This window comes from Pyrus communis, chromosome 12 (assembly GCF_963583255.1).
Source record: "Pyrus communis chromosome 12, drPyrComm1.1, whole genome shotgun sequence".
Lineage (NCBI taxonomy): Eukaryota > Viridiplantae > Streptophyta > Magnoliopsida > Rosales > Rosaceae > Pyrus > Pyrus communis.
This window is the reverse complement of record NC_084814.1, coordinates 2,738,575-2,799,522: the sequence shown is the minus strand read 5'-3', so window position 1 is coordinate 2,799,522 and position 60,948 is coordinate 2,738,575. Positions and strand designations below refer to the sequence as shown.

Sequence of the window (60,948 nt, the reverse complement as noted above, 5' to 3'; positions counted from 1 at the left end):
ACTCCACTCTGCTCACCCACAAAAGTAACCTCAGGTAATCCAGGACGGTGAAACGTAACTACTTTCCCGTAACAATCAATGTTGGCACGATAGAAGTGCAACTAATCGTTGCCCAAAATCACATCAAAATCGACAATATCTAACGGGATAAGATCAGTGGGCATAACAACACCCTCTACTATCACTGGACATCCTGGGTACATACAATCTACAACACATCTCTCTCCTCTAGGCATAGCGAATTCTAAATCGTACCCTAGAGGTGTGGGGCGAGGTTGCGTTACTTGAGCAAATGTATGAGAAATAACGGAATGTGTAGCTCCACAATCAATTAAGACTCTAGCAAAATAACCAATAATGTTTAACGTACCCATAATCAAGTCCGGGTTGTTCTGAGCATCCTGCAGGGAAATATTGTGAATACGCCCCTGGCCCTGCTGTCGTCCGCCACGACCTCTGCTCGCTTGAACACCGCGACCTTGAGCTCCACGCCCCTGACTGGGCTGACCCATCTGTCTCGAAGACCCTGCACTACTAGTGGCAATCTCACCCTGTTGATACTGTCCTCCTTGGTACCATTGAGAACCACCAACTGGAGCTGGAGGATACGGCATGAAGTTGCTGGGATACGGGGGATAACCACCTTGTGAATACGGGTCCTGGGGGTATTAATACGGTCCCGGAGCATAGGGAACAACATCACCCTGATAGTGATAGGCACCACCTCTACCTGCTTGACCATAATTACTCGGACCTTGGATTTGCCGAATCGGTGCAGGTGGCAGCATAAAGGTCTGCTGCGGCTTCTGCTGCTGACTCTGGGGACAATTCACCGCTCTATGTCCCACCTGTCCACATGTGAAACAACTACCGCTAATCTGCCTGCACTCGCCGAAGTGTCGGTTATTACACCTACGGCAAAATGGAACTCGATTTCGACCACCATCACCTTGTCTCTGGCCTCGAGCACCACCATAAAACCTACCTCCACGTCCCTGTCCAGAGGCACTGAAACCACCACTAGACGAATTCGAACTGGCACCACCCCTTTTAAAGTTCTGAGTTTGGCGAGGCCTAAGCGACACTTGACTTTTCCCTTTGTCATCTTTCTTTTCATCACTGTCACTAGACATATTCTCTGAGTCCTCTATCCTCAACAGTATCTCATAGAACTCCTGGTAGGACTCACAGTGAGTAGTAGTGGCCATAGAACGCCATCTCTTCTTAGTGCCCAAGCGAAAACGACGAAGCATCTCCGCCGGATTACCAGCGACATCAGGATAGTAACGAGACAAATCAGTGAACTTACGATAATACTCGTTAGCCGTCATCTTTCGCTGTTTCAATTCAGTGAATTCCTGTTTCTTACGGTCAATATACTCAGGGGGTACAAATCTCCTTTGAAATACATCCTTGAAAACATTCCAATCGGTCCTCTGAGCTGGAGTCAACCTCCGAAGTTCTTGTTCCCACCAAGCTGCAGACTCCATCTCCAGAAACCAAGAGGTTGTCTCAACCCACCTTTCCATAGGAAGGTTCCCCTGGTTATGCAACACACGAAAAGTCTTCTCTATGTGTTCCAACCAACGTTCTGCGCCTTCGTGACCCTCCTTACCTTTAAACTTCTCCAACTTCAGGTTATACATAGTTTCCAGAGGAGTCCTCTGGGGAGGGCGCATCACTGTTTGAAGAGCTGTAGCAATCACTTCCCCCAACTGAGTAAGATCAAGGAAACTAGACTCATCTGAGCGACGTGGTTCCCGACGAGGCGGCATGATTCTGACAGAAGACACCAACTATTAGAATACTCACAAAGACACAGGACTGCCAAAACTAAGCTCTGATACCAAGCTGACACACCCCGACCGACATCAGGGCGTGCTGGCCGTCACACGAAGGTGACGTAGCCATGTGCGCGTGCGGAAGCTAATGAGAAGGTAATATAAAAGTACTAATAATTAAAAACTTAATAGCATACAAAGTACTAGTGTATGTGAGACACAATTCAGAGCAAATCTACGACAGTCCAAAAGTAAAAGATACGACATATGTACACCCGAAGGTGACCCTACAATGGTGAGTGTCTGTCAGAAATTGCCGGGACGCCCTCTGGGATAAACCACCGAACTTGCTAGACCACTAGAACCTGGAGGGGCGCAAAAACAAAAGCGTGAGTGGGCAAAAACAAAGTTCTTTGAAAACTCTTTAGCAAAATACATTCTAACCCCTCGCCGTAAAACCTGTATACTTCCCAGAAAATGAACATATATACGTATGTATAGATATGCCAATCATGCTCTGCAATATGCCATTCATGCTCACAATATGCCATTCATGCTCACAATATGCCATTCATGCTTGAGAATATGCCACAACAGAATATCATAATCAAATATAAATGCTCAAGCGTAATTCACATTAATAACATATAATCTGGCAGCCGGGAGTCACCTAACGTGACCTGTACGGCTGCATCTAGAGCTCCACTCTCAACTCAATAACTGAATCTGCACACGAGTCGGAACCACCTAACGTGGTCTGTACGACAAGCTGGGTGTAATATATATATGTATGCTCTAGTGCTACGATCACGTGAAGCTGTGCGATAATCGCGGGTCACCTACAAGTCGGAACCACCTAATGTGGTCTGTACGACAGGCTTGCACCTAACTTGGATCCAAGGCGAGCATGCGGTGCTGGTGAACATACACGTGAAGGCTGTGCCCTGGCCTCGGGCGGGAGCACTAACACCGGGGGTGCAGATTATGAGCTCTCTAAACATTTCAAACTACCATTGCATAACAACATGAATACCGCTTACCTGGCACTTACCTGTGCGTCCACAGCACCAAATACACATATATATATGTATGCCACTACTAATACATGCGATGATGCGTAAACAATATTCATATGATGCATGGCATAAAACAAATAACCTTTTCTATTTAATTTCTGGGAATTAATATGTATATAGGTATATACGGAAAACAAAAGCCCACTCACAGATAATTATAAGGGTCGTAGCCCCCCTGCCTCGAGTGCGTACGCTCGTCCTCGGAAAACGAATCACCTATACGCGACAAAGTTACGAAAACATTAATTTAAAAGCACCTAAGCAACTTCTCGTAATAACTTCTCATACATTGCTCAAATTGGACAATTGAATATACCAACGTAATCTACACAACCTCAGGATCACACCCATATTTTTAGAATAATTTTTGGACCACGCACGCGCCCCCACGCGCCTGAACAGGCACGGACCTACGCGCCCCCACGTGCGGCCACGTGCACTGCACACTGACGGTGTCAACAGACGCCGTCAGGAATATTCCGTCAGTTTGACGGAATATTCCGTTAAATCTAACCAGATTCCGTCACTGCCGTTAGGAATATTCCGTTAGACTTAACGGAATATTCCCCTGTCTTCTCCGGCGAGACTTCGGCGCCGGCGACGGCGCCGGAAAACTGGGAAAATTTCTAACTTTGTTTTCTCCTTCGTTTTTCAACCATTTTTCACGTTCTTTATACCAAAATGAAGCTTAGGACTAGTAGAATCACGTTGGACTACTTTTAAGGCCTAAAAATCAAGGAATCTCACCTGCAACAACGATCCAAGTTCGGCCAACTTTGCACAGGACGATCCCGACGTCCAAACTCACCCAACGAACCACTCCGAGGCTCCTTGGGACCTCACAAACACATCTACAAGCTTAGAAATTCCAAAAACACACTAGTTTAGGTTTGCATGAACAGTGTTTCAAATCGGCCATTGTTGAAACGACGTGAAAACGTTAGATTTCTTACCTGGAATTGGTATGGTTGTGCTCCTCACAACCTCACGAGTTCAATGGTATAATTGGTTTCTTGTTTGGTGAAGATTTGATTGGGTTTGTGTGTAGTCCGTGTGTTTGTAGGAAGAAGAAGAAGATGGACTCGGGGAGAGAGAGAGAGACTGAGAGACAGAGTGACAGAAAGTGAGGGAATGAGGGAGGGAATCCCGGGAGAAAAGAAAATGTATGAGTGTGTGTGGTCCCACAACCCACACAACACAACACTAACGTGTAAACGAACAAATTAGGGGTAAAATCGTAAATCCACGCGTACGTTTTAAAAATCCCGGAACGGGATGTTACACTGACTGTTTGTTTTTTGCAATTTTTGGTGTATACGATATCGAAGCATATATAAACAAGTTTGACGGTTGGATCGTTGAAATTAGTTTTGTAAGATGCGTATCCCATCAAAATGATAAATTCACTAACACTTGAGAGTTTATTTATACTTTTATCAAGTATAACATAAGATTTTGTGGTATCCACCAATGTAAATATTTTAAATTGAAGATCGAATTCATTCATTATATTCATATAGGGTCAAAGAGTATAGCTGTAAAAAATCATCAAAATCAGAGTTAAAACAACCGTTAAATCGTGATTTTTCGTTTATAACCGTTGAAAAGTTTTGTCTCGTTTCTTGATCTCTGAATTATTTTTTTTTTGCAAATTTGGGCGTATGCGATCTCGAAGCATATATAAACAAGTTTGACGGTTGGATCATTGAAATTTGTTTCATAGGATGCGTATCCCATCAAAACGATACATTAACTAACACTTAGAGTTTCTTTGGGTTAAATATTAGGCGGGAAATGGATGGATATAGGCTGCAAAATTTCCCAAACATTAGGCGGGAAATGGATGAAACTCTTGAAATATTAGGCGGGAAATTAATTATTATAATTTTTTTATGTGTTTGGTATTTTTATATTACTTGATATTTTTATTTTTAATGTGTTTTATGATTTTTAATCTCAATCTTTGCCTATAATATACTATAAAAATAAATAAATAAATAAAACTTAAAATTTAAAGTTTATATAGAATAATACTTAATAAACAAGATATACATATTCATTATATCTATTGCATTTTATAGTAAGTTTTTTTTAGTAGTTTAAAAAATTAAAATCATGAAAATAACATTTTTCTTATCGTGTCGAAACAGGTTACCCGCGTGTCACTCTCGTGTAAACCTGTTAAGGACCCGTTATTAACGGGTTATTATCGTGTGACCCGATAATGACCCGATTAGTTATCGTGTTGACCCGAAACCCGTTATTTTCGTGTCGTTTATGTGTCGTGTTAACGGGTCGTGTAAGAAATTGCCAGGTCTATCAGCTGCTACTACATGAGTGAAAAAATTCTTCTTCGACTCCTTCAGAATTTGCATTGTGCATCGTTAGGAAGCGACCTCATTAGACTTGGTTTCTCCAAATCCTCCTCTCGCAATGGGAGTTAGATCTTCTGGTACTCGACTGATGTCACCACTCCAATATTCACGAGCCACGGTCACCCTAGAATACTGTTATAAGGAGATGGATCGCTAGCGATTATGAAGGTCTGCGGTGAGACAGTTGGAGGGGTACTTATATTGAGTACGATTGTGCTGCTGATAGTTGAGGTGAGCCGTTGAATCTGGTCAGGACCTTCGTCCTGCTGGCTAGGCCAGCACTACTGCTGCCTGGGCTGCTTCTGCTAGATTTAGCTCCACCTGCTGTCTGGGTAGAATTTTAATTATTATTATAAGAGTTAGTGGGCACAATTGTGTAATGCGGTGGTGGAAACCTAAGTTTTTGAATTTAGTGGTGGGAAGCCCAAACTTGCACCATAAAATAGAGGGAGAAGTCCAATTTGGAGAAGGGCAAACTTATTATAAATCCAATTTTATAAGCTTGTAATTCCCGATCCTAACATACGTCTCGGATCGACCGTGACGTCATCAAGTATCCATACGTTTATCATACCCCGCCTTCGGGATATGGCAAAGCATAACTCAAGCATCAATTTGCATAGTAATTTTTTTTCCTGATTTCTGATTGGTTGCTCAACAAACACCCCCCTTCCCTTTTTAAATTCTAATTGGTCCTCCACCATTTTACTGATTGGTTCCTTCCCTTTGGCCTGAATGGCCTCTTTCTCACAAGGTGGGAGTTTATATTCATTTAAATCTATAGTTTAGTGAAATGACTTCAAATGTCTGTAACTATCCCGTTATAATTCGGACTCGCAAACGGTTTTCGTCTATGCGTTCGTGGTCTTGAGATCTATTTGAAAACATCAATTGTGAACTTGAAAGGTCAACGAATTTTAAAGATTGATTACGAAAATTCAAACCCGATACTTATTCGATTTAATTCCAAAAATCAATGGAATTAAAATTAACTAATGAAAATAATGTAAACGTGAAATACAAATTTAAATAACGAAATATGTAATTAATAGTGAAATTCCGGGGACGGGATTTCACAAAGCCATTATTAGTTATAGTCCAATTTTGTTTTAATTTTGAAGCTCTATCGAAGGTTAATTGTGTTTAGCATGATAAAAGGCTTGCGTTGTTCTTTTATTATTTTTTTCTTTTTTATTTTCGTTTTTCTTTTCTATTTTCGTTTTTCTTTTCTTTTGTTTTTTCTTTTTTGTATGAATCGGGAAACATAATTATAAACCAAAAAATATATAATGTTGGGAGTATCTATATCATGGGCCAATTAGAAAGAAAACATTATTATATTGTAATACTACATAAGTTGATAAAACGAGTCCAGCATAGCATAACATAATTATATTTTCACACACAAGTGAAATATAACATAATACAAATATATTAATTGTCCTCGTCATCGCTGCTTAAAACCTCAACGGTAACATTCTGCATATTTCGTGAGCTCAACTATGGGAGAGACAGACCTCTAGGACGAATTTGTGCTTGATAAGTGCGTGGTTCTTCAATAATAACGACAGAACTGGTAGACTCTTCAGTTATTGTTTCAGCAGAAACCAAATTGACAGGGTATTGTTCTATCCTACCTGGGTTTGCCCATGCTGGCAATACACGTCCTTGAGGTGCACGTACGCATCCGTTATCGAAGGGTAATGCGTAGCCAAGGCGACCATCAGCAAAAGTAGTAAGAATGTACTGATTATCAAAAGAACGAGGTATGCGCCCGACATTAACAGGTTGTCGTGGACGTTGAACTGGAGGATTCGTTGTGGAATTTGTTGTTGTAATGTTGGAAGCAATATACGAATGTGATGCTGGAGATTCGGTTCCAATTCTAACTCCACGATGTCGCCTGTCCGCCATTCTCAATGATGTAGAACTTGATCAAGTTCAAAAGAAACACAAGTGTATGAAGCAACCTTCTAAATTTCCATATACAAATTAGTAAGGGAGTGTGTGGACGTTTTATAGTAGAATAAAGGCACAAATCCATAATTGTGCCAACATATTCTTTTGCTATAGAGTATTTATTATTTATTAATATTTACTGGACACAATTTCTAACATTTGTGTCAGAAAAGAGGAATTTATAATTATTAAGATATATTCTCTATTTGAAGACCCAATGAGAAGTAGAGTGATTTATTATTTATTAATATTTAGTGGACACAATTTCTATCATTAGTGTCATGAAAAGGAATCTACAATTATTAACTCATTTGTCTATCTGAAGATCAACTAACTTTTGCACAGAGACTGACCCTAAGGGCACAATTGTTGGTTATGTATCACTACAGGTAGGACTTTAAAACCAAAAACCATATCACCAAGTATAAAAAACAAACCTGCAAGAAGATAACAATCTAAAAAACAGTTCAAAAAGATACGAATCTAACAAACATTCATTGCACCTGGAAATGATCCTTTGTAAATCTAAAACACGCCACTTAGTACTATGGTGTAGTGGTATTCTTCTTTACTTGTAAGTGAGAGATCTGAGGTTCGGCTCTCGGGAAAAACGAATTTGAACAACATTATTACTAACTTATTTTGAGGCTAAAATATTGCACGGTAATAAACAGCTTCATACCATTATTTACCACAATTTTATAAATTTTAATTATTGGTGTGCTAGAGGAGGTGAAGACAAACGAGAGAGAACACATAGTGTCTCTGACAAATAATTTTTATAGACACAAAATGTTTTTTGTGCCCATTTTCAGTAAAAAAGTTGTCTTGTGACCCCACTCAACACAGTTTCCGTGCCCATTAGTGTTTTGTGTCTGCTTTTTTTAACATTGGGCACAATAGATGGTGCCCTCTATGGAATGAGAATTGTTTAAGCTTTTTGGTAGTTAAACTGACACAAAATTCTCAATTGTGCCCTTTGTTTTGTACCCAAAGCTCATTTTTCTTGTAGTGACCGCACATGGATTAAATGTGAGCCTTGCCAATTTAATAAGTGCATTCTCATCTTTTGTTGATAAGAGTTCACATATTAGCTTTAGAATTTATTGAATTAGTTTTTGCTCCACAATAATTGTTGTCATTAATGAAAAAATAATTTGATGAGTAAAACAAAAAGAATCATGCGTATGCAAGAGGCTTGTAGCTCAATTTGTTCAGGACATACACCCTTACACTTGAATAGAGTTCAATTCCTCGCTTTCTCGAAAGAAATTTTCTATGGTATCCTAGAGTATGAGGTACTCTTAAGTGTTTTAAGCTTTAAAACTTTTTTTTAATATAAAAATCAAAACATATTTAATATATATATATATATATATATAAATCAAAATATTTCTGCTATATCACATACTCAAGAACACCTTAAAATATTTGTTCCAAAATATTGCTTGTATTAAAAATCGAAAAGAGATCATCCTATATCAGAATGTGTACCATGTGATTGAGGTTAGAAAAGCAACCAGGGAGATTATATTCGTTCTCCTTTATTCACTAAACCCCACTTCTTAATTGAGAGATGCTACATTTGTCCTTTTGTTAACAACCTTTAATTATTGAGGTCAATGGATTAGAAAATCAAATCTTCGTATGGTAACTACGACATCAGTAGGTACGTGAAAGGAACTTGCAGTTGGACGAAGGCGAGATGTCGATTTCTTATCCAGTAGGTCTAAGAGAGCATACATCATTCTAAAACCCGACAGCGACTATCAGTTTATATTTGATTAAATTATCATATAAACAAAAAGAACAAAAATAAAAAAAGTAGAAAAACTATTACATATGACAACGATATGTTTATTATTTATTAATAATTACCATATAAAAATAGCAAGAATCATCAGGTTCATTTGCGTTCATCATCCTTCTAATATGAAGGTTTAGAACACTAATGACACCAGGACCCTATCAATCTGTATAGTTATTCACACGCGCGTAGTAGTTCGTAAGAACAACAAATATATTTACAATCTCTTAAGAAAGAGTAATTCCATGACCGCTATAGATAGCGTCGCTGCTAATCCTCACGGTTTTCACATCGCAAACGATCAAGTTTTGATATCGGCAGATTGCACATTAGAAATAGACATGAGTTCAGAGACGTACTTCTCATGTCCATCCCCATTCGCCGCCGCAACCCTATCCAACAGTGCAGGCAAAAAACTCAGGTCGAGAACCTGATCCGCTACAGGGTCAGAGATTGCGATGAGCGACTCCCTGGCCTGCTCACCAGAAACATCCTTGCAGAGTACTTCGTTATCCATAAGGTTTCGAATCTTCCTGCACTTCAAAAACCCAACATTTCTTCAAAATGTTATTAAGTTGTGAAAAGTTTCGGCGAACGCCATAGTTTTTGCTATTCTTTTTCTATAACCTGCTCCACTGTGTCCAGCCAAAAACTATTCCGAAGTTATCCAGATGCTGTACTAAACCATAAACCAAGTTTGAATGTCCATTTACATATGACATTACGGACATCACCCGTTCAGATGCACGGTAAAGAAAAATGTTACATTTGCTAGGCACAGCGTAAAAGTTATTTCTCTTTTCCAACTACGGTTAAGAATTTCATCAAAAGTTGGGGTGTGATAAAACTCAACTAATATCAAACTATGAGATATTAAAGTTCAGTTCCAAAAAATATCAAACTCAATTCCTTCGTACAGTAATGAGGATTAAATTGTCACCGATTATAAACAAATCTGGACGTCAATTTGATATCTCTTTTTCCTAATACGGATTATTTACTCTAATTCTTCTAGTTTTATTAAACATTCATAGATCTGCAAACTCCATAAATAAATATTTACACATTACATAAGAAAAAAAAGTTCTCCATCTCGAACATGGAAATGATCGAACTTTATTTTCTTGGGAACCAAACAAATGCTAAGGTCTAACATGAATGATCAACAATAATAATGAATTAAAAGAAGAAGAAATTAAAAAATGTAAAACGTAAAATAATTGGATAATCGGTAGTCATACCTGGGTGCTGTGCGTTTGTCGGCCTTTTTCTCCTTCTTTCAATCTCTATCTCTGCAAATTTATATAGTTTTTAATTTTTTTTAAATTGGCAAAGAGACGGTTTTGAAACTTTTATTCCGGTAAAAATTAGTTTTGCCACCTTTAATTGGTAAAAATAGATTTCTCTTTTCTTTTATTGGTTTTTATTGTTTTCTTGGTGAATTGTTGGCTTTTATTGTCTAATTCTCTTGGGAATAGTTATTAGTATTCTAAAAATCTCATTTAGCACTCCAAACTTTATAAAATTAGAAAGAAAAATACATTTGTGAGGAGTGTAGTATAAGATTTTTGAAGTGCTAATAATAGCTCCTATTTTCTTGACAAAGCTATAACCTTTTTACAATACTGTAAGATTCAAACACATGTGCAAAGAGGCGTATAGATTGTTTTTGTCAACTAGCCTAACTATGTTTGTTCTTTCCCAATTAACCCTCTAGACCTTAATTTTCGTCACCATGTTACCCGAATTTTGTCAACTCAACGTACATATAAACTTATTTGGTACAACATAAGTGTGGAATAAGGTAGAGAACGAAGGAGGATGATATTAACTAGTTCCCCGTATTAATCCAAGTGCTGAATTTTCAAGTATTAGATTACAAATTGTAATGTTCGAGTTACACATTTTATGGATGAGGCACAAATTCGACCAACCTAATGTTAGGCCTAGGGCTCTGCCAACCCTAGTGGGATTGCACTTGGTGTTCTTATAACCTCCTCTCTTGGTTACTTGACAGCGGTACCAGTCAAACACTCTCCGATAACAAAATCAAATGGTAAGAATAATTACATGAAAAGACTAGAATTCTCAAGGATTGTCATGCAATTTGTTTTAGTAGCATAAGTTTTGGATCTTAAAAAAAAACCACATTTCACTTTCGCCTACGACTTTCTCTACCTATTCTATCCATTCCAAGTGTACAAGTTTAGTTACGCCAGGCGTTGTGTCTCTTTGTGTCAAAGGCCGCTCCATCATTTAGCATGTCCTGAGCATCAGTCTCCATTCCGAGCTTTGAGAGCGCAAGCGCCTGCAAGTAGAATGCAGTTGGCCACTCTGGTATGCATACCTGTGCCTGCATCGCATCTCTTAAAGCAAGCTCTGCTTGGCCATTCATTAAGTAGGAGAAGGCTCTTCTCGCAAAGACAGTTGCTGAAGGGCCAGAGATCATAGCAACCAACTGTTCATGCAAAGAAAACGCTTGCTTTTTACAAACTTCGGAATATTCATTTTTTTTTTCAGAAATTACATTCCAAATAAATACACATCAAACTAATTCATCACATAATATAACCCTATTCTTAAGATGAGATTCGACCAAAGGAGAAGGAAAAGTGCATCTACCTTGGAATAATACTCGATTGCATTCTTGAAATCCTTATCCCTAAATGCAATATCACCAAATTTCTTTGTGTTCAACATATCTTGGACTTGTTGTGTCCATTCTTGGAATGAGAGCTGGAAATATATAGATCACATTATCCGAACGTAAGTGACATGAATCCATGAACCCATGAACAAATAAGACAATCATGAAAAAGAAGCAAAACCAACCACAATTTGCCAAATATTGTGACACTACAATATGCCAATTACTACATTTCAAATTAAGCTAGCATTTAAGGTTTGTTTACCTCAAAATTCAACATGCATAGAGTATTTAAGAACTCGGTTTCAAACTGTTAGGCTGCAAGTGCAAGTAGAATATGAAATTCAGCGTACCTCATTTTCGGCACCTTCCTCATCTTTATAGCCCGTTTTTAGCAAAATATCATGCACAGCAGTAAGATCCATCCTGGCACACGCCTTTCCAAGGGGAGAAAGCATGGTTGGCACCACAACAGTGTTTTTTGGGAGGCCCAATAAAACATGAGATGCCACCTTAACCAACCAACATGAGCAATCAGAGCATATAAGGATGGGAAAAAGAATATGTTATAAAACAAAGTAGATGGACTATGTATCACACAAAACAAAGAAATAGTAAACTGATGACTTCAGGATAACACGAAACCTCTTTCTGTTTTTGAAGCGGTGCAACGGCTGTGAGAAGAAACTTAATATCTCCTCTATCCCTGGCCTCAGACTGAAGACATTTGGAAGCAAGTTCAACCAATTTCGTGGCATCATCATTTGCATACTGCCCTTCCAATGATGAATCCATCAACAACAATACATTCTTTCCCCTTATCAAATCCAGTGCCTGGTGATACAATAATTCCTTAAACAATCCTCATATCTTTCAAAGTAGAAAACTAAAGAGAATTATTTTCCAACTTTGTATTCCCAAAAGAGTTTGGATCTAATGCAATCTGAGCTCGGGAAGATTCATAAGGGACGTCAAAATATTCAACATAAAAGTAGTGTTTTGAGTAAACATAATGAACCTATACTGTTCCTGGAGTCCAATTCTTGTTAAATTTGAGATATCAATAATACCGACCACGTAAAAATAATAAATCAAGTGCAGGACATAAATACATAATATACATTGAAGACAAAAACATTCAAAACGATCGGAGCTTCGCGGAATGCTAATGAAAATAAAAGCACTAGGATCCTAAAACATAGTTTGAGACATATATTTGGAACCCTGAGATCATGCACCAACACAGTAGAGAATCTACAGCCTAGGCACTGGAAATGTCAATGAATTCACAAGGAAGAGAAAAAAAAAATCCCTGAAAGAAGAATAATGTAAAGGTTCAAGGAATGTAAGTCAACATACATGGCTTGGAGGAATATGCTTTCCACTCAAAAGGTCCAACAGGACAGTTCCATAACTGTAGATTACACTCTCTGGGATGACCCTGCCTGCAAAGTTTGACTCTAATCAAATATACTGAAAATCGGTTTTCATATCTGCAGCCATATAAAGTTATCAACCAAGTCGGGGAAAACTATCACACCACACCACATTAGGTAATTGCTAAGGTAGTAACTAGTTACACAATCTTCAGGATTCATAAGCATGAAAAAATTATGTAGTAATCCACAAATCCAGACTTAGAAAAGAACATGACGAACTCGATGTTGGTGTGTTGATGTATAAAAATGATTATGCTTTTCAGTCCAACATCAGTCACTATAATGAGAGGAAAATATTATAGTTTGTATGTAATTCTTCATCACATAATATCCAATCAGCCTGACCTCAATAATGATGTACAAAAACCACTATGCTTCGTTGTCCAACACCATTCACCCTGACATAGAGGCTTACAAGTTCTATGAATTAAACTTTATAACATATGACATCTAAGCAACCTGAGTACGAGACAATATAATCATTATACTTTTTTTATTTTTTTTATATTTTATAATATGAAAGGCTTGTACTTTTGGTACCTAAGTTTGGCCAAGGTCCCAACTCAATACCTGCCCTTAATATCAGTTATCAATCTAACAGAAATTTGATTTCGTAATACTATTCTGCACAAAAAGATTAATTTAGTTACTAAACTGGGTAATACTATAGTTCTGGAATAGAAATGGGGTTTAGTAACTAAAATGAGACATATTACTGTTCGTACTTCATATTACATTATTTTGCTAAACCAAACGATGCAGGAGATATTTGAGACACAACTTTCTGTCTCCCATAAGGACAAATGCTGTGAAGTAATTTACCTGTCCGTAGAAACTCAGGTGGAGTATAAGCTAAATTGGTGCTGTAGCTTTTTCCATCCCGACTATTTTTCATAAGGCCAAAGGTAGACAATCGAGGGTCACCATCCTGACACAAGTTCATTACTCAGTTGCACTGTAATCACAAAAATCTTACAGAACCTTGTAATTTATAGAATACGTTCCACTTTAAAACATGTTCACTAAAAGTGATAATCAATTGTATTTATATACAAGAAAACCAGTGGTCATCCGTGCAATAGTAAGATATTTAAGATACCAACAAACAAGAATAGAATAGAGAACTTATTTCATAGTCACTGTGAAACGACAAGAAAGTTAAAATAAGGTCAATGTTAGCAAAACATTGAAACACCTCAGATAGAAATGGGCAAATTGAGCTAACGCAAAATGGACAAGCAACTACTGCAGCACAGTTTGAGTAGTTGTAAAATGCCTGGTTATGTTTTCTCTTTCGGGCTTGGCAAGGCCATGTTAAATTTGCTGCCATTTTTCAAACTTCTTTATGCAATGTAGAAAGATTCTACACAGGAACATGCCAACTTATATGGGACATGTCAGCACAGTGCTCTCATATGATTTCCAACATGGCGTAAATGAAAAGAACAAGAACATATAAGTGTATAGGTACTGTAGTCTTTTAATTTGTCTTCTGGGAATGTGGACATCTCAACAGTTAATGGAGAAAACAATATTTGTCAAAGTTAGCAAACAGTGCAATCAAGTTTCTGAAGACGCGTGATAAATTTACGAGCAACCAACGTAAAAGCCCATGGAATAAATTACACTATTTGATGATCTACAGAGAAGCAGCACATATTTTGCAACAAATGCATACGCTATCAGGAATGCAAACATAAAAGCCTGGTGCATCCAAATGGAATAACCTGAAACCATGGGAGGCATTCATAATCCTCCTAACAAGATAACTGTATTCTTTGTCACAAATCATATGCATACCTCGTCAAAAAGAACTCTATATGCATTCAAATCATGATAGATCTTCTGGTTTTCTGTATTACAATGATCAAGTGCCTCTGCAATATAGTATGCAACTCTAACACGCATTTCCCATGGCAATGGCTTCTTGTCCCCTATAAGAAATCATAGGAAGTTAATAGTAAAAGAAAACATAATGGCCTGAGTAGGGATATCGTTTTGGAGCAGTATACTGATCACCATAAAGTAACACATAAGTCATAGATACACAGGAATCATCAGCGGCTTTAGTTGGACTAGGGAAACATTAGTCAAGTAAAATAATCGATGGTAGTCTTTAAAACCTTGTGCGCAATACTTCAGAAAAGTACGGAAGGAGAGGTTTTTTATTGTAGGTGCACAAAAAGTACTGGACATAAGTAAAAATGCAAAGACGAAAAAGAGTTGATCATAGTGCACAAAAAAGTGTTCAAAAAAGCTAAAAGCAAAAGGAAGGTTAGTTACAAACTCAATGATATGCACTAGAGAAAAGAAAGAAAAAGGGAAGTGATTGAGCGGAATTACAATGGAAGAGATGCTTGGAAAGAGTATCATTGGGCATATACTCGGCCACCAAGAGCCGTTCGTCACCCTCGGCAGAGCAACCAATCAGATTCACCAATCTCTTGTGCCTCAACTTCCCTACTCCAGAAGCCTCAGCCTGCCCAATCATATTCATTAACATCAAACTCAGTATCAAACCATCCAATAATGCCAAAAGCCCTCCAATGTGTATTATTTTTAGAAAATGAAGGAAAATTAGGGATTATTTGAAATTTCGTTTTCGGTTTCAGTTTTATAACTGAAAGTAGAAAGTAGTTACTAAACAAGTTTTCGGTTTTTAATTTTCAAGAAAAATGAGAAGTGAAGTAAAGACAACAAATTTAAATCAAATGTCTAGTACAAATAATAGAAAAATCCAAGTCCCAAAATTTTACTTTACTTTGTCTTTTCCAATTCCTCAGCATTACCAGCTAGATCAGCCCCAAATGAAAACCCAAGTCCCAAAATGCTCTGTTATGAAAGCTATTTTCTTTGTCCTTCATTTTCTCGGGATCCAAACAGAAAATAATGATCTTGTACTCACCACGAACTGCTGGGCGTCGGGCCAAGATTGCTTGGAGAAGCGTTTAACAGCGACAAGGCGATTGCCATCAAGCTTCCCTCTGTAAACAACATTGGGAGCTTTTTCGCCGCTTTCGGAAACAATGCATTCGGAGCTGAACCCGTTCGTGGCCTTCCGAAGCTCGTCGACGCTGTACTCTTTGAATGCCGGCACCTGGGGATCCGCCGCCGCAGCTGGATCCCCATTAGCTTCAAAACCGAAACGAAATAAATAAAAAGAAAACCCATAAAAATCAATGCCATAAAAAGCAACAAAAGAGGAGCCGAGAGAGGTAATGACCTACCCGGGTCGGGTTTCTGGGTGTCGGGTAGAGAAGAGGGGTGGTCGGGGGAGCGGAGGAGGTGGGCGGTTTTGGAGTGTAAGCAACCCATTTGAGTGGTAGTAGTCGTAGTGGCAGTGGTAGTGGTAGTGGTAGTAGTTTGTGTCGGAAGTGGGGCTACATAGAAGAAGGGGAATGTGAAAGCGCTGAAGTGAAGAGCTTCGGAAATGGAGAGACAAGAAACGACACGAGTGTTGTGTTGCTGCAGCCGAGGACAAAGGTGACTGCTGACTCACCTAGTGAGAAGTGAATCTATGAAAACAGACAGCCGGAGACAGAGAAATGGAAGCAGAAGGAGGTCACGTGAGGGAGAACTTGTGCTGTATCTTTGTGTGTGAGGGAAGCAGAAGAAGGGGGTCGCGTGAGGGATTGCTTAGGGTACTAAAACCATATCCAATGGTGGCCTAAAACCTAAAAATATTTAGCCTAGAAAATTTAGGTTTTAGCTCAGAAACAGTTTTTCTACTCCAATCGGCCTAAAATTTTAACCCCAGATTATCAAAGAATGAATTAAGGCCATTTTTTTTTAAAATTAACTTCTTTAAAAAAAAAAAATTATGTAGACTATCTTAAATTAATTTTATGAAAATTTTAACCTAAAAATATTTAAATTCCGATAAATTTTAAAAAATCACTAAATCAATACATAAAAATCATGATAAACCACATAAACTTAAAAAAAAAAAAAAAAAAAAAAAAAGGAAAGACAATTAATAAACCACATAAACTTAATACAATCGAAAACTCATAGACTACATAAATTTAATAATGATATCCATCATCTTGACTTGGTGATGGACTTGGGTAATAGTCTTGAGATGAATCATCATCTTGAAATATACTCCTTGTGGCATTCCTTCGTAAAATTTCCTTTTGTTTACCACGTAAGTATTTCTTCTTCTCTGGAGTGTATTTGTCAAGGTCCTCCATTATCAAATTAGTTTCGTACCTTTCTTGCTCCCTATCCCCTTCTTCCTTCATGGCCAAAAACATTTGGGCCGATTCTTCTTGCTGACAGCACTAGTTTTCGTTCATTCTTGCCATTTCACTAGCAAATTGTGCACGTATCGGATCTTGGGACTTCCCTTTTCTCTTTGTTTTATTTTGCTTATCTCTACCTGGGGACCTTAGAAAAGAAGAAGTTGGGCTCATTTGGTCGACACCTTCATTTACATCATTTGGGGGTGGGGCTTCATTATGAAATAATCTTCCACATTGTTGATTCGCATCGGTTCCCCACCTCGGACAATCCTTGAGGATGTTCCAAGCATGATGCAACTTAAAAGCTTGATTTTTTGGTATAGTTCTTGTCTTGTAAATTGTCATTGCTTTGTCACCCTATGCAACAAATACATAAAAACAATTAGTTGCAAAATACTATTATGTACATGACAACTAAAATATCAACAAAGAAACTCACAATTTATGAGGCGCCCCTTCCACTAGGCATGTCAACCATGGCTTTCTCCAAGCTTCCCTTCCACAAAGTGCACGCTTTGTTGATAATCTTCCATCGATCATAAACACCATCAATTTCCCTTCGACTGGCGTTGGAGTTTTCATGGAACTTATCAACGATTTTACCCCACAAAACCTTTCTATTTTGATTGGTGCCGACGACACCATCTTCGATAACAGAAATCCATGCCAAACATAAAGCAATATCTTCGTCAAAGGTCCAATTACGAACTCTAACATGCTCTTTTGCCATCTCAAAAATTTTAGAAATGAGAAGAAATGGTAGAAAGAAAAATTGGAAGAATTGTAGGAGAAAAGTGAGTTTTGTGTGGATGTTTGAACAAATACATAGGTATTTATAAAGTTTTTGGTTGAATTTTAAGTTAAATAATTTTTTAAAATTATTTTAGCCGTTGGATTTAAATTTGGACCGTTAGATCTTTTTTTTTTACCATTAGATTTGATTATATTCGATCTAAGCCGTTGGATTCAATAAATATATAAATATAAAACTTAAAAAAAATAATTTGAACCTAGACCGTTGGATTAACCAACGGCCCATTTAAATGGAGCCATTGGATGAAGAAAAGTATCCATTGGGCTACAGTGAAATTGACAGCAGATGGGACAGCCCACGTGGGTTGGCTTCCGCTACACTGTTCATCCGTGTGTGGCAAATTGGGTTTTGGGGTGTGGGTCCCACTTCAATTTGTGGGCTAAATTTGTGACTGGTATTTGGGTTCATTTTAAGTTTTAGGTTTTAGGTTTGATTTAGGTTTTGGGTTGGAGTAGATTTTTTTTTGGGGGGGGGGGGAAAGAAAAATTTAGGTTATAAGCCACCATTGGAGATGGTCTAATATGTATGACTTGCTTGCTTACACTAACAAAATTAAATATTGAGTAAATTGTAGCAATGGTCTCTCAATTTTAACTTAATTGGAACAATAGTCTCTCAATTAAAAATCTATTATCATTGGTTCCTCAACTCAACAAAACATGCAGTTGTGGTTCCTCAACTAAAAAGTCATTATCAATGGTCCCTCAACTTTAATTCAACTGGAGAAATGATCCTTGAACTTTAATCCAATTGAAGAAATAGTCCATCAATTTTAACCTAATTGTGCAATGGTCCTTCCAACATAACTCATTTTGACAAAATTTTGACGAAGTTGACGAAAATGAGAGATTTTTCATTATGACCGGTACATGATGCGGTACACAACGTGTCCTTAGACAAATGGTTGGATATGCGTGCTAAAAAGTTAATAACTTAAAAAATAAAATTTCTCGTCACTTTTATTAAAACATGTGATGTACCACTTGTGTTCCCGCCACAATAAAAGAAATTTCGACGAAAATGACCATAGCTACACGTTTTGATGAGTTGAGGGGTCAATGGTAATAAATTTTTAGTAAGGGACCATTGCTCCAATTTGATTAAAGTTGAGGGACTATTGCTACAATTTACTCTTAAATATTTGTTGGTTTTCAACTTTAGATCAAAGTAATTTTACATTTCATTAAATTCTATATTTCACCTTTTTTTATTTTTTTTTATTTTTTATTTTTTTTTAATTTGAATATGTACACTAAAGGGTTGGGAGAGTGAGATAAGTCTTACAATGGGATAACAATAATGTGGTTCAAATTCGTCTTTGGCTAGAATCAAACGTAAGATAACATACCCTGACCAGAGTCAAGGCATGTTGGCCCTTATGTAAGGGTGACGTAGTCAAGTGCGCAACATAAAAAATAATGATACAAAAAATGTGAATAAATAAAAACCAAAACTAAACTTATTTAACTAGAGATACTATGTAAGTGTGTGAAAGTGATCAAATATAAGATACACGCGTATCAGAGCATAGGTAAAACGAAAGTGCAGTCGAACTAACTAAGTACTAATTATACAAACAGGGAGAAGATCCCTTCTGTTATTTGTGGAAACATCTGAACCGACGTGTAGTCCTCGTGAGCCACCAAAGTTGATCAGCTACCTAGAACCTGGAGAGGCACAAAACAGAATGGTGAGTGAGCAAAAACAAAGTGTTTGAAAACATATTTAGCTTTATGAACATAATAACCTCTCTCCGTAAAACTCGTATAGGTTCTAGAAAATACTACTATGTAGGTATGAAAAACCAATGCACAAGGCCAGCGAAAATTGAAGTATGACATGTCATAATATTTCAGCACTAAAAGATGTAAGCAAGGTATGAAACCAATATAAAGTAGTATGCCAGCCAGAGTCACCTAACGTGGCCTGTACGACTGGATCTATAACTCATCAACATATGTCTGCACAGGAGTCGGAGTCACCTAATGTGACCTGTATGACAGGTTGGGTGTAAATAAGTACGCTCAAGTGCTATGATCATGTGAAAACTGTGCGATAGATCGTAGGTCATCTATGAGTCGGAACCACCTATTGTGGTATATACGACAGGCTATCACCAAAACTTGGATCCAAGGTGAGCGTGCGGTGTGAGAAGTGAACAATCATGTGAAAAATGTGTCCTGGCCTCGAGCAGGAACACTTACATCGGGGTGCAGCATAATAAGCTATAATGCATAAATGCATAGCAATATGCAATGCAATAAGACCAATCACATGCTAGCTCACCTGAAGCTTACCTGAGCCTCTGCAGCATCAAATAGTATAATTCACAATTCATACTAATGCAACAATATAGCAATAAGTGGTATAGACATGGCATACTAGGCATAAATTCAATTAAAAACGTTTTTTGGAAATCGTAAAACATATACATATACATATACATATACATATACATATACATATATATATATATATATATATATAAAACAAATGCCCACTCACTGATAAGTAGCAGGATCGTTGCCCCCTTGCTTCACTTGTCCACGCTCGTCCTCGGGGTACATCTCACCTATATGCGATATAACTCGTTTAACATTAATTCAATATCACCTAAACAAACCTAGGAATAACTTCTCAAAGCTTGCTCAAATGGGGTGTTTGAATACACCAACATGATCTACTCAACAAGATGAACACCCCCATATTTTTAGAAAAATTTTTGGATGCCGGATGCACCCTCAAGCGCCGGCCAAGGCACGGCCACACGCAAGCACGTGCCTAGCACATGGGACGGAAAACCCTAACGGCGTTAGGAATATTTCGTCAAAATAGCAGAATATTCTGTTAAATTATAACGGTGTTACCGGACGCCGTTAGAATATTTCGTCAACTTTGACAGAATATTCTTCTTCTTCTCCGGTAGACCTTGCCGGTCCCTGTCGGCCGCCGTCTGGTTATCCAGTTTCTGGAAAATTTTCAAAGCTTAATATCTACTTCATTTCTCAATCAAAATCCATGAAATTTATATGGATTTGAAGGTCTTGAAGAGTAAAACACATTCGTACCTATTAGAAGTCCTAAAACTAATGGAAAATGGTCTGAAAAACTCTCAAAAGTTTCGGCCAAAACTGGAATCCCTCGAATGCACCTATTCCGATGTCAACTTCACTCCAAAGCCACTTTAGGATCCTAGATAAGTTGCTTGGAAGCCTCCTCGAGCCTTAAAACTTGTGAAATGTCCACGATCACGCCAGAGCAATCTAGCTTCTCGTCGGAGCTTCTACGTTCTCGGGTTCTTGATGTCTGTTCGACGACCTACATGTATGGTTAGGCTTATGGAGTCACAAGAAACGTGATGGTGGGTTCTAAAAACTCGATTTGTGCGAATTTGATGATAGTTGGGTGTATGGGTGTCACAGTGCAAAGGGAGATGGAGGGAGAAGGATCGTGAGAGAGAGAGAGAGAAGAGGGTGAAAGTACACGTGTGTGTGTGTGTTTGATTGGGCAGCATAAGAAAATATCATTTTTTGATTAGGCTGCAGTGAGAAAGAGGGAGAGAGAGATAGGATTCTCAATTGGCCCAAAAAAAGAAACCCAAAAATCTGATTAGGCTCAAGAACTTCGAAACTATTGTGATTGGTGAATATGTGATAGGTGTACTCAACCCTAAAATATTTCTACCCATTTACATATTCAAATAATCGTAACATTTTCGTTACGAATCCGATTCTGCCCTAACTCGCGTCAACGAGTTCGTGACGTTGAGTACAATTTAATTACCGCGGTGAGGAAATAATTTAAAACTACATATGTACATCCACGTCACTAAGCCAACGAGGGCAATATCATCACTTTACACACTAGGGGAGAAAATATATATAATAATTTAGGACGGGTCGTCATATAAGACCTTTCACTTACAATGCCACTTAGTATTATGGTTTTAGATTCGATTCTCGCCAAAAACAAATTTAAACCACATTATTACTAGCCTATATTGGCTTAGCTCACTCCCACACCATTATTGGAGATAATATAATTTGTTCAAAAAAAAAAAAAACGTATTACTTATAAGTGAGGGGGAATCCCACTAGACTAGTAGATCATAGTACTAAGTAACATTTTAGTTATACTCTTGTTTAAAGTGTTTTTTAAACTCTCATTAAATTAACTTTTATGTCAAAAATTCCCTCAAAAATGTTAATTAAATCGTAATTCCATTAACACCCTGCAATTTTATAAAGAAACCACTTACTCACTTGAACTTCCTCTTTCATCTTCTTCCGCGACTCTAATTTTCATCCAAAAAGTTTGTAAGCATCTGGTTCTGAAATCCTTTTCACGAACCTTAGCAAGTAAAGACTACAAACCTTGCATAAAGAATTCTCTGTTGCAAGTAGACATACAATCCTTAAAATTTGGGGATTTTCATTGTTGAATTAAGGATTATTACATACTTTTGCATTTTATTCGGGAGACGGGGTTGGTGAGTTGGCTATTGGGCGACTTTGGGTGTTAGAAAGAGACAGAGAGAGGTCAAAGACAAAGGACAACGACAAATTTTTTGGCTTGTTTTTGCAGCCAAATCACAGAGGAATACAACATTTTGGTTTCTACTGTTAGGAAATTACATTTGTGTTCCATTTATACTCTTGAGACGTGAGTGCTTTAACCGTCATCAAGGACTTTTGGGGCTTCTACTTCGTCTATCTTTGTGATAACATTGTGGAGGCCACTTCTTGCAAGAAGTTCAAAACATTTTGGTAGGAATTATACATAGTTTGATACGAATGCAGAGAGTTTACAAACTCAAAAAAATAAAATTTAGCATTGAATTAGTTTCATACCTGAGAAACTAGGTCGCTTTATGCATGCTAACTATGCATGTTAAGGAATTAACCTACGACCAAATTATATAGCAATCTAGAAGTTTGCCCTAACTATTTCATCTAGTAAACTTAATGGAACAGACCTGATTTAAACTAACCACTCTGGTAACAATCAGCCTTCGAGCAGATTGAGCACCTGCCCAATGAACAACACTGCTCCAGTCGTTTCCTCTCTGAGGAAAAACAAGAACGGGTGATTTGCCATAAAGTCTATCATCTTTGGAGGATGATAAGGATGAAGTGCCTCAACTATTATCCCAGTGGCAGTAACAACGGCAACTTATGTTCCTTCTTCATTAACTTCAATGAAGGATTTATGGAGTATACCAGAAATACAAGGAGTCTCACCCAGAGGTGAATTCACCATCTATGTCAAATTACCTCATTTATATGGATCAACATGGAAAGACAGTACTAGTCCTAAATCCTTGAGAATTGTGGAAGCTTCAAAACCAAAAGCTATGTTAAACTTTGGAATTCTAAAGTCACCCACTTTAACTTTCCGGCGTGGAAGATGACGATTTAAGAAACCAAGCTCAGAACAAACTCTATTAACCAAAGTTGGTAGCCCATCTTTTTCATTTGGAAGAAAAACGCACATAGAGAAATGCTCTCCTCATTTTCACCTTTTTCGTAGTTAATCTTTAAGACTTTGAAGCAGTCAAAGGCTTCTAAATATTGATTCTTATAGTTGGTCATGAAGGGCACCTTAACTGACGATTTGCCATTGATACGGTGGAAGTCATACTCTTTAGTTTTTGATGCATCAAACTTGTCATCCCAAACTCCTTTGAAGTACAATGCATTCGCAAAGATGAGCCTTGTTAAGCTGTCAACTAACTGAAAAGGAAGAATCTCTTTAATAAGGCCCTTAGTCTTCTTTTCGGCCCATGAATTCAATTCAATTCTCACTTGTTCAGCCTTGGTTTGGAAATTGACTTCCTTTTGAGCTGCCTTGTAAAAACTGTACACCACCTCTTTGAAAGAAGGCTTGAGAGAGGTCGACTTGTCAACCTAATGTCCATTGGCAAAGGACAAAATTGGCCTGTCAGTGGGTGATCCGTCAGCAAAACCAGAGGGATAATTTCATAGGCAAGCAAGTTGAGATAGGCGGTGGACTGGGACTTGAGGAAAGAAAGCAACTCTTCCTCGGTTTGACCGTTGTACCGACTGCTATCATGCAACGTGGATAGACAATGGTGAGGATACTATATTACTCTTTTTGCCTTCATTGAGAAACAGCGGCTTCATCATCCTAAGTCCGACATTGGTTTGGTTTCTTATCGACTTTTCAATCTTCATTGTTTCTGGAACCGTAATGGTGGATAGAGTTTGTATGCGACTGTTAAGAATAGAGGGGAAAATAGAAGGGGCCAGAGGTCGCATGTTGAAGAAGGGAGACAGTTTCATGCTTGAAGTTTGTTGGAGGGCTATGAAAGGAGCCATTGGTATCTCCAGATCTCTTATTATTATATAAACTCACCAATTGTTATATATAAGGGTCAAGTTAAACCCAAAACTACTCTCTTCGTTTGCTAGAAATCTTGCGTAACCTGGACCTTTTAATTTCTTGGCCCACAAGGATACCCTCTCTGCCAATTATCCATATTTTAGAATTCAAGTATTTAACAATTTGATCTTATATTCTAATATGGCTAATAGAAAAAGAAAAAGAAAAGAAAATGTAAAAGTGATAAATCATTTTTTATTTATGTATGTTAGATGGAATGCATCTTTGAGCTTTATATCTTTCTTTTCTCCAAATGGGAATTGATACATTAGAGTCATCAACAAGAGTGTTGAAAAACCATTTTAATTGGTTCCCAATCAACCCACTGAGACACTTCTTGCTCTTAAGAAAGGTAAGAAGCCACTTTATGTGATGCGTTTTGCTCAATTTGTGGATATGGGGGTTTTTTTTTTTCCCAAATCCCAAATTATTCAAATCTTATAGGGCTAATCATAAATATTGTAAGGCTATCAGTCTAGTTAATTATTTGGTTCCAAAGATGTGTATATTATTTTGATGGGATTGTTACGATGCCAAGTGGCATCATCTAGTTTATCCAAATGTATAGCCAAGATGGCTAGCTAGATGATAAGACTGTTATGTTTGTTAGAATTGTTGTCGAGTTGTATTTGGTTAAGCTGTTAAGAGGGTTGCTTAGGGAGCAAGGTACTAGCTAGCATATAAGAAAATACCTATAAGAAGAAGGTGGTGTAATTATTTATTGTAAGAAATATCAGTAAGTTTGTATGCAATATATGAAGTAGAGCTCGGGTTTTAACATTGGTATCAGATTTGGGTCCAAATCACAATTTCAATCACCAAGATTTGGGTCCAAATGCTAGTAGACCACCATTTTTGAAGATGGATTTTCCTAGATTTGTGGAAGGAGATGATCCATTGGGGTGGGTGTATAAGGCTAAACACTACTTCGATTTTTTCAATATTAATGATTCGAAGAAAGTGAATTTGGCATTGTTTCGCATGGAGGGAGAAGCTTTGTAGTGGTTCCAATGGGCGAAATGCCTCACTCAATATCCTTCATGGGATGAATTTACTAAGATTTTTTGCCAAGAATTTGGACCTTCAGAATTTGAAGATTGTGCTGAAAATCTGGTGAAATTAAGGCAGACTGGGCCTTTCAAAGATATATCATGGAGTTTCGAAGATTATCCAATCGAACCATAGATATAAGTCCTGCACTTCTCAAATCTTGCTTCATTGGAGGATTGAGAGCGGAATTGCGCCATGATGTGAAGTTGCTTAAACCAAGGGATTTTCTTAAAGCTTCATATTTTGTCCAGCAAGTTGATGCTAAGCTCTCGGATCTTAAGGTGAATTTTTACATAAAGCTTCTTAATTTCAGCCTACCTTTTGATCACCTGCTTTGCAAAATGTCATTAATTCAACAGTCATTGAAAACTGTCCTAAGAATCCTCCTGTGAGGATATTAACCCCTGAAGAAGTTGATCACTGTCGAAAAAATGGTCTGTGTTTTCATTGCAAAGAAAAATATGTTAGGGGTCATACTTGTGAAAAGAAGCAGCTGCTTCTTATTGATGTTCAAGATTATGAGAATTTGGGAAATGGAGATGAAGAAGTAATGGAAACTAAAGAGCTTGAGATCACTACTTGTGCTTTGTTTGGCACTTCTGCACCCCCTACCATTAATACAATGAAGGTTTAAGGGTTCATAAAAAATTGCCCAATTATAATTCTCACTAACTTTGGCAGTTCTCACAACTTTATTGATTTGAGTTTGGTTAATAGAGTGAAGTATGCATTGGATATTGGACATATATTCAATGTTAAGATTGCTGATGGTGGAAAAGTGGCTACAAAAGGAACCTTAGGCCAAGTTTATGTCAAAATTTAAGAATTTATCTGCATTACTGATCTGTATGCAATACCATTATGAGGGTGTGATGTTGTACTAGAAGTGCAATGGTTTAGAACTCTTGGTCCAATTTTGTGGGATTTTGACAAAATGTATATGAAATTCTCCAAAGGTTCTCAAACATTTTGCATTACTAGTCCTGGTTCTTCTTTGCACCAGATTGAGAATATCATTGCATTATAAATGCAGACGTTTTTGCAGCAAGAAACTACGATTGGAGCTTTTCTTTGCCACATGGATGCATTCTATGTGGAACAATCTATAGCCAAGCAACTGCCCCAGAATTTATTTGTTACACAGCAACATGAATTATTACTTGAGGAATATGAGGTATTGTTCTTTACTCCAAATTCCTTATCACCACATCGAATGCTGATAAGCTCATATTTATATAAATTTTATATCAAATTCACTTGTCTTTTCTTAGTTAGTTCCTTATATTTTTGAGTTATTTACTTTGTTTTTTGTTTTATAGGATTTGTCAAGTAAAGAAAAGAAAAATAGCACAAGTGAGATTTTAAGTAACAAATTCGTCAAAACTGCCTGTGCAGGTCAGCTGACTTTGGAAGCAAGTGGCGGACAGCTCAGAATGAATTAGAGAATGAGCCTTATATGCTTGGAAAGCTACGGATGTCTATTTTCTGGTGCATTTCGCGGATTGTTAATATCATTTTTCTAGAAGAAGTTATGGCCATTTTAACACTGAAAGGTTCCCAAGAGGCTGAGCAGTTTGTAACTGACAAGAAAGCATTGAAAGCAATAAATCCAATAATTCTAGTAGCCAAAACTGATGCAATCAAGAACAAACCAGCTGACAGGAAATGGAATTAAAGATGAGGATTAAGAGGGAGTAATTGGCATAAAGGCTACCCAAGGAGTTACAATTGTTTTACATTTCCTCTCACTTATTGTCATCACTAAATGGCTATTAGTGGGTGAGTTAAGGAGAATAAAATGATGCAGCAAGAATTGGTTTAAAAGTAGCGTTGGGGAAGGAAGAAAAAAAAGAAGCCTTATTCGATTTCTTTCGGTTCTATTTTCTCAAACTCATGTCTATCTTTTGTTTTAACTTAAGGATTGTGTAACTAAATTTTTAGTAGTTAGGGGCTGTTTGAAGCCCCGAATATGATTGCAAGTTTGTTATGACATTTCATTTGAATTACTTTTATAATGGATGAAAATTGGTTCACTACTTGTCTCATTGATGAGTTCTTTATGTGTTTTCTATGGATGCATACTTAGTAAGCATATCTAGGATTCTAATGCTATGAATATGTGTGTGCCTACCCTTGTTGAATGAGGACCTACATATGTTCTAGAGTAGTACGTGTTAATTGCGATTAACATGTGAACCAATTTCTAGGATAAGTAAGACAACCCTAGTACTTACGATGCCTTGTGATGACTCAAACTCTTTTCGTTCTTAATGATTTCTACTTGTTAAATCTATGAACACACCATTCTAGATTGCATCCTAGGGACTAAGTTAAGTTGAAAACGCCATTCTCTTAACATACTACATAAGAAAGAGTAATAGGTTGAGTTCTAACATTGAGCCAACTTGAGCATCTTCATCCGGAAATAAAAGGAATTTGAATTAAACATAACATGTTTGTATGATTATTTGGTGGTGGATAACAATTCCCCTAACTCGTTTTTCTTAATTTGTGAACTACTTAAAAATCTGTTTTTGTCCTTTTTTTTCGATTTAATTTAAATAGCAAATCAACTCCAAAAATCCCAAAAATTTGTGAGTGTAGCTCTGTGTGTCTAGTATCTACATATAAAATTTCGTAGACTTTAGATAAGTAAGTTGGTCTAATAATTATTTTTCGGTGGTTGGTCAGTAGGGAAAGCATCCTAGTTTTTGTGACATTTTAAGTAGTTAGATAAAATAATCTTCTGCGGGAAAGACCCTTATTTTCATATACTACAATTGACAAATATTAGTGTTAATAAGGAAAATCAATAGGACATTTATGTGCTACTTTGTGGTGTGTTTTTAATCCTATCAAATGCATGATCACAAAATTCCATTAATTAGTGGCAGCAAACCTCCTAATTGTAGACATATATATATGGGCCAGTACAAAAGAAAGAAATAGAGAAATGTGTTAGTGAATTGATGTAGTCTGGTTTTATCAGAGTGAGTAACAACCCTTATTCATCTCTTGTTATTTTGGTAAGGAAGAAATAAGGTATTTAGAGGATGTGTATGGACTATATGGGTCTCAATTTGATCACTATTAAACACAATTTTCCAATTTCACTTATTGATGAGTTATTAGATGAATTGTATGAAGCTCAATACTTTTCAAAGTTAGATTTAAGAGCTGGTTATCACCAGATAAGAATGCATCCAGATGATATAGAAAAGACAACATTTAGAACTCATGACGGTCATTATGAATTCATGGTTATGCCATTCGGATTGACAAATGCACCTGCAACATTTCAATGTTTGATGAATGAGATATTCAGGCCATATTTGAGGAAGTTCATATTGGTCTTCTTTGATGATATTTTAGTTTACAGTGCACTTCTTGGGAGTCTCATTTGCAACATCTAAGAACAGTTTTTGATACATTACAAAGTCATTCCTTGTTTGTTAAGAAATCTAAGTGTGTTTTTAGACAAGTTAAGGTGGAGTACTTAGGCCACATTGTGTCTAAAGAAGGGGTGGCTGCTGACCCTTCCAAATTAGACTCTATTGCAAAATGGCCTCTTCTTAATTCTGTCGAAGCCTTGAGAGGGTTTCTTGGATCGGCTGGATATTACAGAAAATTCATACCTCATTTTGGAAGAATTATTGGTCCCTTGACTGCATTAACTAAGAAGGATAGTTTCCATTAGATTGCAGAAGCTACAACAACTTTCAATACTCTTAAAACTGCTATGCTATCACCACAAGTTTTGCTTTACCTAATTTCAACAAGCCATTTATAGTTGAAACTGATGCTTCTGGGTTTGGCATTGGAGCAGTTCTTCAACAAGAGGGTAGACCTATAGCTTTCACAACCAAAGCTTTATGCCTTAGAAATCAGCATGAAAGGGAGTTGTTAGCCATTGTTCATGCAATTACCAAGTGGCAATCATGACACGCCCAACCCTGATATTCTCCAAAGACCAGGGTGAGCACATGCTGGCCGACACTCGAAGGTGACGAAGCCATATTAAGATGCATGAGAACTAGAAACATTTAATTGACAAAAATAAAACTTGTAAATTTAATTATAAGGAATATGCAATTGTGGAACATGTTCAGAGCATACAACTAATCTGAGACAATTAAAAAATGAATAATGTCAAATTGAATGAACAAAGGGATGAGTCATACACTAAGAGGACTCGAAGATGCCGATACGGGAGTGCCTTGATACCAGGATTGTACTCCTCAATTCTAAGTCTTAAGGGGCACAAAACAAAACATGAGTGGATCAAGTTGATATATAAGTAATACAAAAACAGTTGATCTTTAACGTACTAACCCTAGGTTTAGAAAACTCATATATCATAATAAGTAATAGGTTTTTCCGAAAACCTTAGCATGCCACAAAACCTTTCATAAGACATATAACGTATATAGGGTGCTTAGTAGTAGTAGCATAAGACACACACACATATATCTTCATTCGCCCGAAGGCATCACATCTCCTGGCCAAAGGCAATATAAATATCTTCCAACTGAAGCCACCAACCTACGCCCGGTCGAAGCCATATATAAGTATCTTCCAGCACCAACCTACGCCCAGCCGAAGCCAATATAAATATCATTCGCCCGTAGGCCCTACATCACCCGACCGAAGCTAATTAATGGTTTCATTTGCCTGTAGGTAGGACCATTTGCCCATAAGCATTTCATATGAATAACCACTAAGTAAGTATATAAAAACATTAACATAATATTTAAGTGAGGTGCATGTGCTTTGGTGGAGGTGCATGTGCTCATCTTTATAAAATAAGTACTTTTCCGTGAAACAATCTAAGTGAGGCAAAGGCCGAAATGGAATGTGCAATAGAACTAAAACTCAGTTAAACATTCAAGAAAACGAAGGAGAGACAGAGAGAGAATGACTATACTACATGATTTATCTGCTTTCCCGTTGAGACGACCATCTATTACTCGGGACGTTTGCTTTTGAGTTTGAGTTATAATTAGTAACTGCAATGAAAATTGATCATTGAATCTTATTGAAGCCTTTCATCCAATGCGTGTGTGGCTTGCAATTGCAACTATCATTCTATTCATCTTCCAACAATTGGCTCTCATCAAACGTAATATGATTCCTCACATCGACCAATCTATTTTTAGCATCAAGTATACAAGTAATTGAGTTGGTTCTGACCCAAAATTAGCTTATTTATGGACGAAGGCGGTGTTTCTATCCCTGTTTCAACGCCAATTAAACTTTTGATTGAAGAAACACATCTCAAAACAATAACATCAGTAGAATCATGTTAAATACATTACGTCAAAACATAGCAAGTGAAAGTTGAAAAGTACTTGGTATTATGCTATAAGTTTTCACAAGAATCACAACTAAGAAGCTATAAGTGACTAACTATATATTGACAGGAAAAAAAAAAAAAAAGAAGACGAATTTACAATAAAAACTTAGTTTCCTAAGAAACTAACTTAAGTAGTTCTATATTTCACTGCATCAAAGCGCCCCCCCCTCCCCCCCCCCCCCCCCCCCCCCCCAATCTTAAAAGAGATCAAAGGTTCTAGATCTCCAAAGTATTGAAGGGCTACATACTTTGAGGTTAGTCCATTTCATTTCCATCAACCGAATGCTATATCCATATGACAATATGAACTTGAAGATTTATGACTTAGTTGGATCAAATGTGCTAGTCCGTTAGATTAGCTCAAGTTTATATATATGGGGACGGGTCTGTGGCACCATGTTTTTGACACAAGTTTTGACACGATTCCTAAACCATTAGATTAGCCTAATTTTAATGGTTGAGATAACATTTATAATTGAGATAACTTGTATGTCATGCTACTATGCTAGATAACATGAGCAAAGAAGCAAGGGAAATTGGTCTCGTGGAGACCCACGCATTTATAACTTAACCTAATCAAGGTAGCATAATCACAATACACAGAGGGAGAGAGAGTAATTAAATTTAAGAATATAATGATCAGCCTCCAAGTCCTGGTTTTAAACTAACCACACCAGTAACAATTAGTCTTCAAGAGGATTGAACACATTCCCAGTGAACAACACCGCTCCAGTCAATTCCTCTCTGATAAAAAAAAGGAACGGGTGGTCGGCTACAAAGTCTACCATCTTTGTATCATGAACAGACTCCAACGAGTCACCAACAATACCAGTGACAGTAACAGCAGTAGCTTTTGTTCCTTCTTCATTAACTTTGATGAAGGATTTATGGAGTATACCAGAAATATAAAGGGTCTCACTCAGAAGTGAGTCCACCATCTCCGTCAAATCACCTCCTTTATATGGATCATGGAAAGGCAACACAAGTCCTAATTTCTCTAGAATTTTGGAAGCATTAAAACCAGTACTGAACTTAAAATTTGGAATTTTGAAGTCGCCCACTTCAACTTTCCAATGTGAAAGATGGCGATCTAAGAAGCCACGTTCAGAACAAACTCTCTCAAACAAAGTTGGCAGGCCATCTTTTTCGTCTGGAAGAAAAATGCACATGGAGAAATGCCGCTTCTCGGTTTTACCTTTTTGGTAGTTGAGTTTTAAAACTTTGAAGCCGTCAAAGGCTTCTACTTATTGGTTTTTATAGCTGGTCATGAAGGGTGCCTTAACTGATGATCTCCCATTAAGACGATGAAAGTCATACTCTTCAGTTTCTGATGCATCAAACTTGTTATCCCAAACTCATTTGAAGTACAATGCATTTGCAACGATGAGTCTTATTAAGCTGTCAACTGACCCAACAGGAAGAACCACTTTAATAAGGCCCTTAGTCTCATTTTTGACCCATGAATTCACTTCAATTCTCACTTCTTCAGCCTTGGTCCGGAAATCGACTTCTTTTCGAGCCGCCTTGTCAAAATTGTCCACCACCTGTTCGAAAGAAGGTTTGAGAGGGGTTGACTTATCAATCAAGAGGCCATTTGCAAAGGACAAATTGGGCCCGCTGATGGGTGATCCATCAGCGAAAACCAGAAGGACCATTTCAGAGGCAAGCAAGTTGAGGTGGGCAGTGGACTTGGACTTGAGGAAAAAGAGCCACTCCTTCTTGGATCGACCCTTTGTACCGGCTGCTATTAGGCTTAATATTACGTGTATAGATAACCACGAATACACCATATTCTTCTCTTTGCCTTTAGTCAGAAACAACTGCTTTGTCTTTCTAAGTCTGATGTTTGTTTGGTTGCTTATAGACTTTTCGATCTCCGTTGTTTTGGAAACCATAATGGTGGGTAATGTTTGTATGCCATTGCTGCGAATCGATGGGAAAAGACAAGGGGCCAGAGGTTGTATGTTGAAGAAGGAAGACAGTTTCATGCTTAAAGTGTGGCGGAGGGCTATGAAAGACGCCATTGCTATCTCTAGATCTCCTATGCCATAAACTCACCAATTGTTATATATATACGAGTCAAGTTAAACCCTAAATAATCTCTTCATCTACTAGAAATCTTGCGTAACCTGGACTCTCTAATTAACCTGGACTCTCTAATTACTTGGACCACAAAGATACTCTGCCACCAATTATCCGTATTTTAGAATTCAAGTATTTAACAATTTGATTTTATCTTTTTTAATATGTTAAAATGATAATCATATGGCATGTTAGCACCCCACAAAATGTTGAATGCACCCCACATTAAAATTTAGTATATAATGACTTATTTACCCTACTATGTAATGGCAATTTTGACCTTATTAGGTTTAAAAAATAATAAAAATTTCTATATACACCCCAAATCACTTTTAATGTATTATTTATCTTCTTCAACTATCAAAACCCCTCCAACTCTCCATTGTTGAACAAAACCCTAACCAATGAAACTACAAACATGTTGATTGAGAAAATTTATTTTTGACTAACGAAACACTAAATCGATGTTTCGAAAGCTTCACATGAGGTAAGACTTCATATTTTTTGTTGTTTTAGTGATTTTGATGACATCGATAATTATTTAATCTTACTTTTCATGCGTTATTCAAGCTTCTATGTTCATATTCATCTTTTAGGGATCACAAGGATTAATGAAGAATTAAACACCTAAAATTACCACCAAATATTAAAAACTAACGACATGGGTTTTAATGGTGGAATTGAAAACAACTCACATATGCTTTAAATCCCAGGCTGCATCTTTTGTAGTCGTCATTTTTTGTCCAAATTAAAAGCTTTATAAGATTTGAGAAATGTGGGGTGTATAGAAAATATGGGGTGCATGTAGAAAATGTAAGGTGTATATTAAGAATGTAGGGTGTGAGGGTATTACGGGGAAGTACGTGGGGTGTATTAAGATAATTTTTAATTAAAAAACCAAATGTAGGGTGTATGTGGGGTTTATTCAACACTTTATGTAAGTTATATGGAGTGCATCTTTAAGCTTTATATCGGAATAGGATCCTCTCTGAATCCTCTTTGTGGGGATCCGAGGGATCAATCAATTGTCTTCATTCATCGTACATCGTGCGGTTATAAATCATTTTAAAATTTAAAATTTAAATTAAACATAAACAGTACCTAATGAAAACTGATCGCACGATATACGATAAACGGACACGATTGATTGATTCCCTGGATCCCCACAAAGAGGACTTAGAGAGGATCCTTGTCCCTTTATATTTATCTCTTCTCCTAGAGGCATGCCACATGTTATTACACAATTGGAGAGACACTCAGATTTTTTTTCCTCCAATTGTATAATAACATGTGGTGTACCACTGAGTATTCCCGGCACACCAAAAAGTATCTTTTTTTTTTCCTTCTCAAAATGCGAATTAATACATTAGCATCATCAATTTTGCATGCAGTTCAATATCTTAGTTGATAAAGTATTGAGTTTTCACTCATACATCCCGGTTCGAAACTCTCCTCTTCTAAATTATAGTTTGAATCCTTTCACCTCTCCTTAATAATAATATTTAAAAAAGAGAAAGAAAGAAAGCATTAGCATTATCAACAAGGGTGTTTTTTATTTATTTATTTATTTTTTTAAAAAAAGGGTATGATATTCATTGAACAAATTAGAATACGTACAAACTGAGGATAATGTGCATAATGGGTCTCGATAAAAACCTTGGTGGGGATTTCAATCCGATCGAAGGAAAAAAGCATCCTGCATAATAATAGACCTATCCTCAAATGAACAGTATAAAAGAAATTACAATCCCCCATCAATGAGAATATCTTGAATCAAATTCGGAGGCTCCTCGAACCACAATACCTCCTGAGCACTATTAATCCCCATCTGAGCAAGCCGATGCGCTGCCGAGTTACCTTCCCACTGGACATGACTAACCACCGAATTCGACCACTTCATCAAGAAAAATATCAAATCATTTATTATGGGATTGAACTCTAAGCAGTCATCCCCTTGGCCCTTCATAGCAAACTCGCATCTCCTTCCAAATTAATCTTTACCTCATCCGTATATAGGCCTTGAACCAACATGACAGCATGTCGGGCTGCCATAAACTCGGAGTGCAGACCAGTTCTTGGTCTTTTAATTGAACATGCAGTAGTGGCAATAAATTCCCCCAAATGGTTATGAATCACCACCCCAAAGCCTCCCCGGAACCCGCTTTGACTCCATACTCCATCAAAGTTACACTTAACCCAATCCTTCACCGGTCTCCTCCATTTCTAGACCTCTCAAATAGACTTCTTAGGTGCTGCCTTGTGCCATTTTTGAAACTTCTGCATCCAACCCTCGGTGTGAAGCACAATCTCGTGCGGTGGTAGTGAAGTGCCATTCCATAGTACCTCATTCCTGTGCTTCCATAGCGCCCATATCAACATTAAACATAGTTCAAACCCTAAAGTAGGAACCTATATATTTATATTTGCTAACCAATGCATAAAAGACACTCTTTGACAGTATCCACCCTTACGCCCAAGCTTCAAAACCACATCACTCTTGCCACATTACATTATCTCAAAACATGTTCCTTTGATACAACTTAGACACCACAAACTACGCACACATCCTCATTTGTCACTCTCCGCTTGCAAAGATTTAACCGTGTAGACAAAAAATCCAAATACGCACGCCAAACATAAATCTTCACTTTCCCAAGAACACAAGCACTCCACAGTTTCTTCCATAGTTTTTTCCCAGTAGAACTAGAAGAAGAATAAGAGCCAGCGACACCCTTTCCATTAGCTACATTTAATCCCATGCGACATGATATGCACTCTAGACAATGAACTTACCATGTCGATCATAATGCCAAATCCTACGATCGGCAGTATTCCGTATACTGAGTGGAAGCCCTAGAACTAATTCCACTTCCTATGAGGAGAAAAGTTCAGTCAACAACCGAACGTTCCATTGTTTGATCTCCGTCCAAAATAAACCCTCCATCATAGCTTCGACATCCCAATGTACCGGTGGTGGGGTCAAAATCCTGAAGCAAGACTTCATTGGCACCCAATCATCCTGCCAGATATGAACTTTCTTCCTATCACCTAGCTACCATCGAAGGCCCTTTTGAAGCACCAGTATGGAGGCTGCAATACTCTTCCAAACATATGAACTATTGGCAGTCACCGAGCATCCAGAAACTCAGTCGTAGGAAAATAACGGGCTTTGAATACACGAATTACAAGAGGCTCGGGATCATGAAGAAAACACCATGCTTGTTTTGCCAACAAAGTAAGGTTAACCGGATAAAGATCTTTAAACCCAAGGCCTCCCTCTTGCTTAGACTTACACAAACACCTCAAATTAAGCCAATGTATTTTCCTTTTTCCTGGATCCCCACTCCACCAAAACTTAGCTATCATCATGTTCAACTCTTCATAAAACGATTTAGGAAGGAGAAAGCATTGCATGGACTACATAGGTAAAGCCCGTGCCACCGTTTGCACCAATAACTAACGTCCCGCACTACTCAAGAGACCATCTCGCCAACTTTGTAGTTTTTTCCACACTCTATCTTTCACATACACAAAAGTTTCCTTCTTCAACTTCTGAACTAGCACTGGCAATCCCCAAATATTTATCATGAAATTTCACTCTCCTCATACCAAGACAGTTGGCCAATAATTGCTTATCATAATTAGTAAGATTGGGATTGAATGAAACATAGCTCTTCTCAAAGTTTACCACTTGTCCCGATGCCATTTCATATTTTCTCAACACTTGTTTAATGTTCTGACACACGCTAAAGGTACCTCGAGCGAACAGAAAGCTATCATTAGTGAAAAACAGATGGTGGATGCTAGGAACAGCACAACAAACTTTGATCCCCTGTAAATCTTCATCGAATTCTGTCTTTGTTAATAATGTTGAGAGCCCCTCAGCACATATAACAAACAAATAGGGGGAGATAGGGTCCTCTTGCCGTATTCCTCTTTCCGGATGCACATAACCCACATGATCACCATTCAACTTAAAAGAATAGGTCACCGTTGTAATACACAACACGACTACAGATCCACCTATTAGAAAACCCCAAGTGATGCATCATAGGGTCAAGGAAGTTCCATTCCACACGATCATACACCTTACTAATGTGTAACTTCAACACCATAAGACCATTTGACCTCGAGGACCGTTTGTGCATATAGTGAGCAACTTCAGTAGCTAGCAAATAGTTATCAGAAATTAAGCGCCCCAAAATAAAGGCACTTTGTGTAAGAGAGACAACCCGTGGAAGAATAAGCTTCAACCTGTTCGTAAGCACTTTCGCCACTATTTTGTACAAAACATTGCACAAACTAATAGGGCGAAGTTGTGTCATCCTCGTAACATCCTTGACTTTGGGGATTAACATGACATGCGTATAATTAATTTTTCGTAAGATTTGATCGGAAAGAAGCATGGACCGAACCCCATTACATGTATCCGTACCTACCACTTCCTAATGCTTTTGGTATAAACCAGGAGACATACCATCAAGGCTAAGCACTTTTGTAGGATGTATTTGAAATACTGCATATTTAATTTCCTCATCCGTGAACGAGCTATCAAGCAAGGCATTCATCTCCTCTGTCATTGAGGGTGTGATGTGACACAATATGTCTTCAAATTCTCCACCCCATTTGAACTAAATAGCTTTGAGAAATACGACGCCATAACCTCTTCCATCCCATCTTTGTCCTTACGCCAACCCCTATTGTTATCCATTAGCCCATATAATCAATTGCGTTTTTGTCTCCTATTTGCTTTCTGGTGAAAATATTTGGTATTGCGATCACCAAGTTTAACCCAATTCTCCTTCGATCTTTGTCTCCAAAATTGCTCCTCTTGTTCAAGTAATCTATTCAACTTTCCAATAATCTCATTCTTATGCTTAATAGAGTCATCCGTGAATGGTTGTCCCAACAAGCTTATGAGCTTATCTTCCACTTCTCTAATCTCTTTCGGCCTCGACCTAGCATTGCTCCGAGCCCAGTTATTGAGTTTCATCCTTATCATCTTAATCTTCTTTGTCACCTGGAACATTGGCAAGCCTTCCACAGCGTGGTTCCACCTATCCCGTACCACTTAAGTACAACCTTCTTGCATATGCCAAAATTCCTCGTAACAAAATTATTTCTTACCTCGGATTGGCTTGCGCCCCAACCAATTAAGCAATACTGGAACATGATCGAACAAAGTCTTGTTTAAATGATGCACTTTAAACTGAGGAAACAAATTCATCCATGCTTGATCACCCAAAGCTCGATCAATCTTACCTTGATTCCCACCCCTTTCGTCATAAACCACGTAAACTTAATCCCGGAGAAACCAAGGTCAGACAACCGGCATTGCTCTACCACAGTACAAAACCCCTCTATATGCTTATCATGCCGAATATTACCCCCTTCCTACTCATTTACTTGGAGGATTTCATTATAATCACCAATACATAACCACGAATTAGACTCATTGCCACAAAGAGACTCTAGCAACCTCCAAGACTTGTACCTATCACTTGTGGATAGAAAACCATAAAAAGTAGTAAAGCGCCAATATAGCGCATCCCCAGGAACAACCACATCAAAATCGACATGGTTCTGAGAATAAGACCTTAAACACAAATTTATTTCCTCCCTCCATAAAACACACAAGCCACCTGAGTTACCTCTACTGTCAATAGTAAAGCTATAATCAAAATTCAACTTTAAAGTAAACTGTCCATGTAACGAGCATTACTTTTTGTCACGCACAAGAACACTACAGTGGGATCTTGACTAGAAATTAAGCGTTGGAGAGCATGAACTGCTCGGAGGTTCCCAAGTCCCAGGCAGTTCCAGCTTAAGCAACTCATTGTGGATTGTGTAGTTGACCCATGTTAACCTCGACCGATGAACTGAACAACACTGAGCTATCCATCAACTTCCTTCGTCTACCCTACCGTGCCTTTACTTCCTCATCTTCTCATTTCAATCTCTTTCCAAGCTCTGGTAACGGAGTAGTAACATAATCCTTAGCATTGGACTGAATACTCCTCGAAGAGGGACTCCCAAGCCGTTGCCCTCTTCATTGCTTCCTCTTCCTAGCTCTCTGATGATACTCTATAATTGGCATTAAATTGAATGGATCAGATCCTAGCCCAGCACCATCACCAGCTTGTAGACCAGGACCCAATCCTAGTTGCTCCCCATGCATAATCTGCGCCACTGTAGTTCCAATTTGGCCTAATACAATTTCATGACCCTCTCGGGGCCTAATGGAATCATGCCTTACCTTCTCGTGTGCGAGGGTTGACTGCAGCAGAAGGTTCTCCTCCCGAGTTCCCGGTGGGACATTCAAATCGACACCAAATAATGTCAACCCTCCTGACTCCTGAATTGTAGACTCTTGCTGGCATGGGATAATTGCCAACGAATCAATTATCATCTGCTCTGGGTCAACATATGCATTCAAATCTGGAAGCCTGATTGTGTCGTGTGTGTTGTCAACCGCCCTTTCCATTCCCTGATCTTCGCCATGTGATTGACCCATCCCAGCCACCGCTGACGCCTCATTAAGCAAGCCTTCACGATGCAGCTCAGGATTGGTCGAACTCTCCACCTCATCCACATGCAATGGGGCTTTCATAGACCATCCCTGCCCCAAAACGTTTCCCTGGAGGCCTCCGATAATTATCCCCCAGCACATCATTCTGAAACCAACGACCATACGGCTTCGATAGATCATCATCATCATTCTTGCCCCTAAAATGCACACACTGATCTTCCATATGTCCAATGATCACACATAAGAAACAAGTTATAGGAAGTTTTTTCATACCGTAAGTCAATTCCCACCTCTGACCCCTGTATTGCTAACAGTAAACTTTGACGTAGGGGCTTCGTGATATCCAGTGCAACACGAATGCATAGCATATTTCCTTGAAGATCACCATTCCTACTTTGATCAGTTAAGACATGAATCCCAATCTGGTTTCCAGTGAACTGACCCATATGGCGAGTCATATATGCAAGAGGTAGCTCTTTCACCTGGATCCAAAACTCCTGAGAACATAGCGAAATGCTAGCAGGATGTGCCAGATCATCCGCCTCCGCCAACACCAGTAGTGCACCATCGTAAAGCCACCGACCTCCCTTATGAGCCATCGACCTCTCTCGAATACTATCGAATCCAAACGAAAACAGGCCATCATATAATTCCACCATTGTAACCCGAGCTTTAGGAAGCCAGAGGTTCAACATCTGACGTTTGAACCTTTCCTTGTTGAACGCTTTACTCGAAAGCACCCTGCCAACTAGGAAAACCCTAGTGGTTCTGAGTATGGCACTCTCTTTAGCATCAATCACCACCACCCTTTGCGCCTCGGCAGTGAGATCCAACCGTTTTGCAAACTTCATCATCATGTCCTCCATCCACCTTTGCACCGCTTGCAACCCGTTTCAATAGGCCCCAGCAAGTGTAATCCCTAATTGTCATACTATGCGAACCAACATTCACTCAGACTCAATCGAATCAGCCCGCCGTGATCCTTGCAATGTGTCGAACTCTGTGAATCGACTAGAATAAACGATGGCCAGCGCCGTAATATTAATCACTCCGCTCTCCTAGAGAAACCCTTATCAACAAGGGTGTTGAAATGCCATATTGGTATCCAATCAACCTACTGATACACTCCTTGCTCTATTTTGCTCAATATGTATGATACCGCAATTAATCAATGATCAATCAGTAGATTACCAACCATTTAAAGCTCACGTCATATATATGCCATACCATTTATATCTTAATTTCACTGAACTTTTACCTACCTCTAATTCATCTTACCGACTTACGGTAGACTAAAAAGATTAAACTGTGCTATTATTTACCCCATTATTTTTCACATTTCATAATCTGATTGGTCCATTCAATAATAAACAAATGAATAAGTGAATTCCTTATTCTTAATCCCCAAATACTACTCGGAATCCGATTTCTACTCCAATTGCATGGTATCCGAAATCTTTGGAATCCCTATTTTGTCTCCAATCAATTAAGTGCTATATATATGCAAGTTAACCCTAATTCACTTGTCATAGACAAACCCTACTCCGCCGTTCACTCACTCTCCAAGTTCTTAATTAGTATCTAGACAACACATTCTTTCTTCAGGCTCTTCTCTTGCTTTCTTCTATATAGTCAAGAAATAACTAACTTCTTGAGTTCCAATGGAGCACGTTTACGATGATCGTATGCTTCCAGGGTACAGGTTTTGCCCCTTGGAAGAAGAGCTTATTCTCCACTACCTTCTTCCTAAGGCTAACGGCATGGTAGTACCCGGAATAGACCACGTCGTTTTTTACTTCAATCTATACGGTGACCAAGAACCGTCGGCCGTATGGGAAAACTTCAAAACAAGAAGAGCAAACGACTTGAGGAGGAATAAGGACCTCTACTTCATCACTGAACTCACCACAAAAGTTCCAAGAGGCTCGCGTATATCCCGAACTGTTGCCAAGGGAGTTGGCACCTGGAAAGGCGATGATAAGGGCAAGAAGATATGTTATCCAGCCGGGACTAACAATGTTATTGGCTACAGAAAAAGATTTCACTACGAGAACAAGGGGTCTGGGAAAGATGACAGGTGGATCATGCTTCAGTTTGATCTTCATCAGTCGCTCATACACAACCAACAAGTAAGTATTTACGTACAAAATTTTGTGTTTTAAAGAATGAGGATCTTATTCTTCTTGAATCTTATGGCCTGCTACTATTTCACTTTTCTACATGTGTTTTCTTGCATATTCTTTTAGGACAAGTCTCTTAGATCTACAAACATGAAGATCAAATATTGAACATTAACACGCACGAATAAAATTTAGAGATACATATGTGCAAATCTTGAATACTTTTTGTTTGGTGAAAAAATTTGAGAGGTTTCTAGTTTGTCGGATTAAAAGAAATAAGGTTTATGTGAAGGAAATATTCACTGATAGCCATACTTGATTTCTTTTCGTCTTGCTCGATAGCTAGGGGAGAATTCTTGTTTTTCATATACAGTAAATTCAGTCTTGGATTCATATAATTAACTAACATGATTTTTATCGGGTGTGCAGGAGAAGAAATATGTTCTATGCATACTTCGTAAAAATGAGGAATTCGACAAGAAACGAAAACAACTAGCAGAGGAGGATGCTGAGATGGTTGGAGAAGATGTTGATAATAAATCAGCCCGTTCGCTTAAGACACACGGAAAACGGCAGCGCCTCTTACCATGTGTACCTGAGCTGCAATACCTTCAGCCACACATCAATATGATCAGTAGTCCACCATTAGCAACTGGATTAGTGCATGCAAGAGAAGAAAATCAGGGACAGGAATTACTCGTAACTTGCTTTAACAACGTACCGTCATTTGCAGACAATGAACCGAGTGCCTTGCAATGGGAAGAAGCTTGGTGTCAGCAACAGCAAAAATTCCAACCATGCATTGACAATAATAATATTGTACCAGCTGCTGTAACACTACCTGATGATTTTGATCAATATGTTGGCGACACAAGATATACTGCGACTACGCAAGCTGATCGTCATTATCCATATGTCAGCGAAACCGGATTTACTTCGACTACTCAAGCTCATGATCATCCATATGTCGACGCCTCAGGATTCCGTGTGAATACTCAAGCTTATGATATTCACCAATATGTGGACAGCACAGGACTTGCTGCGAGTACTCAAGCTGATCATCTTCATTCATATATCAACGGCATGGGATTTTCTGTGAGTACTCAAGCTCATGATCTTCAGCAATACGTCAGCAGCGCAAGGTTTGCTGCGACTACTCAAGTTGATCATCTTCATTCACATGTCGACGGCGCAGGATTTGATGTGACTACTCAAGCTCATGACCTTCATCAACATGTTGACGGGACAACATTTGCTGCGACTACTCAAGCTGATCATCTTTATCCATATGTCGATGACACAGGATTTACTGCTACTACTACTCAAGCTGATCATCTTCATCCACCAAGTAATAATGTGTTGGGAGGATTGGGTGATTTAATCAGTGATAATTTCCAATCGGACTATATGGGGGGTGAGGATCTCTGGATTTCTGCCGATGAGCTACTCAGATCAACACCAGACCATGCGAATCTGTGAAGGAGAATGTTGTTAAAGATGAATCCAACTTCTAGGTTTTGGGTTATGCTTTCACGCTAGTTGTAACAAATAATTTCACGTACCGGGTGGTTGCTTCTATTACGATCCTTGAAATTGAAATTTATATATTTTTTGTTTTAACTCGAACTTTAATTATTTCTTACTAGCTTAATTATTTGTCATGCAAGAGAATATTTAGCTTATTTACTTACATATTTTCTTATATATGGCTATTATTTGAAAGTAAATTTAATTTCTCTTACTACACAAAGTTACAAACTCCAAGAAAGGAAAATTAAGGAATTACCGATTAATATTTTGGCCTCGTGGTATTTGATTCAATTGAGGTAGATTTCATGGTCGAGTCACATAAATAATTATGATAATATTATTTGGAGATAATTAAATTAAGGTGCTTAAATTTTACATTGTTTTAATCAAACATGTATGCCTTTTCAAATTATGATTAAGGCACTTTGACTGGGTGCCACATCAGGTTTTTTTTTATTTAATCAATTTTTATGTCATTAATATATTTCTCCAAATTAAAATGCTACATATTGAATTCCGAATTTATCCTCCTCTTCAGAGGTTTTTCTTTTTCTATTTTCGTGGCATGGCCTTTTATTCGGGGATTTTTTTTTTTAATTATTAGTTGTGTTTATCTAGATTCATTCTCACTTCTAAAATTTGGATGGGCTCTTCCATTTGAATTAGTGGTTGCTTTCATAAATTTATTTATTGACATTTGAATAGTAATCCACTTTTGAGGTATTTTAGGTTTCTTGCTGCTTGATGTTTTCGATGTTTTCTGCTACTTGTGGGTGCGGCTGGTAAGTTGTTGTTTAATTTTTTTTTTTTACTCTTATTTGTTTCCTTGTTCTCTAACCGATGCTTCTGATTTGGGGCATGATGCTTGGTGAACAACCCTTAGTTTGGTATGGCAAAAATGATAGCACTACAAATGAGAGTGCCGCCAACCGCATTAGCCAGTCAAATAGAAGTTTGTAGGAGGCAATATCTTCAAACATACCAAATAGGAACCACCTCGCCCAAGAGGCATGCTTCTACGAAGGATGGAGAACGCATTTGGGCAGTTTAGAATGTACCAAATGAGTGGTACGTTTTATAATATTATTATTTAACGTACCAAATAACTGGTACAAATAAATTAATAAATATATTTTATACATCTCAAATCATTAATATGCACCAAATTAACATTACATAATAAATGTACCAAAATATTGATACTTACACACCAACTACACAAAAAACGTACCAACCATTATTAATAATAATTGGTCACTCATCCAAGTTGTATAAGACAAAGAAAGATTATTCTATTTTCAAACTTGATCATGCCAAACGTACCCAACCAAAGTAAGTTGTACAAAATCACATGGAAACTAACCCAAAAATTTCTATTTAAACTTTGACGGAGGTACACAAAGCAAACTTCAATTGACAGGATCCGTACGTTTAATTATACGTGGAATGTGTAGTTATTACCAAACTTCAATTGACAGGACCGGTTTTGTTTAAAAAATAATAATAATAATAATAATAATAATAATAATAACAACGACAAGATTGGTACGTTTAGTTATGCCTTCAAATGTACCAAAGCATTTGAGATACAATGCACCCAAGCATCAAATTAATAAGAAAAAGGTACATTAGAAGTTATAATTTAGTATGTTTGTTGGAAGATATTCGGTACGGTTGTCAATAATTGGGTACGTTTGTTTAAAGTTATTAGATACATTTTAAATTTTTTTATTGATAGTTTTCCTAATAGGTACGTTAATAGTGGTATACATTTTGAGTGTACTGAGCGGGTTTGTATATCATATTTAACTTGGGTACAATTCTTGTCATATATTAAGTAAGCAACCATTAACAATACAAATTCAAAAGCCATTGAGATAATACTTCTAGATAATTCCAAGGATAACAACAAAATAAAAAGGATAATGACAATTTTTAATGGAATTGAAATGCTAAATTCAGAAGGAAAAAAAATCTGCTGGTAAAAATAAATAAATTCTCAAAGCTTAAAAGCATGGCAGTGTTTGTAAATTTTAGAAAAACGAAATCATTTTTTGTAATCTACTTGGCTCCTTATTTAGAGGAGGCGGTACAATCTAAAACGTAAAACCTACAAATGTTTAATCAAACATGTTGGGGAAAGAGGCACTAATATCAAAAGCTCCCCAATAGTTGTGGTGATTGTGGCTTAGCCCTATAATAATAGGCATGATGGCTTATGCTTGTTGTGACACTACGAGTGCATTATAAATATCATATTTAAAATAATAATAATAAAATGTATTTAACTGACAAGAAGAGGGGGCCGGCGGCACAAAGAAAATATAGAGAGAGATGTGTTTGTAGGGTTATTTAGAGGATGTGTTATTCCCCCTATGCAATGCCTTTATTTATAGTAATAAGGGAGAGAAGAAATCTTTCTCCTCCAAAGAATACAAGTCCTAATAAGGAAGAATAACTAGAATCAAATCTAATCTAGGATTTACACAATCACACTTAAATAAGAAGTTTATAACACTCCCCATTGAGTGTGTAAATACTCAAGTAGATTCGGCATCATGTAGAGTAGAGGAAGTCGACTCGTCGGCATTGTTTCTAGGAACATGCTATTCTCAAATAAAGTAGGAACTTGTATAACTAAGTCTCACAAAAAATCCTAAGGCTATGGTAAAGCTCGAGTAGGGTCAAAGTCTAGAGTCTAAGGAAAAATGTGTGAGTAATGCAAAGTCAAATGAAACATCTATAGGATATGATCAATCCAAGGTGGGTGCCTCGTCAAAACCTCGTTAGGTAGCAAAAACCTAATGGGAAAAATGCTCCTAATCATAGGGAAAATAGTGCATTAAGATCAAGCAAGTATACTTCAAGATACTTCCTATGAGTTTGACATAATTTGAAAGAGAACTATCAATGTTACAACTCAGAAAGTTTACGCATACCAATTCCTTGAATAAGCTTATAAAATATTGCCTTCGGTAGTGATTTGGTGAAGAAGTTGGTTAGATTGTCTTGTGAACAGATTTTCGTGACTTCAATCTTTTGATGCTCTTGTTGTTGATGTGAAAAGAAGAACTTCGACGCAATGTGCTTGGTGTTGTCTCATTTGATGTAACATTTCTTGAGCTATTTGATGCACGCTGCGTTGTTTTCATAGATCGTTGTCGGGATGTCAACGACGAGATAAAGATTGCAGGAGCTCTGAATATGGCTCACAACTGCTCTCAGCCAAAAGCATTCCCGAGTTGCTTCATGTAGGGCAAGAATTTCAGCATGGCTAGATGAAGTGGCAACTAAGGTTTGTTTAGTTGACCTCCAAGAGATTGCAGTGCCTCCAACGGTAAAGACATAACCCGTTTGAGAACGTGCCTTGTGCGGATCAGATAAGTATCTCGTTTGTAAATTGTGACCTACTGAGGTTGGCCATGTCTCTACAGAGGGCATCGTTGGTAGTGTGGATGCACTGGAGTCCGTGCAGTTGCTCTGCTACGAACCTTTGTACTTCCTCCTGTATTTGGGCCTGGTGGGGCAGCTGAGCCTCCAGCTACCCCCAGTGTTGACCTGCTGGTCCATGTTGCTCTTCGGCATATTCTACTTATCTGTGCTGCGGTTGTTGTGCATGCGGTTCATATTGTGCTGCTCGCCGTCGCACTTGGCAGGGGCTGCTAGTGGAACTCGAGCTGGACTGTTCATGTACTCTTTCTGGGCATCATGCGGCTGCCTACTCCGTTACCTCATAGGATGATCTCCTTGTTGGCCTAGCCTCGTGTAGATACTTCTCCCGGAATGTCCTGAGTGCTTGTCAGAGTGTGGACCCTACCTCAAATGCACATTGACTCATGAGCTGAGTCAGGAATGAACGTTTCTCTGTGCATTTAGGCAGGAGAAGACGTTTCCCCAAGGGCCCAAACGAGAGTGCACACTACACAAACGCACGGTTCGTGGTGGGCTAAGTGCCTCTTTGTCAGGACGTCACTGGAATGAGTCATGTGTTTCCACCCTTATCTTACTTTGGGACACCTTATCTGGGGTGTGCTGCATCTCGATGCGCTTAAGGAGTTGGTTCACTAAGGTAGTCTGTTGCGCGAGGGCATTTGTCAAGTTGGAGACCTGCTGAGGCAGGTGATGCTCACCATTTAGATTGGAAAAGCTTAGAAAATGGGCGTCTTCATGTATGGTGGAAGTATAATGGACTGCAGGTACAAAGCTTGAGCCCAGAGAGGGTATTCCTGCAGAAAAGTAGGGTGTAAGTAACCCTGAATCGATCGAGGGTCCGGTGGTCGAAATTTGGATCACTGGAAGTGGCCTTGGAATGGGTTGGGCCATAGGCTAGGTCGTCGAAGCGGGTCACGGAGCGTGTTTGACCGACGCCTACTCGCCTTGGATTTGCATGGTTGTGGGCCCTCCTAGCCGTTGGGTTACCATATCTTGGCTTGCTGGCTAAGTGGCTTGGGCTTGAGCCCGTTGAGTTGCCTGGCTGGCAGTAACTGCCGCGTTCTTGGCTCGAGTATAGGCCTGTTGTGTAGTAAGGCCTGCTGTAGCAAGGGGTTGGGCCTCCTGCCCTGGGCCTGCTATGGCAACTGCCAAGTTTTGGGCCTTATGCCCGTGGGCTTGGGAATGGACCTGGGCCTCCTGCTTAAGGTTTTGGTTCGTGTGCTGCAAGGGCAGCATTGTTGAGGCTTGGGTGTGGCCTAGTGGCCTTGTCGCGGCTACTAGGTCACGACAATGATGGTGGTGAGGCTTTGTGGCAGTAAAGCTCCTCTTGCCGTCGCGTTGAGCTATGAGGATCTCCGTCGTGGGGCTATGTCCTCGTCTCCACTCTCCAGTCCAAATCCTTGCGCAACAAGGCTCCGTTCTTCATAGTTTCTGAATTTTCTACCATTGTATCCTTTCTCCAGGGATTGATCAAGAAACTTTTCTTGGAAAAATTAATTGATACGACGTGTGAGAAATTCAACATAATAAAAAATTCAAAAAACAAATGCGAAAAGCTTCTTCAAGTATTTTGATTCAGCTCTCAATGAAAAGCACCAATTTGTCCATGCAAATTTCCACCGTCTTCAGTCTTGACAAAAATGTACCTGCAAAACAATCAACACCTTTGATCAAAGACCTAAGCCTCACGTGCCTACGAGGTGGGGGGGGGGGGGTTAGGTCAACAGATCTCCGATGCCTAAGTTAGTTTCTCTAAGAGAGTAAAGTGTTTAGGGCTTTTTTTAGGGTTGCAAAAGCTCTCAAAATTTGGTAGAATATGGGGTATTTGTAGGGTTAGGGCCGGCCATATAGTGTTTAAGGGAGAGATATTCTCTAAATATTCCCAAGATATTTATTAGGAAATAATATCTTGAGATAATGGGATAATTATTCCTAATTGATTTAAATTAGGATTACTTACTTGATTGAAGTCAATCTTCAATTAGGAATGTATCAAAGATAAGATTTGGATAATTAATCCTTATTTTAATTCCTTGACAATGGCGGGTGAGCTGTGGGCAGTTGTGTTCAGCTACTGAGTTCTCTGGGGATGTGAGCTGCGTGTGGGAGCATCTGAGAAGTCTGTCCATTTATTAAGGGCAATCTTGTCCTTCTCGAATAAAAATCCACATGTTACTTCTAGAATTTTTGAAATTATTTTAGGCTCCACAACCACCATATTATCCATCGTCGTCCATCGTCGTCACCGTGGCAACGATGACACAGTGGAAAGGTGTTTCAGATTTCTTTATTTGGTTTTTAATAAATTTTTATTTGTCTTGTTAAAACTTTTAACTTTAAAAGTTACGTGCAAATGAGAAAGCTCGAGGATCAAAAAGTAACTTTCAACTTCGTAAAATTATTTATAAGTTGAGTGCCGCACTCAAATACAAAACCCTCACGAGTATCACGAGTTACATGGTTGGAACAAGTGAATATCTAAAATACCCGGTGGATATAGAAAGGTATTATGATGGTCTTAATATGATGTTCATAGTATCGTTTATATTTGGTTATATTGTTGATATTGTTGGTATGTGTTGGACATGTTGTTTATATGTTCAGAATATTATTAGTAATGATGAAAAATAATTGTTAGGATTTAATTATTATGATAGTCGATAAGTCGTGGTCAATTTCCAACACATCGGTTGTTAAATAATAGCTCCTCCTATTTTCAGATTTTACAACCTCTGAATTTATCAAGCACCTCGCAGTTTTTTTTTTTTACCACCGTCCAGATGACAAATATCAAAAGATTTTCGTCAAATTCATCCATTTGGTCAACCAAGTACACACCCCAAACCCAACTAACCAATTTCCAAAAACCCAGCACCAAAAAGAACTGCTCTCAAGTTCAATCCAAAGTAACAAGCTTTAGACTAATGACATCGATAGTAGTGCTAATTAGAACCGATCGAGCTGAAGTTTTCCTATTTCAGCCACGTCTTCGAGTTCTTTCTACAACGGCTGATTTTTCAAATAAATATAAGTTATTGGTAATTTCGGCACTTTAGTTGGGTAGCTGTGGAACAGAACCTAAAAGGCAAAAATATTGAGGAACACAAACATGTTTCCCTCTGCTCTGTGGGATAACCTAACTGAAATGATTGCTCGTGAAAGGCTAATAATAATGCTCTTACGCCACCCTCCCTCCTCTGGTTAGACTTGGATAGGTCTTTGTCTTCCACTAAGATCACTTGTGACACAATAAAACAAAAACTATGATCATGTCAGTCATCACCATGTTAAATTAATCATAGATATTGCAGGTGCTGGTGGCGGCGTTCAACGCCTACTCGACAGTTCATGGATATTGTATGCACATCCAATTCTGCCTGTCAATATCATGACTCATGAATTTCACTTATATGGAGAAAAAGGTCTAATGTCGAAGTTAAAATAGATTAAATTGTCTGAATTCGACAGAATGTATAGATTAGGCCTTGTTTTCTACTAAGAATCATGAACAATAAGCTCATGAGCCTCTTTTGATGGCAAGGACCACGTGTACTTATGTGCTTAAATTTGACATGAATTGGCCAATGCTCTATATTTTGTTAATTTTCTTGTTTTTTGGTTTATCCAACTTAACGAATTTAACAAAGACGATAAGATTTGTAAATCCAACTTAACGAAGACGATAAGATTGATTTATTAGGTTAGGGTTCGAAGTGGCTACCATACCATCTTTTACTTACCAAAACAATGTCATGATCTCAATGACTAATCTCATCATGTTTCAAACTCATCACAAACTAAAAAATAGGTAATGTTAAGGAGACTATCTATTTGCAAACTATATGACGTACTTGTTGATGATTGGATTATCACTTAAGTATTGATTAACATGATTATTTTTTATTAGTAACACAACATATGATTTACTTAGTCTAAAAATTAGAACTACCGTTACTAAACAAAAATATTCAAATATATGGATTAGTGAATTCTTAGATTAAGACAGTACGTACTACTAGGTATAGATTATAGTGCACTATACTAGATAGGGATGCAGCTAGCTCGTATGAAACTCAACTGTCAGTAGTGGTGAAAACAGGAAGAGAGGAGACTTGAAAGAATCCATGGAGGCCAGACGAGAAATTTCACACCCACGGGTCAGCCAATGGCTCTCAAGCATTGTGCTTTGTAAACTTTGTCGTGACATGAAAAATAAGTCATTTTATCTGCCCTAATTATAATCTTATGGCTACCATAAAACTTGCACTGTTCCAGAAAAATAGATATTCGATTATCATTCCTTTTCCACCAAGCTAGTTATCTCGCATTGTAAGATGCTTGTATTTATATAGTACTTATTTTTATTGTTCACATACATTTCTTAATTTTTGGCCATTAGATCAAATGAATTGAAAAAAATCAATGACCAAAAGTTAATAAGAGTGTGTGGGAAGTAAAAATGGGTATGTAAATAGCACTTTCCTATTTATATTGTTGGACAATGAATTTATATTCTTTATGTAGTTTAGAGATTTACAGTTTAAACATATATATTATATGAATACATAAGTTTAATAAGAAAACATTATTACATAATTTTGATAAGAGCACATTGGTCTAAATTTTATTTGGTATCGACGTTGACATTTTCTTAATTGGCAAAGTGGAATCTGACTAGCCAAAGCATACCTGAAATTTAATAAAACACAAAAAATGCAGCTAATTTGGAAACATGGCTGCAAGTGATAAGACAGAGTCTTCAATTTAAATCGCTATAAAAGTAATTTATATGCAGGAGTGTGAAAAGCAATGGCTCGTATTCTGTCAATGCACTACCTTATCAAACACAAAACACAGTGCCTTAAGATCAAGGTTTTAAAAGATGTTAGGCGCTAGTCGGGCGGTGAGTTGGGGCCTAGAGTTTAGGCGGGGTCTAGGCGGGCGCTTAGGCTGACTCGGCGGATTTAACTAAATCCATTATATTTCATGTAAATAAGTGTATATTTATACTTTAAAAAAAAAAATATATATATATATATATATATATATATATATATATATAATTTCATCATAAACTACAAAATAGAATGACACATATATTATGAAGTATTGGAACATAATGGAAACATGGAGAACAAGCATATAATGTGTGCTCATTTAAGTATTCAACAAGTCTCATACAATTTATTGAAGAAAAAAAATGCAAAATGAAAGTTATCTATTTTCTGTCTAAGTAAATCGCAACCTAGGCGGGTGCCTCAGTAGGTCTAGGCACCCTTTCTTAATTTTCAAATGCCCAGACATTCATCGGGGCGGTGGCTCAGTAGGTGGGGATTTTTAGATTAGTGCCTAAGATCATGTATTACAATTTTAGTTTTTCTTACGCATGTATACACTAACTTGAAGTTTTCACCTATTAACTTTGCTTTAATTACCATGAATGGATGTAGCTGTTTAACTACTGCAAATACCATAAATGGTTAAATTACAAAAAATGGCAAGGCAAATTTTGAGACAAAGTGACTTCGCCATACCTGGAAATTGCAATAATATTCAACTCCATGTAAAGTCATACCAGTGGGCAGTGGCATCCCACACAAATTGTATGAATGGTCCTCTTTTGTTTGAATAAGTTCTAGAAGAAGCAGGTTATGTCATGCTTAATAGTTGTATTCCTATATATGACAAGCTTTTGATATTCCCCATTTATATATATATATATATATATATATAAATTATTATGCACAACATGTATATAACATGTATCTGACTAATACTACTAAAAAGAAAAGAAACAAAAATGTATCTGACTAAGACCTAATTAATGAAAGATGAATTTTCATTTTGCCCCTTATTTGGAAGGGAACTAGGAAGAAAAGGAGTCAGATTCTGGCTATGGAGAGGGATAATTATTCTACGACTAGAGCTATAAGTTTGTACAAAACTTGTTAAATCGGAATGTTTCTCCAAGGTTTCCCCAGCATAAGAATCAACCATGTTCAAAGAAAGGCTAACCAGGTAGCACACTGTTTGGCGCGAGCTGGGGTTGGGCTTCTTCAGGATAAGACGTGGTTCGAGGAACCATCTGACCTAGTTGCAGAATTAATTTTAGAGGATAGCTCAGTCTCAGTTTGAATTCTGCCTTATTATATTGTATTAGTGGCTCCTTTTTTCCTCGAGTCTGGGTTGGAAACCCCAGCAATGGTTTTATTCTAGGGGTCACTCTATGTTTGTTTTGGCTACCCTCGTGTATGTCTTTTCCTATCTCAAAAAGATCAAAATTCCCTCAAAAAAGAATACATTATTTTGATACAAGTGATATTTTACATTAAATTTATTTAACTCAAGTTCCATCAATATGAAAAGTAATCCAACTTACTTATAAGTCCATGCAATTATTGTTCATTCTTCCAACAACATGAATTCATTCTTAACATAAACTATGCCAAGATTCAAATTTGAATACAAAGAGGGTAGCATGTATATTGTTCTAGCTAGTCAGCTCGACTAAGTTCAGACTAACTAGAAAATGCTAGAAAATTAAATACGGTGAAATAGAAGGTATTTTTACTGTGGATATGGGAGACATGCTCTAGCACTAGAGGTATAAGTCCCCTGCTGTAAACCATTGTTCATGAAGTTTTAGGATAGTAATTATCAAATAAAAAATGGTGAAATAAAACGAGAGAATATTCTTTGTCTCCGTTATGAGTGGTAAAATCAATTTAGAATGAACAAATAATGAAGGTGGCTTGACAAAGTCACAAAGTTCAGTGGCTTTTTTCTGAGGAAAAGAGATCCTAAAGTTAGGAAAATGCAACAGAAAATTTGTGTTACAGAAATCAAATTCCAAAGTTCGAATAGAATCATTTCAAGTTCGTAAAGTAAATCGAATCCTATACCCTCACTCTACTTAGTTTTTATTTTTTTGGGCCATCATTCTACATAGTTCTATCTCATATTTTAATTCCCCTTTTCTTTTGATATACGAATCGTTTCTCTACTATGAGCAATGTTTACCCTTGTTTTCATTTTGCATATCTTTTATTACCGCATTTTACATTATATTTAGAATTCTGTACAACTGAAATTATGATTTACTCGGATCATGAGAACCATGACTTCAATTATTTTATTAAATGAATAATGTTTTGGTTTGATTCTGTGAACGATAAGTTAGAAATGCGAAACATAAAGATGATCGGCCAAGGCTGTTAACCAATTTGGAATAATTTTCTTTCGTTTTTTTAAAAAAAAAAAAAAAAAGAAAAAAAAATCGATCTTGTGGAGTATTGCTAAATAGCATAGATAGTAAATTCAGGTATGTCCGTACTTTTTGAAATATTATTATTTTTTCGTACACATTTAATGATTCGTATTATAATATTATACACGTTATTTTTTTACGTTTAATATACGTTATTTTGTAAAACATATAGAATTCAAGTTTGGGAAATTTTATTTAGACCCAGTTAACTTATTTTTACACCCATTAATTTTTTTTTTTTAAATTTATATTCCAATTATGACCTAATGAAAAGATGGGTGTAGAAAGATATTATCAACTAGCGAATGGGTGGGTCAAAGTGGTCCTGAGAGCCCCAGTTGGTGGTTGGGTGGGTTGCCGGAAATCGAAAAGAGGGATTAATGGAGGGTGGAGAAGAACGGTAAAATGATAATGGAGGAGGGTTGTGGCCTTCGACGAAATCAGGAGATCGTGTTGCCTAAGCTAAGTTGGGTACGTCAGAAAAATATAAGGCTTCTGATGTTGATATTGTTGTGCGGAAGCTTCAACAAGTGTGAGTGAAAAATAATAAACCCTAGAAACTGATAACAGATAAATGAAACAATACCAACAAGAACACCAAGATTTATACTGGTTCGGCAATGCCTACATCCAGTTTGGAGACGACGGAGTATTCTACTATAATCAATGAGAACATACAATGGTGTTTCACTCAATTTCCCAAAGACCCGAATAACCCAAGCTCACACACTTACAATAGGAAGAGAAAATATCGAATACAAAGCAAAACAATTTGAGAGGATTTTTTCTTTCTCTCTACCGAATGGTTTCTTGCTGTTTCTCTTCTGTGTATCTATCTGGGCTGCTCCAGCTTCTTCTTATAGAACCGAATAAGATGACTTCTCAAGAGAACCAAAGGCCAAAGGTCTTCAGATGCCAACGCATTGAGCATCTGCTTTTGTTTGTCTACCACATGCAGCAGATGGCAACGCATGCCACCACAAAAGAACATCTGCTTTTGTTACTCTCCCACATGCTGTATGCCAACCCATGCCAACCCATGCCACTGCAAAAGTAGCAGAAACCAGATATTTATCAATTGTTTATTGTTTGAGCCAATAATCAACAATCTCCACCTTGGCTCAAACCTTTTAAGTAGAACTCCAAATTAGTCGTCTCCCACTCCCCCATGGGGCAATCAACAAATTTTACAAATGCCAACCAAGTCTAAGCAGTGCTTAAACTTGAGCAACGAAATTGGCTTTGTTAACATATCCGCAGGATTGTTAGCGGTCCCAATCTTCTGAAGAAGAATATCTCCCTCGTCTATGATCTCACGAACAAAATGGAACCTCACGTCAATGTGTTTTGTACGTGCATGATGAACTTGATTATTTGCTAAATGAATAGCACTCTGACTGTCGCAATGGACATCCACATGGTCTTGTTGAACCCCTAAGTCATCAAGCAACCCTTGAAGCCAGATGGCTTCCTTTATAGCTTCTATTACAGTCATGTACTCCGCCTCAGTAGTCGACAATGCAACTGTAGATTGCAGACTCGACCTCCAACTTACCGGACCTCCAGCAATAGTGAATACAAAACCAGTAGTAGACCTACGCTTGTCTAAATCACCTGCGTAATCAGAATCCACATATCCAACAACACATTTACCAGTAATTTTATCCTGCTGGAATAATAAACCAAAATCCACAGTACCTAGAATATACCATATAATCCATTTCACAGCTTGCCAATGCCCTTTTCCTGGATTATGCATATATCTACTGACAATACTAACAGCTTGTGAAATATCAGGCCTAGTACACACCATAGCATACATCAAACTACCAACATCATTTGCATAAGGAATTTGAGCCATGTACTGTCTCTCCTCAACAGTTTTAGGAGACATAGAAGCACTAAGTTTGAAATGAAGGGCAAGAGGTATACTAACCGGTTTTGAATTTTCATTCATCCTGAAACGATGTAGTACCTTCTTCAAGTATTGCTTTTGACACAAACTAATCTTGCCCTTTGCTCTATCTCTTTCAATTTCCATACCTAGTATCTTCCGAGCTTCTCCCAAGTCCTTCATCTCAAATTCATTGCTCAGTTGAGTCTTCAACCTTTCAATCTCTACTTTGCTCTTACATGCTATAAGCATATCATCAACATATAAAAGTAGATAAATGAAGGTTTCATCTTGTAGTTTACGAAAGTATACACACTGGTCATAGTGACTTCTTGTGTACTTTTGCCCAATCATAAATCGATCAAATCGCTTGTACCATTGCCTTGGAGACTGCTTCAAGCCGTACAATGTTTTTCTTAATTTGCAAACCCAATTTTCCTTTCCAGCAACTTTAAAACCTTTTGGTTGGGACATGTAAATCTCTTCCTCCAAATCACCATGTAAGAACGCAGTCTTGACATCAAGTTGGGCTAACTCAAGGTCAAACTGCACAACCAAAGCCAACAGAATACGAATAGAAGAATGTTTTACTACAGGAGAAAATACCTCATTGTAGTCAATGCCTTCTTTCTGAGAGTAACCTTTAGCCACCAATCTGGCTTTGAATCTTACATTATCTTTTCCCAAAGATTCCATCTTCTTGGCATACACCCATTTACAACCAATTTCTTTCTTCCCCTTCGATAACTGCACCAGTTTCCAAGTCTCATTTTTATGAAGAGATTTCATCTCCTCATCCATAGATTTCTTCCACTCCTCGCACTCTGGACTTATGACAGCTTCTTTGTATGCGGATGGAATGTCATCTTCAATAACGGGAAGTGCATATGCCACAATATCAGTAAATCGAGCAGGCTTTCGAATTTCCCTTCTCGATCTTTTGGTTGCAATATAGTCTTGTTGCTGTGGAGGCTCTTGTGTAGGTGCCTCTACTTCATCATCCACGTCTTCATCATCAGAATTAACTGTAGGGCTAGGGTTTGTAACATCGGACCTTACTTGGACAACTAGAGTCTTCAGTAACTCCACCTGCTTTGTGTTGCTCATGATCTTGGTTGCTTTAGTTTCACCTTCATGCTTGTTCCGATTAACCATACCAGCCTCATCAAAAGTCACATCTCTGCTTACAACAAAGTTCTTCATATCTGGACACCAGAGTCGATATCCCTTCACGCCAGTGCTAAAGCCCATAAATAGAGCTTTCTTTGCTCTTGGATCCAACTTGCTTTCTCTGACATGATAGTAAGCAGGACAACCAAATATGTGTAAGAACTTGTAATCAGTACAAGGTTTATTAGACCATACCTCCATGGGCGTTTTGCCCTCGTTTGCAGCAGCTGGCAATCAATTAATGATATGGCTTGCATAAGTGATTGCCTCAGCCCAAAATGCCTTGCTTAAACCAGCATTAGATAACATGCACCAGACTTTCTCAAGCAACGTACGATTCATGCGCTCCGCCACTCCATTTTGTTGTGGTGTCTCCTTAACCGTAAAGTGCCTCACGATACCCTCATCTTGACAGACTTTCAAGAAAGGATCAGACTTATATTCACCCCCATTGTCTGATCTGAGAGTCTTGATCTTTCGATTGCTTTGAGTTTCAATCATCTTTTTCCACTTCAGGAATATTTTCAAGACTTCATCTTTACGCTTCATGGTGTACACCCATATTCTTCTAGAGAAGTCATCAACAAAGGAGACAAAATAATGGCTACCTCCCCAAGATGCATTCTTGGAAGGTCCCCAAACATCAGTGTGAATATAATCAAGAATGTTTTTAGTGTGGTGAATAGCAGTGCCAAATTTTACCCTAGTTTGCTTACCAAACACATAATGCTCACAGAATTCCAATTTGCATGCCTTTGCACCTTTCAACAAGCCTTGCTTCACCAATCCTTGCAACGCTTTTTCACCAGCATGCCCTAGACGCATATGCCATAACCTTGTGGTGTCTGTGCTATCGTCAATAGCTTCGGTTATGGTTGCTCCACCAATAATTGTACTTCCCTTCAAGAAATACAAGTTATTTCGTCTTATACCTTTCATCACCACCAGTGCCCCGTACACAGCTTTAAGAACTCCACTCTTCATGGTGATCTTAAGACCCTTGGATTCCAAAGCTCCCAGAGAGATAAGGTTTTTCTTCATATCCGGTATATATGATAGGAGCATATTTATGCGACTTAAATGGCTTGTTCTCGTACATTTACGTTATGTTTCTTTAGTTATTTTAGTACTTTAAGCTATTTTCGTGTGTTTGTAGGTCCAAAGGGCTAAAGGAGCAAAAAGATGCATTTTGGAGACTTTTGGAGCACTTTTGGGCTAAGGACGGATAGCTTATGCTTGAAGCCAAAGTGTTGGACGAAATTGAAGACCTAATTGGAGCCAAAGTGTTGGAACCTTGTTCTCTTTAGTTTTAGGACATTTAAACCTTTCCTAATCCCAATCATGCCATGCATAACACACATCCATTCTAACACATTGTCATTGCACATGCATTTCCTTCATTAGTTAACCCACATGCACTTATCACTTATCATCACCACATATCATATCACTTAATCACTTATCACTTATCATCACCACTTAACCACTTATCATATCATAACCACATATCATATCACTTCTCACTTATCACTTAACATATCATCCACCTACTTCACCTACAACATCCACCTACTTCACCTACAACATCCACTTCACCTACAACATCCACCTACTTCACCTACAACATCCACCTACTTCACCTACAAATGACATAGCCATATGTTCCCTCCACTACTCCTATAAATACCCTTGCACCCATTCAATTCATATCTCATATATTTCCATTCACAACACTTCACACAACACAAATACCATTCCATTGCCGTGAGTCCCATTTCATTTTCTGCATATTTTCTCTTCATTCTTCCATCTCCAACCACTCCCTACTCCATTCCACATACACCTAAAGCCCTTAAGCTCACCTTAGACCTTGTGCTACAACAACGAGGAAGAAAAGAGTGCTTAAACGTTCATACAATTCAAGTTTGAGTTGTTGGAATGTTTAGGTGTTTCTTTGATTTCAAAGTTTAAATTTAATTCTCTTTGTTTTGTACGTATGAGAAGGGAAGAGAAGAGTGCCTAAACGTTCATACAATTCACGTTTGAGTTGTTGGAATGTTTAGGTGTTTCTTTGATTTCAAAGTTATGAGGAACTAAACCCCCCTTTAGCTAGGGGGTGATTCGAAACTATGTTTATATTTGCATTTTGAATTGATTACGTTTGGTTGGAATTTCATAAGTTGTGGATTCAATTCGTTTAACTGTTTGATTGATAACTTATTTATGTATGTTCATTGAGATTGCAAGCTTAATTTTCATGCATAAATATGACGCTAGAATATAAGTGAATTTCACCTAATCGTTATGAACTTATATTCACAAGTAGTAGAGGTTGCTTATAAACAATCTCGTTAAACGAATTCTTGGCATAAGTTTCATGCGTATTCCATAGTAACAAATGCCTCGTCGATGTTTATGATTTCCGTTGAACTTAATGATCTTGGTTAAATGTCTCTATCATGCGTATTCCATAGTTAGGGACTTTGATTAAGAATAATTTGGTTGTAATGCGTATTCCATTCAATCCAACGAATTTAGGGAAATCTGAAAGTTAATCTAAGCGGATCTAATTAACTTGGAGCATTGAGTTTCACAACTTATCGAAAGACCAACTGAGAATCAATTTTGTTTGCAAGTGTAACATGTGTGGAGAAGAACCCCTTGGCTATTCCATCATCCATATTTTCATCACATTCATATTTACATTTTGCCTTTAATTATATTCTGTCTTTTTAATTTAATATCGTCCAAACACAATTCCCCCCCTCTATTTTGTTAAGTTTTAATCATTCGTATTTGTTTTATTTTTGTAACTTTAAGCTTTTGGAGTCATAAACATTTGCAAATTCGTCTAAATCAAGTTCTAGCTTCTATTTGAGTCAATTTGATTGTTTTAGACAATTTGAGTTTTTCAAAGCCATTCTGAGTCATAGTAGTCTTGTTAAGAGTATTTTAATTTAGTTTTTATGTTTTTAAGTCAATTTAGAAGGTTTTAGCAAGCCCTCCTAATCCCCGGTCTAGAACGATCCCTCACTTATCCATTCTACTACAATTGTCAAACGAGGGTTTAATTTGAGTGTCAAGTAAATCTCGCATCAAATTTTGGCGCCGTTGCCGGGGATTAGCAACTTTGCTAATCCTTTGTCTTTATTTTTATATTTTTTTGTTTTTCGTGCATTCTTATTTTAGATTCTTAGTTTGTTTGTTTCCTTGTTTTTTAGGTACTGTGTATGACTCGTCGCTCTCGGCCTATTATAGAGAACATCTCCGACTTTGACGGTGATTTTGAACGCACTTTGAGGAGAACGAGGAGTCAACAAGAGCCACCACAACGTCCACCACAACCTGGGCTTGAAGAAGACGAAGAAGGTGTAGAAGAAAAGCCCACGGATCAGATTTTTGAAGAAGAACAAGCCATGGCAGCAGATAATAGAACCATCAAGGAGCTTTCGGCCTCGGGTTTGGATAATGCATTGCCTCTTTGTATCCAATACCCCACGGCTGCAGAGGGGAAGACTGAGGAATTTGAACTCAAATCCAGTTTGTTACACCATATTCCGAAGTTCCATGGCTTGTCTATGGAAGACCCCAACAAACACTTGAAGGAGTTCGAGGTGGTTTGTTCGAGCATGACCCCCGTCAATGTGGATGGGAGTATATTGAAGATGAAGGCCTTTCCATTTTCACTTATGGACAAGGCCAAAGATTGGCTCTACGAACTAGCCCCGGGAACTGTGACTTCGTGGGAGAGTATGAAGCGTGCTTTCTTGGAGAAATTCTTCCCTACTTCGAGAGTGATTCTCCTACGGAAGAAAATTAGTGGTATTCAACAGAATCATGGTGAGACATTCCCGGCTTATTATGAGCGCTTCAAGGGCCTTGTAGCTTCATGTCCTCAACATCAAATGAAGGAGGAACTTCTCCTTCAATATTTCTATGAGGGCCTCCTTCCTATCGAACGTCAAATGGTTGATGCA

The 60,948-nt window shown here is 37.9% G+C and overlaps 1 protein-coding gene, 1 long non-coding RNA gene and 2 pseudogenes across 3 annotated transcripts; all 4 read right to left on the bottom strand.

The window, feature by feature from the left end:
* Positions 1 to 9,032: 9,032 nt before the first annotated feature.
* On the bottom strand, positions 9,033 to 10,327 carry LOC137711683 (uncharacterized). The gene is made up of 2 exons (XR_011065084.1): positions 10,240 to 10,327; positions 9,033 to 9,531 (listed from the first exon to the last, which is right to left on the bottom strand). It is a non-coding gene; the product is annotated as an uncharacterized lncRNA (long non-coding RNA).
* A 721-nt stretch (positions 10,328 to 11,048) lies between these two features.
* On the bottom strand, positions 11,049 to 16,661 carry LOC137711322 (serine/threonine-protein kinase BSK2-like). Of its 2 annotated transcripts, none has more exons than XM_068450551.1 (10): positions 16,312 to 16,661; positions 15,990 to 16,216; positions 15,428 to 15,563; positions 14,885 to 15,018; positions 13,907 to 14,012; positions 13,005 to 13,090; positions 12,291 to 12,479; positions 11,999 to 12,157; positions 11,621 to 11,734; positions 11,049 to 11,456 (listed from the first exon to the last, which is right to left on the bottom strand). In XM_068450551.1, exons 1-10 carry the CDS (start codon positions 16,397 to 16,399, stop codon positions 11,205 to 11,207), a joined length of 1,491 nt encoding a protein of 496 aa, XP_068306652.1. In that variant the 5' UTR covers positions 16,400 to 16,661; the 3' UTR covers positions 11,049 to 11,204. The 2 variants fall into 2 exon arrangements, with proteins under 2 accessions (XP_068306652.1, XP_068306653.1); XM_068450552.1 differs by having other exon boundaries at positions 12,291 to 12,416.
* Positions 16,662 to 23,146: 6,485 nt separating this feature from the next.
* On the bottom strand, positions 23,147 to 24,336 carry LOC137709927 (serpin-ZX-like; annotated as a pseudogene).
* Positions 24,337 to 31,630: 7,294 nt separating this feature from the next.
* LOC137711302 (serpin-ZX-like) lies at positions 31,631 to 32,971 on the bottom strand (annotated as a pseudogene).
* Positions 32,972 to 60,948: the final 27,977 nt, after the last annotated feature.

Excerpts from the sequence above, each read along its gene's own strand:
- LOC137711322 (XM_068450551.1), bottom strand. The coding sequence starts at position 16,399 with ATGGGTTGCTTACACTCCAAAACCGCCCACCTCCTCCGCTCCCCCGAC. Across the intron at positions 14,013-14,884 it reads ATAGAGTTCTTTTTGACGAG|GATGGTGACCCTCGATTGTC; the intron begins GTATGCATATGA and ends AACTTGTGTCAG. Across the intron at positions 12,480-13,004 it reads AGCATATTCCTCCAAGCCAT|GCACTGGATTTGATAAGGGG; the intron begins GTATGTTGACTT and ends TTGTATCACCAG.